We start from the raw sequence: 72089 nt of genomic DNA, 5'->3' as shown, positions 1-72089 counted from the left end.
TCTCCTGATGGGGAGATGAATGTGTAAGAGATTCCACATTATGGTATAGAAGAAGCATCCCTTACACATAAACCTTATACCAAAGAGAAATGAGCCTACCCTTACCCAGGTCAATCAGAATATGATGATATAATTGACCATTATAACTTGAGAAGAGCTAATAAGCAACAGTTTTCAGTAACCAAAGTGTAGACTAGGTTTGAACCAAAAGTTAGTAGGCCGTGCTGCACATTTGAAAGAGGTGCTGGAGAGAGACAATAAAACAAGCTGACCCTGAAAGTAAGAGTTGCAGTATGTCTGTAAAAGTTGGCGCCCTGTCTTGATAAGTATTGCTTTACAACTTATGTGCATCTTCCTAAGATACTGCAATAGACCATTTCCTGTTGCCTTATTGAAACCAAAATGACCAAATAAATATTGGGGCTTGTTTAAATTGTAACCTAAAATCTGCCAACAGTTTGTAGATAATGGAACTGATCAAATCACTGGGGGGGGGGCATCTTTCCCCCTAATGGATTTACAGGGAACCTAGGATGACAACCCGAACCTTATTGCAATCATCCTGTAAGAGTCAGCAAAATAAAAACCAATATTAAAACATACAAACAAAACCCTGGACTTTCAAAACTTTTATAGGAAAAAGGACAGCTGGACTGAGTCTGCGGGAAATACACAACACAATCAGAAGCCTGAGAATAGAGACTGCAGTCTGAGACTATTTTTCAGCCTGGACTCCCAATTTAAACCTCCTCTCTAAAAGAACAAGCAACTGAAACTAACAGACCTGATCCCGTGACAGCGTTTACACCTGGGGCGACACAGCACAGACAGTATGGAGCCGACAGAGAGACTAGGCACTCAACCTCAGTCAAAACCCATTCGCACATATCCTAACCATCGGAAAGCCAATTAACCTCAAAAGAGAACATCAAGATATAACTCAGTAAGTTTTTCAGTTTGGGTTGAGTTTGCTGATGCACTAAAATGCGTCACCTGAGTGTGGCCTTTTCAAATAACAAGCTTCTGCACAAACAGCTTCCCCTCAGGCTTCCACCCCAATGAACAGCTTCCGAAAAAAGACCCAAGACAAGCCAAATTGAGAGGCAGAACAGAGAAGTGGAATCAGGAAGCTGAACCAAGAGTATTGTCAGAACAAAAGACACCCGAGAGGGGGAAGCCAACCAAGAGATTAAATTAGATTACTTATAGCGTGGAAACAGGCCCTTCGGCCCAACAAGTCCACATCAACCCGCCAAAGCGCAACCCACCCAGACCCATTCCCCTACGTTTACCCCTTCACCTAACACTACGGGCAATTTAGCATGGCCAATTCACCGAACCTGCATATTTTTGGATTGTGAGAGGAAGCCGGAGCATCCAGAGGAAACCCACGCAGACACAGGGAGAATGTGCAAACTCCACACAGAGAGTCGCCTGAGGCAGGAATTGAACCCAGGTCTCTGGCGCTGTGAGGCAACAGTGCTAACCACTGTGCCACCGTGCTGCCCACATCTGCTACAAAACAGGCCGATTGCTATCCAAACAAGACCTTCTGAACATGGACCTCTTCTGAACCAAGAACACCAACAGCAAGAACCTCAGCAACTGACCAGGACCAGCAGAATTAAAGACCGACAACTCAGAGAAACAATTGACCTGACCGACACTACAAGTCCTCAGACACATCCTGAGGTGATAGATCCAATATGCACTTTACCGTATCAGCAAATACAACCCACACTGAAAAACCTATGCAGTCTGAAGTCTTCATCTCGGTTCTGTGTACGGCAAGCAGCAACAGCCAGGCGCACTTCAATACCATGTTCTGAGTGGTGAGCAGAAATCTGAGATCCCAAAGTTATAACATAGCTGACAGGGAGGTGAAGGCAGGTAGTGTGCTAAAATAAGTTCATTTTCAATTACCCAGTTTAGCAAATTGTGGGGTTTTACCAATTAACTTGAAACATTCAACTCTGGTTGTAAATTCGCTTGAAACTGTTTCCTTAAACGTTAAGTGAACAGTCCCTTGAATATTGGTATTGCACTAAACACAATTAAAGCTTTGTGACTTTGAATGAAGCCTGACACAACGGACCAGGGACCAATGTCATGCAAGTAATATTTCAGAAAGAATAATGGAACTGTCTGTATATTCTTTGGTTAACTGATCAATATTTTACCAAGGGATTATTGCTGCCATGTGAACTAGAAACAACACTGATGTGACACATTTTGATTTCCTTCAGGCCAAATGACAAACAATAGCATTGTTAAGGATTCAAACTAATACAATGAATAGTGTTTGAAAAGCAGAGAACCTATTCAATTGAAGACTGAAAGAAAGAAAATTGAATCACTCAATGTCTCATGGAACATGATATTCATTAGAGAGCTGTTGCAGAGAAAATGTTCAACTGTTGGAACAACAATTACATATTTATAAAGTGTTTTTAGTGTAAAGGTGCATCGCTAAGGAATTTTGGAGAATTGTGAAGACATATGACACTTAACTGCCAAAAGAGATATTAGGTCAAACAACCAACAACTTGTTCAAAGGTTGAAACTTGAAAGGGTTCAGAAAAGATATAAAGGATGTTGCCAGGGTTGGAGGATTTGAGCTACAGGGAGAGGCTGAACAGGCTGGGGCTGTTTTCTCTGGAGCGTTGGAGGCTGAGGGGTGACCTTATAGAGGTTTACAAAATTATGAGGGGCATGGATAGGGTAAATAGGCAAAGTCTTTTCCCTGGAGTCAGGGAGTCCAAAACTAGAGGGCATAGGTTTAGAGTGAGAGGGGAAAGATATAAAAGAGACCTACGGGGCAACTTTATCACACAGTGTGTGGTACTTGTATGGAATGAGCTGCCAGAGGAAGTAGTGGAGGCTGGTACAATTGCAACATTTAAGAGGCATTTGGATGGGTATATGAATAGGAAGGGTTTGGAGGGATATGCGCCGGGTGCTGGCAGGTGGGACTAGATTGAGTTGGGATATCTGGTTGGCATGGACGGGTTGGACCACAGGGTCTATTTCCATGCTGTACATCTCTATGACTCTATGACTCTATGGCTAGTTTCTGCAAAGTGTCTTTAAAGCAGCAAAGCAAGGTAGAGAGGTTTAGGGTAGAAATGCCAGACCATGGAGGATAGGCCACTGAAATCAGGGCCACTATTAGAGCAAATATCGTTGAGTAGCTCGACAAGTCAGAATCAGGGGAAAGTAGATATTTTGAAGGGTAGTGATATTGTAGGAAATTATAGTGATAAGGAGGACAAGGCAATAGAGGGAATTACAGTCCAAGATAAAAATATTAAAATCAAGATATTACTTACTGTGAATCACCATAGGTCAGCGAAGGCAGGGGTGATAAGAGAAAGGACTTAATGTAAGTTAAGACACAAGTCGTAGAGTTTTGAACAGCTCAAGGAACTATAAATAATAATCTCAAATGTACAAATATGTGAGTTGTTGGTGCTGCATCACTTCTATGTAGTTCTTTAATTGGCAACTGGTCAATTTATCCTGAACTGCAGCTTCCTTGAGTACCCCTTTACAAAATGTTGTATACCCTTTGCCTTGGTTGTTGTCTATTTCTCATTAAATGTTTGCATTCAAAAAAGAGGTGCTTCTTATCAATAGTACATTAAATTATCCAAGTTTCAAGGCTAGACCTGGAGATATCTCGACTTTCTCACACCAATCAGAGAGATACTTGCCAAAATTCTCTTACGTACGTTAAAAAAAACTTACAGAGTTTAGCTGTTTTTATTTTACTCTTAAAAGTCATTTTGGTTTTGTAAAGAATGAAGGGAACATAAAATTTAGTTAGTTCTTAAGTTTGATCAAGTTACATCAAATTGCAGGTTTCAGAATCTTTAATAGCTGAGAAATTCATTATTAAACTGAGAAATTCATGATCAAAACTCAAGAAAACAAGTGCTTGATTTGCCATTCAATATGATCTTCTCTCTCAACTCCAATTTTCTCCTCATTGCACAGACCTCTCCTCATTTGCTCAAGAGATGTAGGCATCACTAACATATGTTGCCCATCTTGAATTGCCCTTGTGGAAGTGATAGTAAATCATCTTGAACAAGATCAATCCACGTCATAGGGGTAAATCCCCAATGCTGTTTTGGATATGTAGGGATAGGGATGGGTAAAATGGTGGAGGGGGGATAGATTTTAGACACAGTGGCAATGAAGAAATAACAGCAGTGTTGTTCCAAATCAGGATGGTAGGTGGAGTCAAATCGAACCAGCAAGTGGTGATGTCTCATCCGTCTGTGGCCCTTGCCATTCTGAAAGACAGAGATCTTGAGTTTGGAAGATGACATCAACGGAGGTTTGAGTTGCTTGGTGTGTAATGTAGATGGTACTTATTGTTGCTGCTTTGTGCCAGTAGTGGAGAGAGGGAGAGTTTTATTGTCATGGATTGGGGGCTGATCAAACAAGCTGCTGCTGAATGGTGCCAAACTTCTTGAGTGTTCATCCAGACAAGTGATCCCTTGATTTGCTGACATCAAAATCTGTCCTAATCTTGAACATACTCGATGTAACATTCACAACTCTGTTGGTTAGAAATTTCCAAAGATTCATCATAACAGCCCTATGAGTAAATATTTTTCTTCAAATTTCCTGCTTAAATATTTGGTCCTTTAACCAGAGACTTTCATGTTGGATGTTAGATTTCCCCATTTAGAACAAACAACTCTTATCCATACTGTCAAACTCTTTGAGAATCTAGTTTGTTATGACAGGATCATTTCTTATTATTTTATATTCCAGAGAATATAAGCTCAATTTATTTATCCACACATCATGCAATAATGCTCTCATCTCGGCAATAACCAACATGTTATTTTCCTTTCCCTAATTGCTGGATACACCCAGCATGTAGTGTTTCTTGTTGCTTCTACAAGTAAATCTACTACATCTCATTGTCTGAACATTCAATTTTAGCAGTTCAATTTCTATTGAAAAAGTTCTATTTTTCCATTCTTACTAAAAGGAATAGATTGAAAATATTTTCATTTCGTCGATATGCTGGTATAGATCCACTGGAACTTATCATGTAAGTGAATATCTGTTATCCAGTGAGTTGCGAGACGCATTTGCAGGTCATTCTGCTATAACGTGCATATCGTTAATGCAAATTTGCTGTAATGCGATTAATGAATTGGGGACGCTGTTTCTAAAGCGTGAACTTTTAAAAACGTGTGTTGGCTGTAATGTAACCACTTCGCCAGTACATAAAGCACTGTTTGTAAAGTGCAATTTTTCTATAATGCGGGATTGCACAAGAATACAACCATCATCTGTATAATGACTCATCTTTGCCACAGATCTTTAAACCCATCACAATATCCATGGTTGACTATGAGGTGACAAGAGGGAATCACCTGGTCCCATGATTTGCAACCTCGGCATATGCCCAGGGACAGGACATATATTTGCAAAACTCATGATCAAAAGGCAATGGTCAAAGGACTCTCCCCTTCATTGCCTGAGAAATAGGGGACAAATTAAATCCCACGGAACCAATTAGCAGGTCACAGAAAAATACAAAATTACCAGTCAATATTATAACATACTCGATATTTGGCCACTCAGCATAAAAATGCAAAGTATATGATTTTTGAAGAACTTATTACCTAACATGGACTGCTGACTTGTGTGTCTACATTAATGGAAACTGTGCAAATAAATTGTTTCGGAAGTTAGAACAAAGAACAAAGAAAATTTACAGCCCAGAAACAGTCCCTTTGGCCCTCCAAGCCTGAGCCGATCCAAATACACTGTCTAAATCTCTCGCCCAACTCCTAAGCATCTGTATCCCTCTGCTCCCCACCTACTCATGCATCTGTCCAGACGCATCTTAAATGAATCTCCGTGCCTGCCTCTACCACCTCTGCTGGCAGCGCGTTCCAAACGACCACCACCCTCTGTATGAAGTACTTGCCGCGTGTATTCCCCTTACACTTTCCACATCTCACCTTGAAAGCGTGACCTCTCATTATTGACAATTGGCACTGACATTGGAATTTGTGCAGACAGACAGTTCTTGGCAGTGGCTGCTTCCTGACATATTGGGCTAATTTTTTTTGGCTCAGAGCAAATGATCTCAAGTTTGCTTGGGGGGTGGGATTTTTGCCACGAGACTGAGTAATATTTCTCACCACATGCCACCAAATATGCCTCATTAGCTACATACTCAATCCCATGATGTCCCTCACATCCAATTCTGTCCTTATTTCACCATATATTTTCAGAACAATATGCCATTTTGCAGGGATCGGCCAGAAGACGGGCAACCCTTGTATCCATCAGGACTTGTACCTGGACAAGCCTTGGTAATCCAGCATTGTCACTGGTATTGTAATAACACAAGCCACAAACAGGAAGACTCATTGTTTCAACCTCCTCCTGTCCCATGGAACTCATCGCTTCCTACATCAGTTCAATGTCTTTCTCCCTTTCATCAGTCCTTTCCCACTTACATCCACAATATGGCATAGAATCATAGAGATGTACAGCAAGGAATCAGACTTTTCGGTCCAACGTGTACATGCAGACCAGATTAATCTAGTCACATTTGCCAGCACTTGGCCCATATCACTATAAACCCTTCGTATTTATATACCCATCCAGATACTTTTTAAATGTTGTAATTGCACCAGCCTTCACCATTTCCTCTGGCACCTCATTCCATACACGTAACCCGCTCTGTGTGAGGAAAAAGTTAATCTTTAGGTCCTTTTTAAATCTTTCCACTCTCACCCTAAACCTATGCCCTCCAGTTCTAGACACCCCCAGTCCAGGGAAAAGACTTTGTCTATTTACCCTATCACATTCCTCCTTATTTTATAAATATCTATTAGCCTTTGATGCTCCAGGGAAAACAGTCCCAGTCTATTCTATAGCTCAAACCAACTAATCCTTGCAGCATTCTTGTAAATCTTTCAGAATTTCCAGTAAGCGTACTCCAGCTGCCTCCTCTTCACCATGGATATGCAATCCCTTTACACATCCATCTCCCATCAAAATGGTCTCAAGGCTCTGCGCTTCTTCCTGGAAAAAAGAGCTGAACTGTCCCAACCACCATCAGCCTCCGCGCATGGCTGAGCTTGTCCTCACCCTGAACAAATTATCTTTTAACTCCTCTCACTTTCTTCAGGTGACAGGTGTGGTGATAGGTGCCCACATTGGCCTCAGTTATGCCTGTCTTTTTGTGGAGCATTTGGAACATTCCTTGTTCTATCCTACTTTGGTCCCAAGCACAACTCTTTCTCTGGTGTATCTATGACATCAGTAGTGCTGCTTCCATCTTTCATGCAGAACTGGAAAAATTGATCAACTTCTCTTCCAAATTCCCCTCTGCTGTGACCTTCACCTGGTCCACCTCTGACTCCTCGCTTCCTTTCCTCAACATCTGTTTCTATTTCTGGGGATATGTTTGTCCTCACCTACCATCGCAACAGCATCCACATCCATAGGATCATTAGCTGCTATTTCTGCCACCTCCACCAGGATGTTATCACTAGGCGCACATTACCCTCCCCTGCCTTGTTAGCATTCCACAGGGACCATTCCCTCCAGGACACTCCTCCTTCACTCCCAACACATCCCCACAGCCCCATAGCATGTTCCCATGCAATCGCAGAAGGTGTAACCATTGTCATTTTACTTCCTCCCTCCTCAATATTCAAGGGTCCATACACACCTTCCAGATAAAGTACCACTTTACCTCACTTCACTCATTCTAGTCTACTGTATTTGGTGCTCACAATGTGGTCTTCCCTACATAGAGGAAACTAATGTAAATGTAGGGGAATGGGTCTGGGTGGGTTGCTCTTCGGAGGGTTGGTGTGGACTTGTTGGGCCGAAGGGTCTGTTTCCACACTGTAACTAATCTAAATCTAAAATCTAAGCACAGACTCGGTGACTGCTCTGCAGAACACCCACGTACTGTCTACAAAAAAGACCCTGAGCTTCCAGTTGCCTGCCACTTCAGCACACCACCATGTTTCCTGCCCAATTACTCTGTCGCAGCTTGCCACAGTGCTTCAGCAAAGCTCCGCGCTAGCTGGAAGAACAGCACCTCATCTTCCACTAAGGAACAGTGCAGCCTTCTGGGTATAATATTGAGTTCAATAATTTTAGAGCTTAAAGCACCTGTTAGTTGTTGGTACACCTTGTCATGCAAGTCTGTACTTCATAACGGCTTTGCAAATGGATCAGAGAGGTGCCATATGATCATGAAGAGCAAGACATACATGCAGCTGGTGCCTGTGGAAAACCCTTTAAGTCATTGTTTGGTCCAAAGCAATATGGACCTTTGGAGCAAGTGACAAGATGAAATCAAACTTTTATTTTGGTAAACACATTTTTGTCAATATAATTAAAAGGACTTCAAACCCAAAAAATGGCTTTGGATGTGGAATCAGTGGCTAACTGAAGACAGAGAGCCTGGGTTGTCACATTACCAGGTATCAAATGGATGAATTTAGAAGGTGAGAAATGCATTACAAATTGAATTGTAATCTCCTGAGAGTCATCTCAGACTGTGAACATGACAGGAAAATTGTCAAAGGTCTAGGCAAGAGAATTATATCTTCCTTTTTCACCTTCACAAGGCGAGCTAGGGATGGACAATAAATGCTGGCTCAGCCAGCAATATCAACATCCCATGAATTTTTTTATATGAAACACTTAGTTTGGTGGTTGTTCATGACTAATAAATAATTTTCTAATTACCGCACAAGTGTTATTGTACTGTTAAGATTAAGCGGTATCACTTCAAAACTTGAAAAGGATCTTACTATAACACTAAGGAAGATCAGAATTTAATTGCCTTTGAGATTAAGGTCACAAGTTAAGTTTGCTTTTCTAAATGCTACTTTTAGATCTTCAAAAAATTACACACTGTTGTTTCAACTACTGAGTCAAGTCGATACTTAAAGTGTGACACTTACAATAGAAAAAATGCAACATTCTGTTGCAAATCTCCAATGATATTGGTCAAGTTGAGTTAAAGAATTATTGTTTTATAAAACAGGAAGCTTAGAACATAATGTGTCCCTTTTAAGTTGCAGAAGTCAAATTGATAAGCATCTAATCATTAATTACTAGGTGACCTCGCCATCAGAATTGACTTTGCATGTGGAAAACTCAATTAAAAGCCTGCAGACATTTTAGATCATTGTACATTGCAATAAATTCTTTATATACAAAAAAAAACAATTTGTACACGGCAGCATTTTCTCTAAAATGGAGTTAGGGCATGTAGAAACATTTTTATCAGAACTATTTTAAATACAAAATATCATGTAAAGAAATATTCTTGAGGAACAAAAAAAATTAAAAAGCACAACAGACAGGCTTATTTCTATACAATTATAATAATATTATATACTGAGATGAGAACAAATTTCTTCACCCCAAGTGGAGTGAGCCTGCAGATTTTTCAGCTACAGCTGGTTGTGGCAAAAACATTGAATGTTTTCAAGAAAGTGTTAGATATAGTTCTTAGGGTTAAAGGGGTCAAAAGGTATGGGGAGAAAAACAGGAACAGGCTTTGAGTTGAATGACCACTCGTTCACAGTGAATGACTGAGCAGGCTCAAAATAACAGAATAGCTTAGTCCTGCTCCTAGCTTCTATGTTTCTATAAATTGCTATAAATTGGTGTACATTATTGGACTGAGCATTTGTAATGACATGCTTTTAAATGTATATGTCCATTATGCATCTGGTTAAAGAAAGTGGTTCGGGAATAGTTACCCTGTAGGTACCAACAGTGTTACATGTACTTTTGTACTATTTTGTTAATATATCTGCAGCTCATGGAATTATTGAATTGAATCATTTATTGTTATGTGTATTCAATATAAAATACACTGAAAAGTGTGTAACGTTGTCATGCGTAGGCACTATTCCCATTGACTTTAAATTTAAAAAAAAGAAAGATAACTTAAAGAGAGTCCAACTTTTCCTTCTCTACTGCTACAGTCCCGCTCCAAGCTCCCAAAGCACACTACACAGCCGCCAGAGAGGCAGTAGAGCCTTAGCTACAAAATTGCCAAAGTGACAGAGCAGAGAGTAATGGTGAATGTTTGCTTGTCAAGTTGAGTCACTGCTTGCATTTTTTATTGCTTGCATTGAATGCTGTTTCTTGCATTCTAGTTTCAAGCTTTTCAAATGGAATAATAAATAAGAGAATAGCAGACTTCAGGATGCCAGAGACAATAGACAATTATTTCACACTTGGTTGCATTGAAATTAATGCGTTGCAAGCTGGAATTAGGACAGACATTATAAACGAGGAACTACTTTTAAAAATGGTGAAAACATAAAGACCTGGTGTATATGTACAGATCTTTGAACATAGTAAGACCAGTTGAGAAGACTACTAATAACTAATTGAAATGATCCTGGACTTTAAAAAAAGATATAAAGTACAAAACAAAGAAATGTATGCTAAATGTCAATAAAACAGCTGAGGGCCCAGCTAAAGTACTGTGCTCAACAGCATGGAACCAACCAGATAGATTTGCAATTAATGCTATCAGAAATCATTAGTTTGATCCAGGAAGCAATGGCACAACAAATTGAACAGCCAAGGTTCACAAGTTCACAAATCCAGTCCTTTTTGAAAGGGAGAAGGAAAATAACTATATTTCAGACTTATGAAAGATGGCAAGAACTTCTCACAAAACTGATTATTTTTAATTACTGCTATTATGAATATTCATGAATACTCTCCTCAATCACCAACAACATTGCCTGGTCAACGGTGCCACTGATCCAGATGTTGTGGTCAGTGGCAGAATTACAGTACTCATCTTAGAAGGAATTTTAGAATGCTATTTTAGAAAGAAGCTGTCCACAAAAATCTAATGGTTCCTAGATTTCACATTTTCTGATGTCAACTTTATTCTGGCATCAGCTCCAGTGGTCTGTCAGTATTCAGCGATGTCTTGCAGCAGACAATTATATTGAAGTATGTTCAGATACCAAACCAGCAAGTAAGCAGAAACAACAACAAAAGCAACTGTGAAGAGAAACTGAGCTAATGTTTCATGTTGATGATCTTTCATCAGGAGTTGTCCATTTTCAGCATTTGTCTTTCTCCCCAGAATCTACAACATTTCATTTTTGTAGGGAGTAAACTTGCACATTCTCTATATTATAATAGTGCCGACACTTTAACACTACTTCATTGACTGTGAAATGTATTGGGATGACCAATGGCTTTTTTAAAATCATTTTATAGACAGTAAAACAAAAATGGGGACATAAAATTGAGATTAAAAGATAGAAACCAACATACTGGCATTCATGTATTTTATAATGGAGAAACTGGACATTCCACAACTGTGTAGAACTATGTTTTCAGGGCCAAAGATTTTGTTTTTTAGCAATTGTGATTCGAGTACAAACTTAAAGGCCCAGTTACATCTCACTCAACAAGGCTTAATTTATAGTAAGCCAAAAAGGGTAGAAGTGACATTAATTCCACTTTAAGTAATTTCTAAGATTTTCATCTGCAAACAGCAAGAAATCACTGGCACAACTTTAGTTCCTCCACCTTTGACCATGCATGTTTGGCATGCCAGAAATTACTGTCAGTTTCATTGATAAATTATGGTACTTTTATCATTATCACAACTATTATCACAAAGTCTGGGCTAATATATTGTCCAAATGGCAATAAAAAGAAAAACTGTTATTAATCCAAGAACTTTGTATTCACAATTGATTATTGGGTGAATAGGGGAGAAGATATGATAATTACTCTACTATTATTATCAATGAGAGTAACAACAGAACAGCACAAACAACTCAAAGATATGAAAGTTACTTACTCAATTTTTTTGTCTTTTCTAGAATCCTTCAGTATAGACATACCAATCTCCAAGAAAATTGAAACATATGACTCAGCTGCTAAGTTTCTCAGTTAAAATAGATCTGATTTTAATGAAAAATTGGTAAGCCAGTTTGCTGCAGACATTTTGATTTCTACAAAGTGTACTTTACAGCCTTGAATTGAAAATGCCGTCCTGCTCCCCCCAACCTGGATCCATACCTGGGGAGATAGTGGTATTGTTGTAATATCACTGGACTCATAAGTCAGGAGACGTTACTTTCTTCAGATGTATTAGCTGACTACAACTCCAGATTGCCTACAGCAGTTGCATCCTCCATTGGATTAGATGCAGTACTCATTCAAGTTCAGAACGACTAAAACTGCACTTTGCATCACTGACAGAAACAAAGCAACATCAGGCAACTAACAAGAAAGTGGTTTTAACTGTTACATGGGGCAGAGAACATTTTTCTGATAACTTTATGGGATTGATATTTTAGGTAGAAACAGACCACGTGCCAATAGGTACAATATTGGGATTAAATTAAATATTGAAAATACCACTGGTTCAGGCTCAGAATAACTAGATTTATTATTTGACAGTCTATGTCCCAGAAAAGATGTAGGTTACAACTAATGCACTATCCAGAATGAAAGTAGATCAGACCAAGATGGAAGATTTAGTCCTTATTAGAGATATAGAAACATTTTCCACAATAATAACAAATTCATTATTAACTTTGGAGATGAAATTACAGAAAAATAATGCACTAAAATTAGATAACTTTATCTAAAAGGTTGTAGATCATTCTCATTGACCAGGTTCTAAGAAAATATCATGAAATGAAGCAACAGTTAACTTTAGTACATGATCAACTAGTGTTTAGTAATAGACCAATGACACCAAAACTCATACGCAAAGACATTCTAAGAATTCATGGAGAGCTCTTAGGAATCACCAAGCTTAGAGCATGACCACACCAGGTTGTATGATGGCCAGGCATTTTAAGGGAATTAGAGACTTTCATAACATACTGTTGGACATGTGTGATCAATAATCAGGTGCTAACAGAGCCATTAATGCACTTAACTCAACCAGATATTCTTGGCAAAAGCCAGAATTAGACATTCAATGAAAAGTACACTTAACATAGGTAGATAATTATTCCTAGGTGGGTAGATAGCATACACCGTAGAAGCAGACCATTCAGCACTTCACCCCTTCAAAGAGAATCCCACACATACTTACCCTATTCCTGCAATCCTGCGTTTCCTAAGGCTAATCCATCTTGCCTGGACATCATTGGATACTGTGGGAAACTTAGCATGGCCAATCCACCGAACCTGTACATTTTTGGACTGTGGGAAGAAACCAGAGCACCCAGCAGAAACCCACACAGACATGGCAAGAATGTGCAAAATCCATTCAGACTCGCCAGAGGTTGGGACTGAACCTAAGTCTCCAATGCTATGAGGCAGCATTGGGCCACCGTGCCATTTCCAATCTTTATATAATCATGGCTGAGTCAGTGATTAAAGAACTGAAGAAAACATTTTCTGTGTACAGTTTCCCAGCTGAAGTTGTTTCAAACACTGGTCGACAACACATGAATTAAAAGTTCAAGTAGTTAACAAGAAAGGCATTTCATCCACATATAAATGGAGGAGCAGAATTGACTCTCATTTGATATTATCTCTCACACTAATGGTTAAATGAAATCATAATATACTTTCTCTACTGAATTATTCCTATGAAATAGATTTTCTTGTAAAACTTTTAAATATTCATAGAATAGCCTTTATTGTCACGTGCACTTGACTAAGTACAGTGAAACGTTTGTAATGTCGCCTCTTGGTGCCATCTTAGGTACAGGGTACCTAGGTACAGACACTTTAAGTATAGTTACAGAATTGAAATACTAAAAAAAAGACTGGCATAGGAATAGAGTTTAAAAGTCCAGAATGAGAAAAAAAGGTGCCTTCAAAGTACTAAAGTAATTGTCCTCTCTCATTGTTTCCTTACTCACTGGGCTTCAGAACATGCCTCACTGACTCCACGTGCTGGCTTCCATCCAGGACTCGCCTCCAGGACTCAAACCCCCAGCCAGCCTGGACTTATTTTGCTCTCACTCTGGGCTCCAGCCGCAAAACTGGAGCCAGCTCCCAGCTCAGCCCATGCACATTCTGCTCCCACTTCCAGGACTCTGCCCACACTCACTCTGCCCCCACTCTGGGCTCCAGCCATGACTCAGCTCCCAGCTCAGTCCACGCTCACGCTGCTCCCACTCAAACCATGATTCACTTCCGAGGCTCGGTCTGTGCTCACTCAGCTCCTGCTCTGGCCATGACTCACTTCCAGGACGCAGCCTCTCCGGCCACAACTCGTCACCCCTCCCGGGATGTTCTTGGATTCTGTTCTCCATTCCCTCCAGGTAGGGAACTTTAAGAAATTAAAAGTTGTGGGGATGGGATAGGAGGAAGAGAGAAAAACTGCAGCAAGACAAAAAGAAAGAAAGGAAAGGGAAAAGGAGCTGGTGAGCAGAGGAGTTCCAGCTGGAATTTCTTACTCTGCTGCCATCATAACTGGAGAAGAGTTGAAATTAGAGTTGAAAATTTCAATTTACCAAACATCCACAGTCTGTGGGAGAGATCTCTGGACTTACACACTGCTGAATGTTAAAAATATTCCTGAATGATCCACCTGTAATTTAATGATTGTGCATTGTTGTTCTGGATTCACTTTTCAGAGAAACACTTTGATTAGATCACACCAATACATTCTAAGTTCCAGGGACCATAACCATAGTTTAACCTATACTCATAATTGTTTAATTCCAAAAACTGTGCGTCTGCACCTACCCCAAGTTCTGAAAGTAAATATAACTACTCAGAGGTGGGGCAAGTGAGGTGGTACAGTGTAGATTCACTAGGTGGGTTTGACTGAGGATTTGTGCAACTGAAGCATAACTTTCTTTGTTATGAATTCTGAAATAATGATGAAAGAACACAGCACTTAGCCACAAAATAATAGTAAAAATAATACAACTCTTCAAAAGAGGCTATGTAGATCCAACAGGTGGAATGGTTTGGTTTTTTGCTGTTTTCGTCTATGATTCTAACATAAAAATTCGTAATGTTCTTGTGTGACATTCCTGAGTGTGTAAACGTTAGAGCTCTTAATTTATTATAAATGAATATACAATGCCTGTGCAAAGGTATGATACACAGAAATTGCATTAAGTATCAGTTGAAATAAAATTTGTTGATGTGAATTACTATGCTCCATATAGGAAACAAACCTTTGATGTTCATTAATGTGTAAGACGTAAGAACCCTATGATATTTTTTCATTGTTTTCATATATCCTTAATTGCTGTTTATATAATTGATTATGCACTAAAATACCTAAAGTACACATGATTGTGTTTCTTTTGTTCTGAGCTTTAGAAGGACTATAATTTAAAAATAGCTGTATTTGTGATATCAAGTAATTAATATAAATTGACAAGGTTACCCATGTTGTCCATTAACTAAACAATTGTGTTCTATATAAATTTGTCAGACAACTGAGTCGTTGGCGTTTTGGGGGCATCGGACTATTACATTAAGCAGCTTTTCTTTCACTTTGCACATCTGGCAGAATCAATTAAATGGGAGATTTTATAATGAAAGTACACATGACTACTGACAGTCAGAGCACAGAAGGCGTTTTCATAATAAAGTCAGCAGCACTAAGCTATTTCCATGAGTCACTTCAAATTGATTTTAAGTTTGGCCTTTTTCAACAGATAAATGATTTAAATTAACTGGTTCTTTCCAATAGAAATTTTATCACTCGGGAAATGATGCAGTGACAAAGAAACTTTAATGCGCCCTAGTGACATTAATATCTGAGGGATAACGTTTTGATTATCCATTCTTTTCCAGCCTGTTTAGAATTTTGATCTTTGGAGTAAATTGATCAATATAAAGAGAAATATTTTCAGATTGGTATTTCCTTGCATCAGTAGACATTTCTGTGAAAGAAACGTTATCCCCATGGTATCAAATATCAAAAAGTACCTAACCAGCAACATTGATGGCAAAAATATTCTTTGAATTTTTAATCCTTGATTGTGAATGTGGCATTTCACCCAACTTTCTCCATTTCAAAAGATCAGGTCATCCAATTGGAAGATAATCAATGCTGAAGTGTGGAGTGGAGTTATGCATCAGGACCAGGTGAAATGACTCTGCAGGAATTTTCTAGAACTTTGAAACTGCTGATGGGCAATTGCCAAGCTTTTGGAAACTTCCAAAAAAGACCCCAGATCTGAGTTAGAATGAGAGATTTTGGAGGGTTCTGACTTACTAATCTTAATAATTAACCGTGATAAGTTAGAATTAATTCTTGTTTTAACTCGACCTACGATAAAACTGACTTCCCTCCAACTCATAGCTGAAGACAAACACTCTCTGCCCAATCTGCCATGACCACCTGATGCTTCATGACTCCATCTGACCACCTCCCAAAAACATCCAGCGCACACCCTCACACAAGCCCTAACTCCCTCCGACTTCCCCATGTCCCCCACATAGACCCCCAGGACCAAGGACACTTTGTCCTGAACTGTCCACCAAAAGTCTACCTCTGAGCCCAACATTCTCTCCAATCCCTGACCTCCCCAAACTCCAGGATCCTAATCCCCTAACTCCCCTCTCAAACCAAAGCTGCCCAACCTGACTCTCCACTACCAACACACCTCACCCACTTAGTAGCAAGCTCCTCCATTTTCCTGCCACTCTATCCTTCATTAACCTTATATTCTTGCAGTACCTGTTAAATTGGCTTTACATCCTATAAACCATGAAAAACAGCAGTTTCTACTGCAGAAGAGTCGGGGGTGGGGTCGTTATTTGGGGGTCAGCACCAATTCACTCCATGGCGGTCTTCTTGGATTCCTGGACTTGACTGCACTGCTTCAGCTCGGAAAGTTCTAGGTCCAGCAGTTCTGGTGGAAAACTCTAAAGGTAATTGAGCAATTTCTCATCTGATCTGGATCAGGGACTATGCTCAGGGGTTATACTCAGATTCAGGTCTTGTCCTTTCTTTTTAATGAACTCATAAACCATGGACCTCACTGGCTGGACTAGCATTTATTGCCCATCTTTAGCTGTCTGTGCTTATCATTGAATTATCTTTTTCTTTCACTGTTCATAATGATTCTGTTGAATTAAAAATGTGAATTGAATTAAATCCTGTAAGAAATTTGGTAAAATATTTGTTTGTTAGTTTAATGGATCAATGTAACATACCATCATTCCTTGACATATTTACTAAATTTTCTTCCCACTGGTAAATTTGCAGTGGGGCAATTCTAATATCCACCACTAATTTGCTACTGATCTGTCACAATTCCATTATCAGCCCCAATCCTGGGCCAATGTCATGTTCTTTTTAAGGCAATTGTTAGGAGTCTTGTATTTAAGTCAATCTGAAGTAAAAGGGAATTGCACTGGGACTGTTCTAAATGTAACTCCAGTCTCCCATGAGTTATCCAGCAACTTCACTTTTGGTCGAAAAAGTGATATCCTTCAGGATGGAAAAAACAGGGCAGTTTCCTGGTTACTAGTCAATTGTACTCTTGGTTGAATGTTATCAATCCAACCATACATTAACTTTCTCATCATGAAGTTGATGACATTTTGTAAAGGGGTTTGGATGGCAACACACAAGCTGTCAGTAACCCGCACTACTCACAGAAGTTCTGCAAAATGATAGAAGTTGATAGCCTTTTGTCTCTGGACCTATCTCCAAATTTAATTTTAGCTAAAATTTTACATTGAACATTAGAAATTTCAGCTACTGAAGAAGTAAGTATCAGAAAGCATTTTGAGAGAATTGCAGGAAACCAGTGGCCAGATTCCACTGAATCATAAGATCCTGGAGGAGTTTCCATTAAAATTGTGAACATTGGAGATTACAACAGAAAATAAATACAAAAAATATTATAAAACTTACGTAGGCAAGTAATGCACACAGTTGCTGATATATGATGGATAGATTTCTAAAAAATATTGCCTTATCATTTGAAAAGAATCAATGCCTCTGTTCACAGTTCATCTTGGCACTTTAAAAAATTACAAATATGCAGTAAAAGCAATGTCATCTTGTGCGAATGCACTCTGTGACATAATATGAATAATATGAGCATCATACTGAATTAATTCAATTTTTAAAACTTTGATAAAAATTGTACATTTGCTGTGGCTCTGATAATTCTGTTGATTAGTCATTAACTATATCCCACACTAACAGACCTTTTTAGTTAAATGAATATTTAATAACTTACTTTTGTTTCACCTTTCTACAGGAAAAATTTCTGTGATCCAGAAAGCTCATAATGTTTTTTACTGTGTGCACTGGAAGACCTCTAACTTTCTGAATAATTTTCTTTCATATAATACCTGCATGAATAATTTTCTGAATGTTATGTAGTTTGACTAGAAAAATGCATTGAACCAAAGAGCATTTTATAATTCATGTGTGCCAATTTATTCAATCTTGATTTCTATGTCCCAGTTATCTATGTGTTTGATGTTGATGTGACAGTCTGGCTTTTGCAGCAAGACTGCTTGAAAAAAAAATCTTCTAGTGCTTGTGTGATGTATTGACTGCAGGCAGTTTGCAACCAGCCTATTGAATTGAAGAGAAAGCAAATTGGAAACGCAATGGATTTGAGTGACTATAAGTAAACTAAAGAAAGTAATAAGAAGTGCGAAATGGGAAGAAAAAATTCTTGCAAGCAAGATTTTAGGTAACATTAAAGACTTTATAAGTATTTGAGCCTGTTAAAGATAAATACAAGTAATACTATAATGCATAAAAAGAAAGCGGCAGATTTATAAAATGAAGGATTATTAATACTGGACAAATCAGATTCCAGAGTTAAATCTGGCTTGATAGATCCTAATTTTGTTTAACTTTTAACCATGGAGGGCAGTTACTAAACATATTCACAATAGCCTGCCAGTGTACCTCTAATACAGAATAAAAGATTTGTTAAATAAGAAAAATATGAACTCTATTACACTAGACAAAACAAGATATTGAAATAACTTTATCACAAATATCAAAAAGTTTAAAATTTATACTATGCCATTTAACCCAGCAATATTCTTACAAACACCCAAACCGCAATGAAGTTTACCATTACCTCCACATTAAAGCTCCTTGCTCTGACTCAGGTCATACAGCTGTAATCTGTTTCCTTTTGTTGAACTTCTGAGTAGGCACTAATGCTCTTTTCCTTCAATCAGTATCTATCAATGAAGCCCCAAAGTTAGTTACAAATAAAGCTCAAAATAACTTTAAAGAAAATGCAAAAGATTCTTAAGCACGGTGTCCAGAAGATTTATATTCACTCTCTGGCACCTACAGAAATTGGCTGACTGACTTTTTCAATTGTCCTACTATTCTCTATATACCACTTGCAGCCTGTTGCAGTGTTTCTCTACCCTTTCTTTACATGCACTGAACTATCCACTTCAAGAGTTTTAAACCTCTTTAAAATACATATAAATAAAACAAGCCTACAGACTCTTCAGCAACAAGCCCAAAGTAGTTCTACACAATGAACCTAAACCATCTCTCCAATCTCCACACCCCCACAACCTTTTTAATGCATGCAACAAAAAATACAAATTCAAGTTAAAGTTATACTTTTCTTTCTGAACACGAAGTAAATTATATAGATGGAATCAAAAAGTTAGAAACACAGAAGAGCAATACTAAATATTTTAAAACACACCCTAGTTTTAGATATAGATATCTACATTTAAGGACTTTGTGAAGGAAGTAAGAGATGCATTTATTTGAACATTTTTCTGGATCGAACAGGATCATATTCTTTATTGAAATTGAGTTCAGCAGTGTGTAAGCTGTGACCCACGTGGTGATGACTGAAGTCAAAAGTTGAATGTGCGCTGTAAGTCACCTGCCTTTCTAAACTGGAAATCAGTTGACTTTGAAAGAACAGGGAAACTTATCATTGAATGAGATAAGACATCAAGTTTATTGTGTAATGAATGGAAAAGAAACTGGCTTTGAGAGGACTAGGAGCTTATGCTAATGTTTGATAAGTGATCTTCTATGATCTTTGAAGTTTGTTTTGCAGAACAAAAATGAGTAAAGACACATTAGAAATTGCAGTCTCCCTAGGAAGTCTTGGAAATTTAATAGATTTTCAAATACCTGAATATTCCTGAAGCAGTGAAAAGCCTGAAGCAGTGACAAACCCTCAACGATTCTAATTCAAGGTGATGGAATCGAAGCTGGGCATTTGTCATCAATCTATAGCTATCAGCAATTTCGCTACGTCAACAGGAAAAGTGGCAAACACGAGAAGTTATCACAATTTATCATTTGTCTCCAAATTCTAGTCCATAGGAGTTTATTTTTTATCCTCCCTTTTGTTTGATTTCTAAAAACCCAGAATCTCTGCAGAGACTCATCTTGTTTTGTTCTGTGTGTGGGATTAAAGGGATAGTTTTGATTCCTAATCATAGTTTAAGACTTCATCAGTGGTTGTTACTTGTTTAAAGGATAATTTTGGTTCATAATAAATAGATTATGTTTAGCATGTGGGCAGCACAGTGGCTCAGAAGTTAGCACTGCTGCCTCACAGCACCAGGGACCTAGGTTCAATTCCAGCCTGAGATAGACTGTCTATGTGGAGTTTGCACATTCTCCCCATATCTGTGTGGGTTTGCTCCAGTTTCCTCCCACAACCCAAAAGATGTCCAGGTTAGGTGAATTGGCCATGCTAAATTGCCCATAGTGTTAAGTGCATTTGTCAGGGGTAAACATAGGATAGGGGAATGAGTCTAGGTGGGTTACTCTCCAGAGGGTTGGTGTGGACTTGTTGGGGCTGTTTCCACACTGTAGGTAATCTAAAGAAAATGATTATTTTGAAAATAGCAAAGATGCCTACTCAATGTTTCTTTTATTCTGAGCAAAAGGGAGGAGTGAAATTTGTCATTTTGGTAATTGAATTAACAAATTTTTACTGATGGTGTGACTGGTGATGTCATGGGACTTGATTGTGAACACATTCTTCCTGTCACATTGTAACAAAGGAAAAAATGGTTTGTGAGATAAAAACAAGTAAAGTGCATGGGAGACAGGAGAACTGTGTAAAAAAAGGAGTCAACAGCATGACAAGGGAGAATACAGACATTAGATTAATAGGTAAAAAAAGACAAAGAGGAAATATGGAATTAAATCACCAAGATATTAAATAATATAGTAAATGTAGCACAGCCAATATAAAAACAACCCGTCACCCAATGGCTCTATGTATTCATATCTTGCTTTGTATTCCTCAATAATAGTAATAGCAATAGTGCCGCTAAATAGAGCAGCAGGATAACAAGTACAGGCAATGGTAGTGAAGTATTAAATAAATGTTTTGTTTCAGTATTTAACAGGAGCTTAAATCAGATAACTATGGCACCACAGGATGAGATTAGAAATGATATAACTAAATTCTGCAAAAGCAATAGTGCAGTTTAATAATGCCGATAAATTACAAGAGCAAATCGACACCAAGACTAATAGAATAAGACCATAAGAAATAGAAACAGGAGTAAGTTGTTCAGCCACTCAAGGCTGCTCCACCATTCGATGGATCATGGCTGATCTGATATTCATCATGTCCACTGTCCTGCCTCGTATTTATTTCTCAAGGTATTGAATTGAAAAGTAGTGAGTTATGCTAAACTTGTATTAAATGTTGATTAGCCACACTTGGAATCCTGTGTACTCTTCTGGATGGCATCATCTATACAAAAAGAAAGGTTAGAATGACTTAATGCAGGTCTTTAAAATTCAGAAAAATCTTCATAAAGATGATACAAAGAGAATGTGTCCTCTTTTGTAGAAAAGCAAACCAAGCAGTCATCAACATAACAGTTACCAATTAACTAAATAGGGAATTCAGAGTCAGCTCTCTACCAAGAGATACTATAATTCAGGGTATGCCATAGCTCATACCCATTTTTACTGCACTCTCTATGCACTAACAATACCCACATTAGTGTCCAAAGTACATGAGGGCAGAACATGAATTTGCCACTGAAAATTTGTCAAAACACCTCAGGTTAAAATCAACCTCAGCATGACAAGTCAGAAAGAAATCATACATCCCATACATAGGACTGACAGATTCTGTGAGAAACTGCTTGCATCATCACAAACAGGTCCCTCTCACGCTTACTGCTGACTAATGATGTGGAGAGAGACAGTTTGCAAAGGTGGGAGACAGAGGTTGCAATCGGAATATGAAAGGATGGCTAAAAGAAGGTGGGAGGTTGGCTACTAAAGGGATTAAGAATGAGTATGCAAGGAGGTGGAAGCCAACGGGTCAGGGACAGAGAAACTGCAAGGAAGTTTTGAAAGAGAGCTATAATGTGTCGAGAGAGGCTGCAAAGTGGAAGGAACAGTTTTAAACAGTCAAATAAATGCTCAGCTAATTGAAAGATTCCATTGACTTTGCAAACAAATGGCAGTTACTCAACAATAATATGTTCTTTTACACTCAGTTTGGGTGACACCAGGTCCATTCAACTGCTGACCTTATTACAGCCTTGGTGCAAACATGGACAAAAAGCTAAAATTCAAAGAGGAAGGTGGCTGTCTTTGACATCAATGCAGCATTAGAGCTGTCTTTGACATCAAGGCAGCATTAGAGCTGTATTTGACATCAAGGCAGCATTAGAGCTGTCTTTGACATCAAGGCAGCATTAGAGCTGTCTTTGACATCAATGCAGCATTAGAGCTGTCTTTGACATCAAGGCAACATTAGAGCTGTCTTTGACATCAATGCAGCATTAGAGCTGTCTTTGACATCAAGGCAACATTCGAGCTGTCTTTGACATCAAGGCAACATTAGAGCTGTCTTTGAAATCAAGGCAGCATTAGAGCTGTCTTTGACATCAAGGTAGCATTAGACCAAGTGTAGTTAAACAGTGTCCAAGCAAACTGGAGTCGATTGGAATCGAGTGAAAATTCTCTACTAATACCTAGAATAAAGGAAAATAAGTGTGTTTTTTGGAGATGAACCAACAATTTCACTGGTTATCTCTGCAGGAGTTTCTCAGGGCAGTGCCCTACACCCAACCATTTTCTACTGCTTCAAAAGATTTACTTCTGTCAGAAAGATGAATAACCATCCATTCTTTGTCCACAGGTTTGTGAGGCAATCTTCACTTCCTGATCAGAATTCTGTTTCTAACATAATAATATTCTGGAATTTCTTCAATCTCCACTCCACTGTCTGCGCTAACCTACCTAACTCTGTATCTGCTTCCTAAGCCTCAATTTAAAAAAGATATGGTAAACCTTCCCTTTAAGCTATCCTCAATGTCAAACAGGGTTTCAGCTACCCTAATGTCTGCTGAGGTATTACTGTGACTATGATGGACTTTGGTTAGCCATTTTTCTTATCACTAAACATGAAGGAAAAATACCCATAACATTTTCCTGCAATTATTCCTTGGTTCCAACTGGACTGGCCATGAAATAGACAAGGCTATGACTTGACTTCTACCAAATTGTTCCCCATGAATAAATCAACTCCATCCACATTCTTAATTACCCAGAATACCACTAGTCCAGGCAAGTCACACTCCAAACAGGACTTTGTACAATGGAACAGGAATATACTGACCATCTATCCCATTTACCAACATCTTGGCTTTCATTTACATCTCTTGGGGAAAAACTAAATCCTACTTGTTGGTATGAAACATTCCATTTGTACATCATTCTTCACATCTAGTTTGTCTGCAAACTACACTTCATCTACTGCTGGAACTAGCAGCGGTGTAAACAACATATACAGTTTAGGTTACTTGCTTTCAAAACATGCAGAAATCCTTAGGCTGAAAACAGTTCTTCCCTCAATTCAGTCCACAACTAAAAATCTGGAAAATCTGGACACAGTTTTGACATAAATAACATTTGTACCACTTAAGTGCTAGACAATGACCATCTCCAACAAGAGATACTCAATGATATTACTATTTCTGAATTCCCCCACTATTCACATCCCAAGGATTACCATGAATCAGCTAGTGAACAGAAGAAAGCAGATAAACAGTGAAGTCTAGAGTGAATAACTCTTCAAAGCCTGACCACAATCTACAAGGCACAAGACAGCAATGTAATGAAATACACTCCATGTAATGAAATACACTTCAACAACATTTAAAGTCCTCAACACTATCCAGTGCAAAGCAAACAGTTTGGTTGGCACTCCACCTAATGTTTTCAATGTTCACCCCTTATAGCATTGGCCACAAGATGTACTGTAGCAACTCACTAAAGCTCCAAAGACAACATCTTTCTAACTTGTAGCTTCTATCAACTGGAAGGACAAGCGCAGCAGATATGTGGAAATACCACCATCTGTATGTTCCCCCTCAGATTTCACACCATTCTGACTTTGAAATATTTCGCTGTTTCTCAGTGCCACTGGGTCAAAATCTTGGACCTCTCTTCCTAACAGTACCATCTACATTGGCATCACAAGGACTGCACTAGTTCAAGAAGGAAGTTTGCCACCACCACCTCCAGAACGGTTAAAGTTGGGCAGTAAATACAGGCCTTGCCAGCAGCACTCATATCTCATGAACTTAACTGTCTAAAAATTACCAGTTAATCTGTATTTGTGGTGGCAGCTGGCAGAAGAATATTGTCTGGGACATAATGTCTTCATATTACCAACGAACAGGCAAACAGAGACCAAATTTAATGACTCATTCAGAGTAACATTCACTCAGTGTGGTGCAAAACAAAAATTAAACCAGGTATCCACTTGGACAGTACTCTGCAAATTGTGATATTAATTTTTACTAGGGGTTTTTACGTGTTATTTTTAGAATCATCAGTGTAAGAAAACTTGTTTCTTAGTAAAATGAAATTTATATACATGCCTTTGATTCTGGAGCTAATAGAAAGAAAGCAAATAAAAAATTGCTTAGTTATATGACTTATTCCACTAAATTGATTCCCTTCCATTTCTGAGCACAGAAATGATCAAATAAAATCAAATAAGGTGCACTATGGAATGTGGTCTATTTTATATATAGAACACTTATAGAACACTTAAGAGTGATTAAAAACAATATTTTTCATTTACAGAATCCAACATAGATCATAAAAGTCATTATCTGAATCAGTAGATTAAATTGTGATGTTGTGAGCAATGGCCAACACTTGTTACTATAAATAATGTGTTGATTCAGTGGTATGAGGATTTCATTCTGTTTTTGGCCAATTTTTGTACTGCCAGCAGCTGTCATTTCAGATGCCAACTGTCAGTGTGATCTATAACTATGATACGAAATGACATTCTTATATGAGGATTAATGGCTGAGACACTTTCATTTTTCCCGCACAACATGGAGGAACTGTCAAATCAAATTTTTAGCAGATATATGGAAAGATATGTGTGTTATAAGCTAGTGACATGAACAAATGCATTTGTTAGATACATTTTGTAAATCCACTACAGATTCTAATGGGAGAAAAATTACTCTTCCTAACATAAATTACCTTAAACTCAAACAAAGATCAACTGTTAGCAGATTACAATTTGAGAAGTCATTGCATATCATGTCCATTGTCTAACATGTTATGGTCCTGAAAAAGATTTTGAACAAGTTGAAAATAAAATCAAATAACATCACTGACTGTTTGCTCAAGGGCTGCCTTGTAATCCACTGTTTTTGAGAGTGGGATAACACCACCAGCCAGTCGTATGTAAAAAGCCATTGTTCAAATTAATGAGCTTTCAATCTAAATTGTAATACTTGTTTTTGATAGTGAGGTCAGTAATATTCCATGGGCAGTCAAAGAGAATGAAAAAAATTGCATTAAAAAATTATCTGATTATGGAGAAATGCTGGCCACAACATTGAGAGAATGCTTCACCTCTAATTTGAACACTCATTGAACATTTAGAATTCACATGAACAATCAAAACTGCAACACAAGCTTTGTTTGAAATTCTCATGCGAAGAGTGGCACTTTGGCAGTGTAGACCTCACATAATGTTAAACAACTTTATGATAAACCATAATGTTTCAAGTCTTGTAATCAAGCTTTTATCCACTGAAGAACCTTTCTGACTCAAATAATGTGTATGAGCTGAAAATGGTTACCACTTACTATGCAGCCAGGAAGTATGGAAAGGAAAATCCAAAATCATCTTTGAGAATGTTCAGCATGATATTACCAGCTGCATTTTCCAAGGAATGGCAATGGCAGTCACTACTCTGCTCCTACCTTTTTCCATTAAGACAGAGCTCCACATTTCAAACAGAGGATTCTGGTATCAGTTCCTTCATGAATGGAGGGCACACTTTAAAACTAACTGTGTCTCCTTCATGCTGGTTAGTTGGGGGAAGACAAAGCAATCCTCTTATTCAAGGCTAGAGCTGAAAAGGTTCTGCAAAGGGGGTTCAGAGTAGCTGAGGGAAAGAGGCTTGCACTTGTCAAGCCTGTTCTCAACTTTTCCGTGGGACTCTCAGAATCATTATGCTGGTTTTCCTGATACGGCGAAGAAAATAACAAAAAAATGCTATATGCAACACTTCTGGTCTGAGCTGTTCTTCCTGCTGTCTTCACCTGGAAGAAATGCCCACACTGGCTTCATGGTTAAAACAACAGTCAGATTCAAATCTTCATTGGCTTCAAACATCCTTATCTATTGCTTAGAAAAGTACTTTAAAATTCAAAGTGATAGAATCGATCCTCATGTTGATTGTTAAATAATATTCACAATCAACACGATAAAAGAAAAGAAATGATTTGCCATACTTCTCATACGGCATTAAATTATAAGATACCCCTATTCTAATGCTCCTGATAATCCTTTGGCAAAATAATTCTTGTAGGGATACATTCAGATAATAGATTTTTCTAAATTAATTCATGTCACTAGTTGAGTGTGTACATTGTACATACTGCTGCTACTACTGGTGGAGGGAGTGAAAGTTGATGAATGTAGTGCCAATCAAATGGGTTGCTTCATCTCGAAGGTGTCAAGTGCTTGAGTATGGTTGGAGTTACCCTCCTCAATACAACTGGGGACTATTCCAACACACATCTGATAATGCCTTATAGATTTTGGACAGGCTTTGGGCACTCATGGTTGGCACTCCTGGTTGGTATATCCTCCATTCTATCATTACCATCAAGCCAGAGGATCAACTCTGGTTCAGTGAAGAGTGCAGTAGGCCATAAACAGCATCAGGCAGACCTAAAAATGAGATGTTAAATGGTGAAGTTACAATATAGGACTACCTACGCACCAAACAGCATGAGCAGCAAGTGACAGACAGGGCTAAATGTTTCAATGATAAGATCTAAGCTCTGCAGTCCTGTTACATCCAGCCATGAATGGCCAAAAAAACAATTTAGACTTGAATGTAGGGAGGGTGATCAGTAAGTTCACAGACAATACAAAAATTGGCAGGGTGATAAATAGAGTCATAAAAAGTAAGATGATCAACTGAGATAATACAAGGAGAGAGATGAGCTAGTCAGGTGGGGTGATCAGTGGCAAACAAAATTCAATCAAGATAAATGTGAGGTAATGTACTTGGGAATACATGATGAATGGTCGGACTCTGGGAAGCTATGACGATCAGAGGGACCAAGCTGTGCATGTACTCTGGTTCCTTAAAGTATCAGGATAGGTAAAGTGGTTAAGAAGATATGTGGGATATTTGCCTTTATTAGTTGAGGCACAGAATTTAAGAGCAGGGAGGTTATGCTGAAGTTGTATCAAACTTTGGTTAGAGCACAGCTGGAGTATTGTGCACAGTTGTGGAATCCACATTCAGAGGAGAGATATGATAGCACTGACAAGGGTGCAGAGCATATTTACCATTATGGTGCCTGGCTGGAGAATTTCAGTTATGCAGAGAGATTATAAAAACCGGTGCTGTTTTCCTTCCAGCAGAGATTACTAAGAGGGAACATGATTAAGATGTATAAAATTATGAGGGGCAGAGACAGGGTAGTCAGGAAGAAACTTTTCTTCTTAGAGTCATAGAGATGTACAGCATGCAAACGGACCCTTCGGTCCAACTCGTCCATGCCGACCAGATATCCCAACCCAATCTATCCCACCTGCCAGCACCTGGCCCATATCCCTCTAAACCCTTCCTATTCATCTACACATCCAGATGCCTTTTAAATGTTGCAATTGTAGTAGCCTCTACCACTTCCTCTGGCAGCTCATTCCATACACGTACTACCTTCTGAGTGAAAACGTTGCCCCTTAGGTCTCTTTTATATCTTTTCCCTCTCACCCTAAGCTTATGCCCTCTAGTTCTGGACTTCCCCACCCCAAGGACAAGACTTTGTCTATTTATCCTATCCATGCCCCTCATGATTTTATAAACCTCTATAAGGTCATCCCTCAGCCTCTGACGCTCCAGGGAAAACAGCCCTAGCCTATTTAATCTCTCCTTAAAGCTCAAATCCTCCAAACCTGGCAACATCCTTGTAAATCTTTTCTAAACCCTTTCAAGTTTCACAACATCTTTCCAATTGGAAGGAGACCAGAATTGCATGCAATATTCCAACAGTGGCCTAACCAATGTCCTGTATAGTCGCAACATCACCTCCCAACTCCTGTACTCAATACTCTGACCAAAAAAGGAAAGCATACCAAATGCCTTTTTCACTATCTATCTACCTGCGACTCCACTTTCAAGGAGCTATGAACCTGCACTCCAAGCTCTCTTTGTTCAGCAACACTCCCTAGGACCTTACCATTAAGTTTGTAAGTACTGCTAAGATTTGCTTTCCCAAAATGCAGCACCCCACATTTATCTAAATTAAACTCCATCTGCCACTCCTCAGCCCATTGGCCCATCTGATCAAGATCTTGTTGCAATCTGAGGTAACATTCATTGTACACTACACCTCCAATTTTGGTGTTATCAGAAAACTTACTAACTATACCTCTTATGCTCGCATCCAAATCATTTACATAAATGATGAAAAGTGGACCCAGCACTGATCCTTGTGGCACTCCACTGATCACAGGCCTCCAGTCTGAAAAATAACCCTCCACTACCACCCTCTGTCTTCTACCTTTGAGCCAGTTCTGTATCCAAATGGCTAGTTCTCCCTGTATTCCATGAGATCTAACCTTGCTCATCAGTCTCCCATGCAGGAACCTTGTTGAATGCCTTACTCTTGATGGAAGGAATCAATGGCCAAGAAGCACAGATTTAAGTTAAGGGACAAGGATTTAGTGGAGGTGTGAGGAAAACCATTATTACCCAAAGGATGGTGAGAATCAGGAACTCACCGCATTTAAAGTGGTAGAGGCAGAATCCCTCATAACATGTAAGAATTCCTTAGATGTCCACTTGTGCTGTCAAGATATGCAAGACAATGGGCCAAGTGTTGGAAATGGGATTAAAAGAATTAGGTAAAAATAAGGAATGCAGACGCTGGAAACCAGAGTCTAGATTAGAGCGGTGCTGGAAAAGCACAACAGGTCAGGCAGCATCCGAGGAGCAGGAAAATCTACGTTTCGGGCAAACGCCCTTCATCAAGAATAGAGGCAGGGTGCCTGCAGAGTGGAGAGATAAGTGAGGGGGGTGGGGGTGGGGGAAGGGGAAATGAGGAAACTTGTGAAATCCACATTGATGTCCTGGGGTTGAACTGTTCCTAGGCAGAAGATGAGGCGTTCTTCCTCCAGGCGTCAGGTGGTGAGGGAGCAGCAGTGGAGGAGGCCCAGGACCTGCAAGCCCTCGGCAGAGTGGGAGGGGGAGTTGAAATGTTGGGCCACAGGGCAATGGGTTTGATTGGTACGGGTGTCCTGGAGATGTTCCCTAAAGCGTTCTGCTAGGAGGCGTCCAGTCTCCCCAATGTAGAGGAGACCACATCGGGAGCAATGTTAGGTGGTTGTTTTTGACTTCCACAACTCAATGGGCTGAAGGCCCTTTTTTCTATGCTGTAGATATGTGATTCTATGACATGCATCACCGCTGACACTGATGCAGCACAATTCCCTTCAGTGACATGTAACCCCTGATTTCATATTGATGCTTCACACTTTCCTATAAATATGATACTGCCTTGGCTTCTGCATTAAGTGTCCCTCACTACTACCAACTGCTTGCTTTCTTTCTTCACTAAAGTGCCACCAGTAAAACAAATGCTGCTTCCTGATTGTGCTTTAGGCTGCCAACTCTGAAACAGAAACTGGTGTGTTGCCATTCTTCAGTTGTGTTCAGTGACAGGTCAAGGCCACATCCAGCCTTAGTCCCTGCAGAGGGTCTTACTGCAGTTTTAGAGGTTTTATCAAAACTAAAGACAAGGTCTTTTTGAGAAGGTTTTGCTAAAGACAGCCAAAGTGATATACTTACAGGGACTTAGAGGCAAAAGACCAAATATGTGATTGGCTTCTACAGACATTTTTCTAAAGTATGAAGTATTTAATCTGGTACAGTTCATTTGGGACGGAGATGTTAATTTCAGCAAATTGTGCAATTAATGAGATACAAATATATACAGGTAGGCTTATCACCTCCACAGGGCAAGAAAGTCAGCTCACCATCTAAGTAGGAAGAACATAATTGTGAATATTCATCTTGATGAAAAGAATCTGATTGCTGAGCCCTCACCCAATTAAGTCATACCCACCATTGTTCTCACTGGCTCAGGAAGTAGAATATTGTCACCAAATTCCTGACAGCATTCCGAATTTTCTCTGACACCTCTATCTTGTTGAAAATCCTTTTCCTTGTACATAAAACATTCAAATATGCAAAATCAAAATTATATTAATCATAATCCCTTCCAGGGACGGATTATCAACCATCTGAGGTAATTTAGGATTCTGCCCATGGACTAATTGAGAGGAAGCATAGACTCCAAGCATCTGAAGTTAATCTTTTTGCAAGAACCACTCTTGTCTGTGCAAATGTCAACTTGCAGTGTGGTAGATATGCTAAGATTTTATGCTGCATTTCATCTATCATCGAATGATTTTTTTTCAGAGTTCATTGCTGAAAAGACTTTCAACTGTGATATTCATAACCACAATGTTCAGGTTTTCACACAGTTCTCTAAACTTGGCATCAGCAATTTTCCTCCATAAGCGGTTAGAAATACAGCAGGTGACCCAAGTTTGGCCCTTGTAATTTCTTCATGATTTTGTCTACAATCACATTTCTTTCCTTACCATGTATTCTTAAAAAAGACTAAATCTAGTTACTTCATCCATAAATTTGTTCCATAAAATAGATCCATAGCAAATATCTCATTAATGCGACCAACCAATGGAAGGCTTAGAATATGATACTCAGCATTATGCAGTACATTTTGCATTTTTTGTACTTTTGTATTCTCTTTGAATAACCTCGTACAGTCCTCTTCTACCACCCTGGATAACTTATCAGGATTTTTAATCTTTAACAAGAAGGATGTACAAATTGTCTACACAACTTTAAAACAAATTGCATTCTTTCTCTATCTCAATCTTATCCCCCAATGTCATTAATGTTTCTCTAACATTCTAATTAGAAACATCAGATTTTGGTAAGAGAGTACAATAATGCCTTATTTGGGTAAAAAGTAGATACACTAACATTTTGTAAGGAATTGCCTTTTTTTTATTATCTCAATATGTTATCATTCCCAAACTTAAAACAAGTATACTTTTCATATTCCCTGGTCTTGTAATGATCCTCAATACTGAACGAATCCAAGTATTTTAGCCAACCTGATCCATTTACTGTCTAATTACAACTACTATCTAACACTACACAGCTAAATGAATTTGCAATTAATACACTTCTCATTGGATTATTGTTTCTTATGACCAGTTCAATTCCGTCAGACTGATCAATATTACTAGCTTTAACTACTAGATTCTCTATGCCATGTGCTATTTTGAAAACTTCACTGTTTAACTTTGGGCAATTCATTGCCTAGTTATGTTTTGAGTCATAGATGTAGCATCCATTAACTGTCCTCCATACATTCCTGGAGTTCATTTACCTCCGAATATTGTTCCAAGTCTGTCAACTGGCATGTTATCCAGATCTGCTAAAACTGCTTCTGTCTTTCTGCCTGAAACTTTTCCTTTGAAATAGCAACTGTGTATCTGAACAATCGCAGAATGCCATAACCGCTAAGTCCTTCATTTTTTGTTACACCATAGAATGTTCTAATTGTGCATCAAGGCTGCTGAAAATGACTACTTCCTTTGGAGTTCGTTTCAAGACAATGGATATCTGCTCCAGAGGAAAGTCCATTCCCAAGAATTGAATGTCAGTTAGGACTAAGGCCTGTTTATCTGTAACAACTTTGCACAATCTAGCAACTAAAATACATACACTCAACAAGGAATCTCCAAACCAAGTGCCTTACTTTTATTTATACACTTTGCTTAAATTCCATGATATATTCTTCCATGGAATTACTATTTATTTTTCAAAATCTATCAATGTCTGACTGTGGCTCAAAGTCATGTGATAAGATCAATTTTCTGGTAAATTTGATCCATAAAACTTAATAGAAGATCTAACTTTTTATCTATATCCAAGCAATAGGCATCCAGCTCACAAGATACTTTGCTTCTGTTTGGAGGTGACGATACTAAGGGTATTCCTTGTTTCCCTCTAGGAAAGGATATAACCCATGTCCACAAATCCACTTCATTCTTCCGTCATCCACATCCTGGGTAATCAGATCCTTACAATTTACAACTGCTTTGAGCCATTCTTCACAAAACTGTTACCAGGGCAAGCTTTATATGTAAAATTGTGTATTTACCAACTGAAAAGCACTGATTGAGGTTTAAAATATCAATTTCTATGAAAGCTGAATATCTACATCACTATACCTAACAAATTCCAGACACTAAAATATGGAATCAGTCATGTCTGCAGAAACCCAAAGATAATTAGCTGAGAGGAACCCAAATAAATTACACCTCTTGAACTATTCACAAAACATCCAGATAGCCCCAGATGAGGATCAAGGCATTGGGCGAAATCACTTCAGCCAAAGAACTCGACTGAGACCATATTTGGGTCAGTGGTCAATCAATGAAAGGATTGTATGTCAATCCAGTTAGTCCACTTTTGTGTTTAAGAAATTGCTTTTCTTCAAGCCACAAAAAAGACAGAATAGATAGGCAGGAGGCTGGAAGAACACAGCGAGCCAGACAGCATCAGGGAGTGGAGAAGTCAACATTTCGGGTGTAACACTTCTTCAGAACTGGGGGTGGGTGTGAGGCGAGCTGCAGATAAAGGGGATGGTGGGAGCGGGGTGGTGAAGTGGGGATAGGTGAAAATGGGTAGAGAGTATGACCTGGTTGGTCAACAGGAGGAATGAATCCAGTTGGTGGCAGGGAGCAGTGGAAGGGATGGGGAAATGCTGAGAAGGGAGTCAGGGGATGGGGAAGGAGGTTATTTGAAATTGGAGAACTCAATGTTGAGTCCTCCAGAATAAAATGAACAGCCCTTCCCATGAGCCAGCCCAAGCTTTGGGTCCGCTATGTGGATGACACCTCTGTCATCACGAAATGCAACAAATTAGAAGAAACCCACAAACACATAAGCAACATCCTTACCAGCATGAAGTTCACCAAAGAGGAAGAGAACAACAACAGACTCCACTTCCTAGATGTCATAGTAGAACAAAAAGCCAAGGGGGACCTTCAGGCCAGTGTCTACAGGAAAGCCACACACACTGACCAGATACTCAACTACAGCAGCAATCATCCCCATACCCATATATGGAGCTGCATCAGGACTTCATTTATAACAGGCCACAACATACTGCAGCACCCTGGAAACGAGAAGCTGAGGAAAAACACCTAGAAAATGCATTCAGCAACAACGGGTACCTGATAAGCTCAGTCCACCGATTCCTGCAGAAGAGATCTAAACAAAAAGACACAACACGCCCAGAGACTCTAGCCACCCTGCCACACAATAAAGATATATCGGAGATGACAACCAGACTACTCCGGCTGCTAGATATCATGGCAGCCCACAAACCTACCACCACACTGTAACAGCTCCTGATTAATTTAAAGGACTCCATATGAACAACCAGCAGAACGAACATCATATACAAAATACTGTGCAAGGACTGCAATAAGCATTACATTGGACAGGCGGGCAGGAAACTCGGCAACAAGATACATGACCACCAACCAGCCACCAAAAGACATGACCAACTATCACTAGCAGTATCACCATACACACAAAGAGGGACACCCGTTCAACTGGGACAATACATCCATCTTGGGACAGGCTAAACACAGACATGCACAGGAATTCCTCAAGGCCTGGCATTCAAACTGGAACTCCATTAACAAACATTGATAGGACCCCATTTACCAAGCTCTCAGAAATAGAACCGGAAATGATATCACCTATCACAACAGACCAAGACAGATAAATATCAAGTGGGACAGAATATCAGCACTTCACTGGAGGCTCACTGATAATGTCACCTAGCATCGTGACGAAACATCTGAGAACAAATCTTCCAGTTCAGCGAGCAAACTTACAACCTGATCCAGAACCTGGGCTACAAATCTTCTCCAAAATTGCAAACTATTTGAATCTTACTTGTTAAACAGAAAAGCACACACATGCCCTGTTCATATATGTTCCAGGTGTCCATAGGAAGCACATAACTGTTTGGAGCAATAACTTACAGCAACTTCCAGTATGAGAGGTCACAAAAATTGAAGTGGCAAGGATAGGTCTAATGACTAGTGGGCACACTAACTCAGCAATTACAGTATACTCTGACTCAATATTTTTCAGAACTTCAATGACCCAGAAAATGTGGTTGGCATGACAGAGAAGCTTTACGGTGTACAACATAAAACTGATACAAGTAAATTGTGTGATGGGATAGTCAATACTGAGGACAATTACAACAAATTACATGAGGCTATTAATAAGCATACAGAATGGACAAGTAATTGGCAAATGAAGTATGAGAGGTAGTATGCTTTTATCAGAAGCTTATTGCTTGAAGGTCAATTCAGAGTAGAGAAACAAAAGGATCTTGAATACAAATCATGCAATATGACACAACTCAAACCAAACACTAGGCTTTATTTCTAACGCAATAAAATTTAAAATGAGGGAAGTTATGCTAAACTTGCATTGAACCTCAGTTAGACTGCTTTTAAGAGCACTGTGTGCAGTTGTATTCACTGTGTTCTGAAAGAATATAGATACACTACAGAAAGTACAGAGAAGATTAACATTGATGCAAGAAATATGTAGGCATACATATCAGGAAAGGATTGACGGTATGGGTCTCAGAAAGCTGAAGGGTGACTAAATTGAAGTATTTAAAATTATGAATGGTTTGAAAGAATGAATACAGGGAGAATGATTCCTCATGTGGACAAGAGCATAACTGGAGGTCATTAATATTTACTAATCACCAATAAATCCAATAAGAAATTTTGGAGAATTCTGTCAACCGAACAGCAATAAAAATGTGGAACATGCTTTCACACAGTGTAGTTGATGTCGTTATGCCTCAATAGTAGATTTGGATAAAAAAGGATGGGAGGAGACTTGAGTAGAGCATCAATACTCGCAAGCACTCATTAAGCTGAATGGCTTGTTTCTGTGCCATTATTCCTATACAATGCTATGAATAATTATTTTGAAGAATTTCTCTCACCTTGAAAAACTAACTTTGGAAGTGTAAAATATCATTGCTTCAGAATAAGATTTTAAAATTGAATCATTTACATTATAAAAAGATTTATGGTATTTCATTTTCTGCTTTCAGCCTATGTGTATGTCCCAGTCTTGATTTTGGTTTCTGTAGAACAGTTGAAATATGATGTGGAGGTGCCGGTGTTGGCCTGGGGTGGACAAAGTTAAAAGTTATAGTCCAACAGGTTTATTTGGAAGTACTAGCTTTCGGAAAGCTGCTCCTTCATCAGTTAACTAGACACAGAACTTATTGCATAAGATTACAGTGTCATGCAATTAAAATGATATTTTGAACAAATCTAGATTGCTGTTAAGTCTTTCATCTTTTAGAATGGGTTACAGGTTTCAATTCACTAATACATAAATCCCAGAACTTCTTTCAAGTCACATTCTCCAGATAACTTATAAAAAAAGTGACATCTCAGCTCAGACAATGTATTAAAGGTGTGAGGTTAGAGTCTGTCTGTGTCCCAATCTTGAGTCAGACTGGTTCTGTTTCCAAAGTAGGAATTAATAAAATGTTATATGGATGGACTGCCTGCAGGTTGTGTACTTTTTGAGCAAACATAGATTGTATCTGCAAATACAAATCTGCAAAAGTGTATGTGTGTGTGCTCAAGATAACTTAAGACCTTATAACCTCACACCTTTTATACATTGTCTGAGCCGAGATATCACTTTTTTAAAACATAAAACCTTAAGTTACCTTGAGAATGTGACAGGAAAGATATTATGGGATTTACGTATTAGTGAACCAAAACCTGTAACCCATTCTAAAAGATGAAGGAGTTAACAACAATCTAGGTTTGTTCAATATATCATTTTAAATGCATGACACTGTGATCTTATGCTATAAATTCTGTGTCTTATTACCCTGCCCCACTAATTACCTGATGAAGGACCTGTGCTCTGAAAGCTAGTACTTCCAAATAAACCTGTTGGATTATAACCTGGTGTTCTGTGATTTTTAAGTTAAAATATGAATTGTAATCTATGCTAACTTTGAGAATTCTTCAATCTTATAGGCTGATCAGCCTTTCTGATTACTTCACTTTTGCTGGACACGACAAATCTCATTTGATGGTGTCAAATCCAATATCTCATGGGGTCTGCTAAATCCTTAAGATGGTGGTGGAGTAGGAATCTGAGCCCAGGGCCTGTCTGCTCCCTTGGCTTCCTTTCTTTCTTAAATATTTTTTTTTAACTTTTCCTCTTTTTCTTTTTTTCTTTTCTTTTAATCTTCCAGTAGCGCAGCAGCAACACCACAATGAGCTGGACACAGTTCCATCACAGCCCATGGTCTCCTGATGAGTGAGGAACAGGTCCCGCGCTGACTTCCCTGGCCAGGGCTCGCAGGCTAGGCTGAAGTAGCAGGTCCATAGGTAGGCTCAGGCACCTGAAGAAGAAAGGCAGTCTTGGCCCAGCATGGCGCTCTCCCTGTATGGAGGATCTCTCAATTTGGCTATGTCCCTGCGTGGCAGTCTCCTGGTATGGTGGTCTTCTCCACACATGGCAATTTTCTCTCAGCATACCAGTCTCGTCTGTGTGTGAAGGTCTCCTTCATCTTCATCATCCAGGCATTCCAGCGGCCCAGCAGGTGGTCTCATCCATGAGTGGCAGTCCTAATCTGGCATGGCAGTCTTCTTTGGCAGACACTTCCAGTCTGGTAACAGCAGCTCAGTGTGGCAGTCTCAGCCTGGCTCCATCTTCAGGGTATTCCATCCTTCCTAAAGCAGCTTTCCGCAAGCCCAGGAGCCATTAACTGATCAGTGGTAAATTTTGTCTTTACTTTTTTTATTATTATGTATGACTACTGTCACTGATGTGACCTCATGGTGGGGTGACCTTTCATTGTATTTTTCATATAAAAGTAAACATGACAATAAATTTCTATTCTATTCTCAAGGTAAGCTGCAAGCATTCGCCCTTCACCACTGACTGCAAAATCCCAGCCAATGTCAATAGATGGAATCAGTTCACAACTTGAATCAGGAAAGCATATTCAATATTGCTTACTCAATCTCTAATCAATGATAAGAGTCAGGTATGAGAAGTGCATTAATGAAATATACTGGTACTAAGGAAAAAAAGTGCCCACTTTTAATGTTGAACAACAACATTAGATTAGATTACTTACAGAGTGGAAACAGGCCCTTCGGCCCAACAAGTCCACACCAACCCTCCGAAGAGCAACCCACCCAGACCCATTCCTCTACATTAACCCCTTCACCTAACACTACAGGCAACTTAGCATGGCCAATTCACCTAACCTGCACGTTTTTAGACTGTGGGAGGAAACCCACACAGACACGGGGAGAATGTACAAACTCCACACAGAAAGTTGCCTGAGGCAGGAATTGAACCCAGGTCTCTGGCATTGTGAGGCAGCAGTACTAACCACCGAGCCACACCTTTCCTTTATTGAAATGATGATGAATTTGCTGTGCATTGCTCAAAGGTTTCTTTCTATGTTGCCATAACTTACAATTTTTTTGATTCTTGGTACTTTTATTTTGAGGAAAAAGCAAGTTGGTTGGATAATCTATGAAACATTATCAATTAGGTATGGTCTCCAGTTTATGGTCTAATTCAGTGATTCAGCTGAATAAATTCAAAATGTTTCCTGCAATTAACACCACTCAAAACAAATTAACTGGCCATTGATCATGTCACTTTTTTTATTCGTAATGTACTGTATTTGTTTGCTTTCATATTGATAGTTACCGCACATGAAGTCTGACACGATGTTTTTAAAAGAGGTGATCGAGACTTCTGTGACTGCAAGTCTTTCTTTCCTTTCTAAATACTATTATATCTGATATTGATGAGCAGTTGGATTAAAATTGATCCGTTTTCTTTCGATGATGCAAGTCATTAGTTTGGTTGAATCCAGCTGATTTTCATTCTGTCTCAATAGTTTGTCACCAGTGGCCTCTTATGGGTAATATGCAAGCTCTTTCATTTTACAATCATTGTTTAAAGCACTTCACTGCAATTGCAAACAGTATAAAAAAAGCAATCATATTATCATTATATGAATCATCATCACCACTTTTTGAAAATATATGGACATGGAGAATTGAAGTTAACATTAACTTTTTAGTTTTTTATTGTTTTCATCACCTTTTTAACTGGTTAAAATAGCTGGAGAAGTTCCACAAGCATGAAGAGGATGAATAAACACACGCCACTGGTTTTGCACAAGCACTGGAGCACACTGAGTTGGTGACCACTTTTGTCATTTCAATTCTTTCACACTGTTGTGCTCAGAATGTGCCCAAACTCCCTGTAACATAATTAGTATGATTCTTTTTGATAAAAAGAAATAAAAATACTGATATTATAGAATTACTGGGACAATTTGAAATATTGTCAAGAAACATTTCAGTAAATTATCATTTATTTTATTTCCAGGCTCTGTTGACTGGTCAATGTTATTAACCATGCCATGAATGCTAATGGAAATTAGCTTGAAGGGGTTATTGAGCTCAGTAATATTCTAAAGCTGAATTAACATCAGTGGAAATGTAGTCATTAACCCAGAATGCTTCAGCTATCAACTCAACTCCTTCACATTGTCAATTCAACCATTCATTTTTCAAACTTTTGACAGTGTGATCTGTGTTCCATGTTTGAACTGAAAGATCAAAAAAGGTAACAATGAAAAAGTCATGTATACCTTCTTACACACAAAGAGGGCCTCAATCTAAACTAACCCATCTGCCAGTGGCACTGTAACATTCAGGAGTACTGTGACATGTCTAGATTTGATCATTTACTATGAGAGATACCTCAAATAAAAATGTAGAGTTTTACTGAGATAGTAGGACCAGTTATTTAGGAAACAGGTGAAACATTCCTAGCCACCAGACTGTTCAGGATGTGAATGAATCTCAACCAATTTATAATCTGCCAGTGAGTGTGGGCATCAAATAAACACCCCACTGTAATTTACAACTGATGGAGAGGGAGGGGAGGTAGTTGGAATCTAAGTATGGACTATAAACCCAATGGGATTTGTATGGATTGACAGCAACTCAAAGCTACTTTTTGTGGATGTCGTGGTTTCTCCAGGGCCCACAGAGTATTATTAAACTTCCTGCAATATATAATATATCCTCAGTCTACTTGTACTCGAGCATGTAAATGTGTATTACAAATGGCTTTCCATCTGAAAAAGGAGGAAAGTTCCATCCAATCTTGAATTGCATAAATAGGATAATAAGAAACCTTTTGTTAGTTTTGCCCGTTTTGGAGCAGCAAGTTAAAATTACCACTTGTGTGTTCAATGCAATTTGTAATGATAGGAAATCATTTTAGGTTGTTTGTTTGAAGAAGAATTAAAATTAGATTCACTGAAGTTACGAATTTCAATAAAATGAAAACATCATTTTTGCATTTCTTTTTCCCTTTTTGCAACTTATTTAACTACCGATTGATGTGCACAAGATGTGGTCAATTTAGACATGAGGAATTACTAAACCTCAAAATAGAGAGTTTAGTAAATTTACTAATTTAATACTCATAGAAATATAATTATTAACTTAGGATACTTTTTTTGGGAGTGATGTATATCCTTTAGATAATCAAACAAGTTGTATTACTGGGTTCTCAGCTATCCCATTTGTTGGTGTCTTTAGTCCGCAATGTTTAAATAAAGTCTTCAAAACTTGCATAATAAGGAACTAAAAATAGAATCTATTTTGTCTGAAGCTCTGGTGTTGTCCCAACTAGTAAAAGCACCACCTAGTACAGCATTAAGCCAAGCCAAAAAGTCACAGCTTTGATTTCCAAGAATAAGGTGATCAAAGTCAGGGTAACAGCTGGAGCACCAAAATAGATCTGAGCAGCCCTCGAGTGGGAAGGGAAAGTATCAGCTAGGATTCCTCATCTCTCCTACTCTGCAGTGACCTCTCATGGAAAGAAATAAAATATACAAAATTCTGGGAACACTTCACAGGTCTGGAAGAATCTGTGAAGAGAATAATAGGATTGATCCTGTAGCTAGGTGACCTTTCATCTGAACTGGAAGAAGCTAAAGATTTAATTGTACTTAAGAAAGCACAAAGCCAGAAAAACAGTTACGTAGCAATGACAGTTTGGGGGGGAGGGGTCAACGGAAAAGGCAAGGAAAGAGTTAAGAGAATCAACTGTGACAGGGTGTAAGACATACATAATGAAATGAAGGATTATCCAGTCAGTTGAAGATAGGAATGTCACAAGAAACAAAGGGTGATTCTAAAAGAAATGCAAGTTGCAACAGCAGAACCATTATCAGTCTAAGTGGAAAAACAAAACCGAGTTAACGTTTTAGGTCAATAACCTTTCGTCAGAACTAATTTTATGAAGGAATATTAACCCAGAACATTAATCATTTCTTTTCTCCACAAATGCTGCCAGACCACTAGGTCCTTCCAGCATTTTCTGATTTTATTTCACATTTACAGGAGTCACAGTACTTTACTCATGCTTTACTTGCATCTGCTCTCTGAAGAAACTGGATGGTGGCTACTCAGCTCAGTCTTGAGACTACAGAACTGTGAAGTGCCTACTGAAAAATGGGATGCAGTCCTGTGACTATAGTTTTAATTTCAATGGAACAGTGCAGAAGACTGAAGATAGAAAGGACGGAGTGAGATTAGGCTGCTAGAACAAAGTAGCAAATGACCAAAGCTTCAAATTTGCAACCTAAACACAGGTATTCAGTAATCTGCATTTGGCCTCCCCATTCGTGAGGCCAGTTTGTGAGCAGTAGTTACAAAAGTTTTAATACACCCCAACAAAGTGCAAAAATAAATGCAATATTCTGCAAATGCTGGAGATTTGTAAGAAAAACAAGTTCTGAACTCAGCAAGTCTGACGACATCTGTGGAAATAGAAACAATGAATGTTCTGAGTCCAATATAACTCTTCTTCAAAACTAAATAGAGGTAGAAGAATTATGAGCTTTATGCTGATGATGGGAAGTAGTGAGGATGACACAAAGAGTCTGCACAGAGAGAGAGAGAGAGATGGGTTAGGTGAGTGGCCAAAACCTGGAAGACAGAATATAATGTGGGAAAATGTGAGGTTGCACACTTTGGCAGGAAGAATAGGAGAACTAAATATTATTTAAATGGAGAGAGACTACAGAAGGGATTTGGGAGTCATTCTGAATGAATCACAAATAGCCAGTATCCAAGTTCAGCAGGTAATAGGGAAGGCAAATGATCTGTTGGCCTTTATTTCAAAGGGAATGGAGTATAAAAATTGGGGGAGGTCTTGTTAAAACTATGCAAAGCACTAGTTATACCACACCTAGAATCGGAACAATTGTGGGCCCTTTATCTAAGGAAAGATATACAGGCAGTGGAGGAAATCCAGAGAAGGTTCATTAGAATCATCGAGATTTTCTATTGAGGTGTAGTTGAATGGATTGGGTTTGTACTGATAGTAGTTTAGAAGAATAAGAAGACCTGATTGAAGCATTTAAGATTCTGAGAGGACTTGACAGGATAAATTCAGAGAATTTCTTTCCTTTGTGGGAGACCAGAATAAGGAGATCACCCTTTTTTTTACAGAGATGAAGAAGAATTCTTTCTCTGAATTTGGAGATGCCTGTGTTGGACTAGGGTGTACAAAGTTAAAAATCATACAACACAAGATTATAGTCCAACAGGTTTATGTGGAAGCAACGCTCCTTCATCAGGTGCCTTGATCATCTTGTTTTCACCCTGTATTTCCCATACAACCATCCCCCAACATGGCAGTCTGCAGACTGCTGTACTTCTATCGTGGACAAAGCCCCAAGCAATCCTTGTCAATCACTATCAACCTTCTGGTAGTACTGCTCTTCTAACTCCACTCATTTCCTTCAAATAATAGATATTCCTATAGGAATCCACAACTACCTGATGAAGAAGCAGTGCTCCGAAAGCTAGCGCTTTCAATTAAATCTGTTGGATCTTTCTCTGAAGGTAGTGAATTTATGGAATTCTGTATCACAGAGAGCTGTCAAGACTGAGTCAATAAGAATATTCAAGGCTGAGATAGCACTCTTAGACAGTAATGGAATCAAGGGCTGTGTGGAATAAACGGGAAAATTGAGTTGAGGATTATCAGATCACTCATGGTCTCTCCATAGTCTCATTGAATGGTGGAGTAGACTTGATAAAACAAATTGCTCCTAATCTTTTGGTTTTATTAAAAGGGCGAGGGGTGCATGGAGAAAAGATGTTCCAGTTAAGGTTAAAGTGTGAAATAGTTTGGAGATCAAAGGCATCATGAAATCAAGTGCGAAGGGAGTGGTAATACTTGTGAAGAAATGAAGTGTTGTTAATAGCAAAGTAAACATCAGGTCTGATTGAAAATATTGTTGGGATGAGAAAAGGTGAGATAATGGAACAGGTAGAGTTGGATGCTCTGCCAATCATCCTAAATTAAGAAGATAATATTTTGAAAGCATATTTCTGGTGTGAAAAATGGTGATATCACAACAGAGGTAATGGAGACAGAAACCGAAAGGATAGAATAGAATCTTTAAAGGAAGGAGAGATGTGAAAAAGTGTAAACAAGGTAGCTGTGAGAGTCAGTGAACTTAAAATTCATGTTGGTAGACAGCCTAATTCCAGCTACAGAGATAAAGTAGTTAAGGAAAGGGAAGAAACACAGATGAATCATAAGAGGACAAAACTGGGAGTAAAATAAATTAGAGATGGAAATGTATTGCTGGAAAAGCGCAGCAGGTCAGGCAGCATCTAGGGAACAGGAGAATCGATGTTTCGGGCATTAGCCCTTCTTCAGGAATCTTCCTGAAGAAATGCCCGAAACGTCGATTCTCCTGTTCCCTAGATGCTGCCTGACCTGCTGCGCTTTTCCAGCAACACATTTCCATCTCTGATCTCCAGCATCTGCAGACCTCACTTTCTCCAGTAAAATAAATTATCCATTCAGGAAGACAACTGGAAGTGAACTAATATAATTATCAATATACAGGAGTTAAGGAGCAAGCTATGTCCAACTGGAACAAATCCATATATCCCACACAATACCAAGCAAAAGCAGGAATCATGTTGATTCCTATAGGAATATCTATTATTTGAAGAAAATGAGTGGAGTTAAAAGAGCAGTACTACCAGGAGAAGATTGGTAGTGATCGACAAGGATTGCTTGGTCTTTGTCCAAGATAGAAGTACAACAGTCTGCAGACTGCCATATCAGAGGATGGTTGTATGGAAAATACGGGGTGAAAACAAGACGATAAGGGCCTATAAATTAGAAATGCTAAAATAGTAGAACATATCTGAAATGGAGCCTGTTTGAGCTGGAAATCGAAAGGTGGCAGCTGTCTTGCAAATACCTTCAGACAACATGAGGTGTTTGGGAATAATTGATGGATGATTAGAAGGATTGTGAGTCAGGATTGGTGTGAAGTGTTAGAGTTTCCATTTACACTGTTCATAAAACAACAACGATGCCTCTCTTGTCAGCAGCTTTGAGTACTATGTCAAGGTTCGACCTGAGAGAATGATGGAAGAATATTATCTCAATGCAAATGTGTGGAATAGCATCTCATTATTCAGTAGGCACTCTACAGACTTGCAACCTCAACAGTAAGCTCTGAATATTCCATCCTTGCCATTTACTTGGTCAATATATACTGGTAATGATTCTATTACACCCATTTATACCTCCTCTGGCCCCTTTCTTCCTTTACTTGTGACATTACCACCCACTTTTGCTCCCAACATCATCCCTAACTTTGTAATATGCCTCGCAATTCTTTGAGATATCTCAATCAAAAGTGGAGCTGGAAAGGCACAGCAAGTCAGGCAGCCTCAGAGGAGCAAGAGAGTCAATGTTTTGAGTCAGGACCCAAAATGTTGACTTTCCTGCTTCTCTGATGCTACCTGACCTGCTGTGCCTTTCCATCTCCACTTTTTATCGATTCCGACTTCCAGCATCTGCGGCCCTTACTGTGTCCTTCGAGATATCTGTTCTGCTCTATTTCCAAACTCTCGATCATTGCTGAGGTAAATCACTCCATCATTGGTGACTGTGCCTTCAATTGCCAAATGCTCAAACCGTGAAATTCTTTGTTAAACTTCTCTGCTGCTTTTCCTCTCTTTTATCCTTTAATAACCAACGCTTTGACCAAGCTTCCTCTCATCTGCCATTTTATCTCCTTATATGGCTCAATGTAAAATGCTTTTTTTTAATGACCCAAATCTTCCTTCCAGTCTTCAGATAATTAGAAGTCTCAATGCACTGACTCTACAGGAACTCCTGGAAGTTTAAACGTCCAGAAAACAATTCTCCATCTTTCTGCACATTTGGAGAAATCAATCTTCCTTACCTGGACAGTTATCAAGTAAACATTAGACAACTTAAATGTCTGTCACTTCTGAGTAACAATACATCTGAATCCCCACCCCAGCCCTAATTCCTCACTGAACGGACCCCTCCCGACCCCCTAGAACACCCAACTCTTCAAACCTTCAAACACCATCTGATTCCCAACTTCCCTCCCAGACTTCCAACTCCACCCTGCCCCACCCTCTCCCATTTGATGCAATGTATTTATCCAAATTCCTGCTGGACTCTTCAATTCCCTCATAAACCAACTGGACTGCTACCAGCTCCATCACTTGCCTTCCTGGCCCTACAATGCCTCCTAACATAATCTAATTTGTCCCTTCCCCTTCTCAACTCGGCCCAACTACCAAGTTAAGTGGGCGGCACGGTGGGCGGCACGGTGGCACAGTGGTTAGCACTGCTGCCTCATAGCGCCAGAGATCCGGGTTCAATTCCCGCCTCAGGCGACTGACTGTGTGAAGTTTGCATATTCTCCCTGTGTCTGCGTGGGTTTCCTCCGGGTGCTCCAGTTTCCACCCACAGTCCAAAGATGTGCAGGTCAGGTGAATTGGCTATGCTAAATTGCCCGTAGTGTTAGGTAAGGGGTAGATGCAGGAGTATGGATGGGTTGCGCTTCGGCGGGTCGGTGTGGACTTGTTGAGCCGAAGGGCCTGTTTCCACACTGTAAGTAATCTAATCTAATCTAATCTAATTAAGTCATTATTAATAAATGATCACCAACTTCTGAGATTCACTCAGTTTCTATCTCCACGGATGCTGTCAAACCTAGCTATGCTTCAAACTATTACAAAGATGATTTTATAGAGTTTTTGAACATTACATCTAGTTATGCTTAATCTAGCTTGCAAATTGTGGGATGAATGAATAGAAGCAGTAGTATCCAGCTATTACTTGATGTTTGAATCAGATCCTCCATTGCAATGGTAATTAATGCCTGGAGAGTAGGCATCCTCTGAATCCAATTTTCTGTTTTATCCACATGACATATACCCAATCCATACAATAGATTTTGCAAGGTTTTTTGGCTTACTGGCAGTGAAAATTGAAAGCTAATGTAACAGGCCTATACAACAGGATTGTATATTGTTCACTGACAGCCACTAGATTAGCTAACACATTCTGAATACCTGTAAATGAAAACAAATTCACTTTAACAGCAGCAACATGATCAGCATCACTGTAAATTATCGAACTGAACATTTAATTACAAGACATTCAGTTGTACATTCACTATCGGTATCTGAATTGCTGGGTCCTTTCACGGAACAGTCTCAGTCATCAGAAAACCTGAAACCACCAGGTTTTTGGCATCTGATTCATGTTTGCTTCTCAGTTCAGCGCGGCATGAGATTAATCGAGAGTTTAGGTTAAAATGACACAGGCACAGAGTGACCTTTTTTAAAATTAGCTAGTTCTGAGGTAAGCAAAGAAGAAAAACCATACATAACACAGTTTCCAAGCTTCCATATTTGTGCACAGTACCGGTCCAAACAGTACACAATGGACAATTTCCATGTGCCATTACTGGTTTGTCAATACAAGAAATGAAAGGAGGTGGGCATGAGGGGAGAGAGAAAATACATCAATAATGTAAAGGGTGCGGGGTGATTAAGACAATTGATTGAAGGGCAATTATTGCCTTTTTGAAAATACACACCAAATACAATTTTCATAAATGATCAGTACATAGAACAAGAACATATAAAATTGGAACAGCTGAGGCATGAGCACAGAATGTACAACACATAGATATGTGAAGTTAGTTTACTTCTCAACAAATAAGGGACAAACTCTTTACTGCCTGACAATACAACTCATCCGCATCTCAGCATGTTGGAATTCATTGAGTTTTTTTGGGGGGGTAGAAACCTAAATACTAGTCACAGCCCCACATTTAGTATATAGCATTACAGGTTATGATGTTCTATCAGTTAATAAATAGTTCTATTTTGAATACAGTTTTCAAACTTTGGAAATCAATAAGCCTCCCCATATCATAGCCAAGGAATCCCATCTTGACTATAGAGCAATTGTATGTATTTTCTGCAGCAGGAAATGTCACATAGTCACTGAAACTTAAAGGAGGTGCCAACAAAGGTAGACCATAACAGATCCCAAATCTGACTGGTTGCTTAGATTGGGGGTGTTGAGTATTGAGTTGAATAGAGGACTCTCTCGACGTTTGTCATCAATCTTACAATTACGATTTGGGTGCAAATGGAAATTAACAGGTAACAAAAACTTATTAAAACTCCATCTTCTAGTTTGGGTTCTAATGAATGTTTTGCAAATCATCTCAAAGGCTGCAATAATACTCCACACTGACTACTTGGCCACATTCACCGATTTCGCAGATTTCGACTGTGCATGAAGTGGGCTTCTACTCCAATACAGTCACAGGTAATATTACAAAATAGGACTGATGTTTTGTACCCTTTGTACTGAATGGGCTTCAGTACTGAATATAGCAATGAATGCCATCTAACCAGATTTCTCACTTAATTTCATTAAATCTCCAATATTAAATAGGGGTAAATGAAGGACTCTGTAATATGTAACTTGAAGTTCAAGTAACGACAGTAAGCAGTGTGTTGTTAGTGATGGACAAACCGAATTTAAGAGGTTTGACACCAACTGGCTCTACTACGTTGAAAAGCAGCTTTTTTTTCGGCATGGTCAGGTATTGTGTTGGCCGTTTTGGGTAATGGGAATGATCTTTTCCAAGGACACGTCCGTCTCATAGTCCCCATTGCTCGACAGAAGGCTGACCGCCCCGTGCTGGGAGATGGGCGAGAGCTTTGCGCAGCAGTTGTGGTCTGTCGGAGTTTCTGGAGGGCAGGGCACCGAATGGGGGATCAGGTAGACGCTGTTCTCCGCTTTCTCCAGGGTTGGCCCAGGATGGTACAAGGAGACTCCGTTGTGGATGGTGACCGTCTCCACGGCGTTGCTGGCGCACAGGGCGCCGCAGCCCAGCAAGGTGGAGAAGGCCTTGCGGAAGTCCGCGTTGAAGGCGTAGATGATGGGGTTGAGGGAGGAGTTGGCCCAGCCGAACCAGACAAAGACATCGAAGGTGCTGCCGCTGACACAGGGCAGGGGAGGCGGGCTGGCGTGGCTCTCACAGAACGGCACCAAGCAGTTGAGGATGAAGAAGGGCAGCCAGCAGCACACGAAGACGCCCATGATCACCGACAGGGTCTTGAGCACTTTGGTCTCTCGCTTGAAGGACATCTTGAAGGAGCTCTCGGGCTGTATGTCCGCAGTGCTGGCGCTGCTCCGGTTACTCTGGCAGTTCTTGGCGTGCACGGCGGCTCTCTCCAGGGCCGAGATGCGCCGGATCTGTTTCTGGGCGATTCGGTAGATGCGGGTGTAGGTGACGATCATAATGGCCACGGGGATGTAGAAGCTGATGAGGGATGAGGAGATGGCGTAGGTCCTGTTGAGGCTGGAGTCGCAGTTGTCCCCTGGGCGCTGGGAGGTGGCATTGCCATGTAGCCCACTGGGGACCCTCGCCTTATGCCAGTCCAGCTGGACGGGGATGAAGGAGATCAGCAGAGAGAGGCTCCACGCCGCGCTGATCATCACGAAAGCCACTTTGGGCGTCATTTTCCGCTCGTAGCGGAAGGGGCTGGAGATGGCCCAGTATCTGTCCACGCTGATCACGCACAGGTTGAGGATCGAGGCGGTGGAGCACATGATGTCGAAGGCCACCCAGACGTTGCAGAAGGGGCCGAAGGGCCAGAAACCCGCGATCTCGCTCACCGCCTTCCAGGGCATCACCAGCACCGCCACCAAGAGGTCGGAGACGGCCAACGAGATCACAAACAAGTTGGTGACCTTCGTCCGCAGGTGGCGAAAGCGGATGACCGCCACGCAGACCAGGGTGTTGCCCAGCAGCGTGGAGAGGATCAGCAGCGAGAGGAAACAGCCCGTCAGCACTCGGAACGAGGAGTCCTGCTCAGCAGCCAGCGAGCTGCCATCCATGGTGGTAGTGTTCTGCCTCATTCCCAACACACACACACACACAAACACCGAAAGAGCCCTCGTGTACAGTGTCCACCCCTCCTCCTGTGTCACACTCAGACCTGTTCCCGCTAATCACAGGGGACCCACCGACCACAGGGCAGTCATGGAGAAATCTCGTCTTCCAACCAAAGATAGGGCCTACCTTCAATCCATCTGCACCTGGTCTGAGCTTTGATCAACGTCCTTTCTCCCGAGTTAGGTTTACCTTCACCTCCATGGTCGTGCCGCAGTTAAACATCTTTTGCTTCAGGCAGTGTCCCGGGAAAGAGTAACTCCCAACATTGCTCCGTCCCTTGTTGCTGATGTGCAAAATTCTGTGGTGGCCTCACATTGCATGCTAACAAATGACCAATCCCCTGTAAGTGTCTCTGTTCAGTTGTCTCCCTGGAGTCCCGGAGAGTGTGAAACATCCACTTTACGCAAAAGGGGGGAGAGATTTTTTTTGTGGTTTCAACACCTTCTCTGACAAAACATCCCTCAGTCCAGGCTGTCCGTGCCTCCACCGTTACAAACTCCGCATATCCGGCACCCCGCCATCCATTTTCCCGTTCCTTAGAAATTTAAACAGATCAGAAATGAAGCAAAAATAATGTCACCATTACATAGCCACACAACTGGTGTGAATGTCATTCCCAAATTATTACGCGTTACTGCACACCCAAGTCCCATTTCAGCTGTGATCACTGGTGGGTCGTATTTACAACCAGAAAAGCTGAGAGGTTATAATAGCTGAGAGGTACAGAGCATGGTGGAAACACTCAGCCGGTCAGGCAGCGTCTGTAGAGAAAGGACACCAGGATTAATTTCACAGTTCGATGACTGTCCGCCAGAACAGGTTTCCAATGTGTTTTGGGTTTTGTTCTCCCGCGAGGAAGTCGTGATTTAAAGTCAATAGTTACACCATTGCCTACCATTCTCCCATAAAATAATGTTCAGCAACTTTCTGGACGCCACGATGCAGGGAATTTTGAGCCTGTGAGGACGATGCAGTCCGCCCCAGATAGCAGTTCATGTTGCGGTTCCTACATCCCCTCAACTGCACACACTCCACCCTCCGTTCAGCGATAATCTGCAAGTACTCACCGAGGTCGTCCCAATCTGTGTTTGTCAAACAGGCAAGATCGCAAAACCATGTACTTCAGTCCGTTTTGAAGCGATCCAACACTTCACCCTCTTATTCTTACGAAAGTGGTGTTGACGGGTGGGTTGAATACTGATCCCACACTCATTTTAAAGCTGAAAAAGACTGTCGTCGCAATATTCACGTCCAAATCGAGAATAAAATTTCCAAAAAATGTGCTGTGGTTTTGTTGCTGTGCACAGTGTTCCGATAACATAAATGTTTGTCACAGTTCAGTGGCTGGCTATAGGTGCATGTGTCGTCATTGACAAAATATAGTGCTTCGCAGTAAATCTTCCGAGCTCTGTTACCTCTTTGCTTCTCTCCCCTGTTAATAAATTCCCCCAAATCTCTGATAACTGGATGTGAGCTGGTTGCGCCACCACGTGGATTGCGAGCGTTATCATTCAAGAGACGGAAGAGCACCAGCGACTTCTCAAACATGTAGCTGCTAACTCGTGGACTGTGCTTGATGGTAAAGCTCCGCCAACCAACTCGGCAGCGAGGTCAGCAAGTGACAAATGCTCCACGTCGGCCAACGAAAGCAGATGCTTAATTTGCTCACAATTTCAGGTAATTATTTGGGCTACAGTTGGAAAGTTCGAATGCAGGCGAATAATTAATAGAGGGTAACGTTTAGCAAACTTTGGAACGTTGTTTCCAAGGGCAAGTTGATAATGTTTCAGCGAAATCTTAAATATCGAAAGCGGTAACACGGCACATTAGCTGTTCATACCAAGATCAAATGTTAAACTTTGATTTCAAAAATAGATCTCGTATGAATTCTGCCTCCCGTGGCAACAGCTGTCCATCACTAAAATGTGAAATCAAGTCTGGTCCACCTAGCTTTCCCCATCCTTTGCAAATGGGGGTTCTAATTAAAATGGCTTTTTTTATATATGAAAAGTGGTAAGTTTTGATTTCGAACCGCATACTTTCACCATCAGATTCGGTGTGTTCTTCAGAACAATTGACACAAGGGTGTTTTCAGATTAACGAAATCTATATGCGAGATGCTATTTATTTCAGGAAGGCGACGACTCTTTAAAATCGCCCAGCCCAATTAGCATTCCCAATCCACAGTTAGCAGATGACCAATAGCTAGTAACTAGCAACCCAGGTCCCCTTTTACAGTAATAAGGAGACAACCTGTACTCGGTACTGCCTCTCTGTAATCAACGCTCACTACTTTAAAGAGGGCTCGAATGTGTACTCTCCGCGTTTATTTTTCATTGTTTTTATACCATTACTTCTGACGCCAGAAATGCAAACTTAACCCACGAAAATCGAACTTCGTAAATGTGAATTGCATTCCACCCGGCACAACATCTTCGAAAGATAGAAAGCTGCGCAATGTTATTAACTTCAGAGAATAAATTAAGATCACCGTAGCTTGCATTAACACACTCCTTTAATAATAAGCTGACTATAGTGCTCTATTAAATTTAAAACATCGTGACGTAAAATCTTCAGAAAATGTAAATTTATAGTTTTAAAAGAGCTTCTGACAAATGATAGCTTTTAATAAACATCGGGCGGGCTATTTGGAAAGAATCTGAAGCAGTTTCTGTTTAAATTGATTTGGATACTAGTTCAACATTTAACAGGCATCTGGATGGGTATATGAACAGGAAGGGTTTAGACGGATATGGGCCAAGTGCTGGCAAATGGGACTTGATTAATTTTAGGATAGCTGTCGGCATGGACGAGTTGGACGGAAGGGTCTGTTTCCGTGCTGTATACAACTTTATAACTCTGGTATAATCCAATGGTGTGATCCGTTAATCCTTTTCAAACGATAAACATTTGCTGTTCTGCATCAAAAGGGTGCAGCCCAGAATGCAGTACTCAAATCTTAGTTACACCTTTTTTAAAAAAAATCTACTGAATGTATTCTGTTGTTCTGAACTTATTTTCTTTCAGCTTTTGAATAATTATGAGTTAGTATCGGTAATTTTACTTAAGTAACACTCTTTAGGCAGTGACATCTTTCCTTTTTCAACAACATTATTTCAAACCTAATTTCTCTGATTGTGTAAAATATTAACAAGACTGGTTCCCATTGCTGCCAGTTGTCCTGAGAAGGTTCCTTGTTCAGAAGACTGAAAGTCAAGGATTAAGACAACAGTAGTTATTTTCTAACTTAAATTCTTATCAAAACCAGTCTTGCTGACACACAGAGGAACACCACAAGGATCAGTGGTGGAGCCACAATTATTTCCAATATATATGGATGACTCGGATGAGGAAAGTGAATGTACTATAGTCAAATTTGCAGATGTCACAAAAAATAGATAGGAAGGCAAGTGGTGAAAATGACACAATTGAGTCTGCAGAGGAATACAGATAGATTAAGTAAATGGACAAAATCTCAGCAGTTGGAATATAATGTGGAAAAATGTGAGGTTATGTACCTTGCATTAGAATTAAAATTAGGTTTTATTGTCATGTGTACTCAAGTACAGGAGTACAGTGAAAAGTGTACTGCTTGTGCCATCTTAGGTACAAAGTATACAAATAAAGAAATTAGGTAAAAGTTCAAAATTACTGATCTTGTTATAGAGTGGAAAAATAAAGAATATGAAGTGAAAAGGTCAGCATTACAGACTTTCTTTCGCCATGGGCCTGCAGTCGCTTCATGCTGGACTTTGCCCACAAAGGCTCAATCTCTTCCTCAAGCTGAGCTCGATCCCTTCCCCATGCTGGGTTCATTTCCTCCCCTCTCTGGGTGTGATCTCTCCCCCCGTGCTTCCATCTCACTGCCAACTGCCACCCGGGCTCACCAGCTGTCTTGCCATCAACCATTCCAGACCTCGACAATGCTCCTGAGCGATGGAGTTCCACCTGGGTTACCAGCCACCTCGTTGCTGAGTGCCAAAGTCCCGCTTTGGGCCCCAGACTCTGCCAAGCTGCAAACCCTAATATCTTTCCAGAAGGTAAGTAAAGAAAACAAATTATAAAACTGAAAAAAAGGAGAAAAGAAAAGCAAGCCCTGGGTTCAGACCCTGGGCCTGGAAGAATAGAGGATCTGAATATTCTTTAAATGGAGAAAGACTGCAGAAAGCTACAGAACAGAGAGATTTGGGAATCCTCATCCATGAATTACAAAAAAGCTAAAGGGTTCAGCGGGTAATTGGGAAGAAAAATTGAATTTTGGCCTTTATTTCAAAGGCCTGAAGAAGGGCTCATGCCCAAAACATCGATTCTCCTGCTCCTTGGATGCTGCCTGACCTGCTCCGCTTTTCCAGCATCACATTTTCGGCTCTGATCTCCAGCATCTGCAGTCCTCACTTTCTCTTAAATTGGCCAAAGGGCCTTCTTTCAGTGCTGACAACCTCTGTAACTCTATGGACTGCCTCTAATGCCAGAATATCTTTCCCATTGATAACAGGCCAGAACAGTTCAGAGTATTCCAGTTGTGATCTGACTAATGCCTAGTATTGTTTTAGCAAAACTTTCCCATTGTTATGGTCTATTCCCTTTGAAATAAAGCCCTGAAGAAGGGCTCATGCCCAAAACGTCGATTCTCCTGCTCCTTGGATGCTGCCTGACCTGCTGTGCTTTTCCAGCAACACATTTTCAGCCTTTGGCCAATTTAATCTGCTATGGTCAAAGACAAGAACGTAACTATTCTCATCCTATTTTCCAGCCCTTGACATTGCAAGTGTACATTTAAATACTTATTAAGTGTTATGGAGATTTTACAGGCAGTGAATTCTCGATTCCCTTCACCCTCTGAGTGAAAACAAAATTCCCACATTTCCTCTAAACCTTCTGCCCTTGCCTTAAGTCTATGTCCCTGGTCATTGATCCCTCCACCAAGGGGGAAGGTTCCTTCCTGCCTACCCTTATATATCTCAATCATGCCACCTCCCTCCCAGTTTCCCTTGCTTCAAGGAAAACAACTCTAGTCTAACCAATCTGTCTCTTCATAACTAAAATTTTCCAGCTTACACAACATCATGTTACATCTCTCTGCACCATCGCCAATTGGATTCCAGAATAACACAAAATACTCTAGCGTTGCCGAACCAATGTTTTATACAATTCCAGCACAACTGGCAACATGACGCTTGGAGGAAGAGCGCCTCATCGTCCGCCTAGGAACCCTCCAACCACAAGGGATGAATGCAGATTTCTCCAGCTTCCTCATCTCCCCTCCCCCCACCTTATCTCAGTCCCAATCCTCGTGCCTGACCTGCTGCGCTTTTCCAGCAACACATCTTTCAGCTCTGACCTCCAGCATCTGCAGTCTTCACTTTCTCCTAGCTTCTTACTGATGCCAATATTTTATGTCCATATTTTCAAAATTGAATTAAAATTTTCAAACTGTTGTGGTAGAATTTGGATTTGAATTGTAAGCTTGTTAGTTCAGTAATCACACTGCATTGAATATTGCTTTGGATTCTTAACATTAAAGAAAACAAAGGTATTGCTATGAAATTTCTTAGGGAACAGATGCTCAGTAATATACTGAGGCTAAGAACGAATGAACCAAAATTTCATCAAAATATTGCGTTTTGAGTTGGAGAGACAAGACGTGAGGTGAAGGTTTGGAGAGTGAATCCAGAAATTGGAACTGATGCAAAAGCTTTGCTATGAATGGTGGAGTAAAGTGAGGGAGGACACAGAGTCGGGGAGAAAGGATACGGTAGGTGATTTTGGCTAGAGGTAGATTGGGACAACACTGTTAAAGGATCTGAAGCTGAGTGCAATTTTGTGTTGAGAGAATAAAAGATGCTGATATGGATTAATGAGGAGAGGATACTGAGCAAATGTGGAAAGATACGTTCTGTTCCTATTCTCTTAGTAAAGCCACATCCTACCAATATTGTATTAAACAAAATTCTACAATACTTTTTAGTATTGGGACCTGGGTGTTCTTGTGCACCAGTTACTGAATGTAAACACTTTGCTACTGCCGGCAGTAAAAAAAGTAAACTGTATTTTGGCCTTCATGGAGAGAAGTCTGTAGTACAGGGGCCAGGATGTCTTCCTGCATTTATTCAGGGCACTACTGAGACCACACCTGGAATATTGTGTGCAGTCTTGGTCTCCTTACCTGTGGAAGAATGTTCTTGCTACGGAGGGAGTGCAGCAAAGATTTATCAAATTGATTCCTGGGATAGCAGGACTAACATATAAGGAGCAATTGAATCAGTTTGGAATGTATTCACTGGAGTTTAGAAGAATGAAGGAGGATCCCATAGAAACTTATAAAATTCTAACAGGACTAGCAGATTAGATGCAGTATAGATGTTCCTGATGGTGGGGGAGTTCAGAACCAGAGGTCATGGTTTAAGGATAAGGGAGTAAACCTTTTAGGACTGAGTTGAGGAGAAATTTCTTCACCCAGAGAGTGGTGAGCTTGTGGAATTCAATACCTCAGAAGGTAGTTGAGGCTAAAACATGATGTTTTCAAGAAGGAGGTAGATATATCTCTTGTGACGAAAGGAATCAAGGGATATGATGAGTAGGCATGATAAGGGTATTAAGCTGAATGATCAGCCATGATCATATTAAATAGCAGAGCAGGCTTGAGGGGTTGAATGACAACACCTGCATGTTTCTATTAAAGCAAAATGGCAAAATGGCAGTAGAAGCTGCATAGATATTTAATGTACTTTTATTTAAACTTTAGTCAGGCTAGATTTGTGAAGTGCATGGGTTAAAGCATTCAACTAATGCATTCAAGAAGGTACCATATAAATAATTATTGCATAAGATAGGAGCTCACTGAAATGGGATAATATATTAAGGATTGGTTCACACAGAAGACCAAGAATCAGGATTAATGGATTATTTACCATTTACGTTATGACATGGAAGAAGGGGAAGAGTGGAATATATCCAAATTTCTGTACAAAAGTAGTTCTGAAGATACATTGTGATAAAGATATTCGGAATCTGCAAGAGGAGATACATGGGTTGGGTGAGTGGACAAAAACCTGGCAAATGACGATTAATGTAAGAAAGTGTGAGGCCATGTACTTTGATAAGAAGAATCAAAAAGCAGAAACTATTTAATGGAGAGAGGCTCCAAAAAGTGTAGCACAGAGGGATCTTGGTGTTCTTGTGCATGAAACACCAACAGTTATCATGTGGTTAGTATAAGTAATTAAAAAGTCAAATGGAATTTCGGCTTTATTGCTACGGGTTTCAAATTTAAATATACGGAAGTCTTGTTACAATCATATGGGGTATTGGTGAAGCTACACCTAGAGCACCATGTACAGTTTTGGCCCCTGTACTTAAGAAAGGATATAATGGCATTGGGGATATTCAAAAGAGATTCACTTGGCTGATTCTTGGGATGAGGGATCGTTTACGATTGGCTAAACAGGTTAGGCTTTTATTTCCTTAGAGTTTAGAAGAATGAGGGATGGTCTCTTTGAAACATATAAGATTTTGAGGGTCTTGACAGGGCACATTGTTGAGAAAATGTTTCTATCAGTGGAGGAATCTTGAACTAGCGGACATAGCAACAAATTAAGTGGACATGCATTTAAAATGGTATTGCAAAGGAATTTCTTCTCTCAGAAGGCACTGAACATCCAGAATTCTCCACCCCAGAGTAATAGAGGCTAGATCACTGAAAGTATTAAAAATGAGTTGAGACATGGGATAAATCAGCTCAGATTTTACTAAATGGTAGACCGGTTTTAGGGAACAAATGTCCTACTCCTGCTGCTATTTCTTATGATCTAACCGTGATACAATAAGTACCGTGATACTAATCTGGAAATCCAGTTGTGTTGAACAAATAAAGTGACTGAATGAAGTATCTACTGATATTGACTTATGGTGAGGACACTGACTACGACAGAGAGACAGTTTGAAACAAATGTAAATTGACAGATACAAGTACATATTAATTAGATGAGTGAGTTACAGACCAAAATATGCTAACACAGAATTTAAATAGAGAGAGGAGAGATAAACACAAATATTGACTAAAAATCTCTCCATGTGTTTCATTGAGCCCAGAGAAAATGTGTGCCCACACTACATATTCTTCAGGAAAAGATATAACTCTGTAATGCATTGAAGAATTTATGGTCAGTAGAAAGACAAAGAGAAATAAAACCTCCTGCGTAAAAGCAATCAAATACATTTAGAGTCATGATTTTCAAATTTTCCTCTGTGAGAAACTGACTGAAAATGTTGACATACTCCTACGAACACCAGTTAATATTGACTTAAGATTTTGAGTTCTTAACTACCAAGTGTCCTCAAGCTAACATAATTTTTTTACTCTATTTTCCCATCAACAGAAATAAGAATGGAAAATAAGCAATGAGAACAAAGGTCTGCCAGCCTCAGGCACTTCTGAAAGATCTTTCAAGATCCATTACATAAATATATTACAAATACAATGAACGTTATTGTTGTTATGCCAAAATGGATATCAATATCTTTTTTAATTCATTCATAGAATGTGGGCATCACTGGCTGAGCCAGTATTCATTATCCATCTTTAATTGCCGAGTAGATGATTAAGAGTCAACCATATTACTGTGGATCTGTCAGTAAGAGCAGGTAAGGATGGCAGATTTCCTTCCTTAAAGAGACATCTGTAAACATTTTTATAATAAGAAAAGGAATCATATTTACATAAACAAATGTTTGTAGTTCAAATGTACTCTTAAGAATTTCACTGGTAGGGGAATGAGGGAAAAGCTGAGGCAGATTATGTTGTGAAAGCTGTTATGGACCAGACCAGATCCCCTTAAAATATTTTAAGAAGATAGCCTAGAACCTAACTTTATCTTATTTCAAAGGCAAATATAAAATACTGTCTTCCAGATGCAATTCAACTAGTCAAGTTATACTTGGCATTATGCAAGACACAATTTATTCAAACACTATAGTTAAAATACAACAAAAGAAAAAAAAGCTTTGAATAACTTAACTCGGCTGAAAATCTGAACAGAATAATAGATACACTAACTATTATTCATCAACTGTTCCAATATAGTAACATCCCATAAATATACCTCTTGGAAAAATTCAGAAAACAGATTTGTCTTACATGTAACTCCAGCAACTGAGAAGAAAAAGCAAAGAGAAAACTCAGAGAGTAGCAGCCAGGAAATATTTACTGCAGCTTCCATCCTTGTTGAGACTTCAACAGCAACTGATACTGAATCTCAGAGCTCAAAACTAAAACCTGGAATTACTGGTTTGTGAAAGCTGGCCATACTCATCCAGGCTGCTTCTGTTGTTCCAACTTTAAAAAATCAGCTAAGGCCTCGCAAGCTGTTTATGGGCCTTTATTAGCCAGCTTGGCATCTCTGCCTTGAAATCTCTCTTAAAAGAAACCAAGAGAAAACATACCTCTTAAAGCCACAGCATCACCACAAGGTGGAAGTAAATATTTTGATTAAATATTGTTCAAAGTTTGTGCGAAGATTTGTAGCTCGGGTGCTCGTTGTTGTGGTTCTGTTCGCCGAGCTGGAAGTTTTTGTTGCAAACGTTTCGTCCCCTGGCTAGGCGACATCATCAGTGCTTGGGAGCCTCCTGCGAAGCGCTTCTTTGGTGTTTCCTCCGGTGTTTATAGTGGTCTGTCCCTGCCGCTTCTGGTTGTCAGTTTCAGCTGTCCGCTGTGGTGGTTGGTATATTGGGTCCAGGTCGATGTGTTTGTTGGTGGAGTTTGTGGATGAATGCCATGCCTCTAGGAATTCCCTGGCTGTTCTCTGTCTGGCTTGCCCTATGATACTTGTCAAAGCTGACAAAGGGTCAGTTAGACTTGAAATTCAGCTCTTTTCTCTCCTTACAGATGCTGCCAGACCTGCTGAGATTTTCCAGCATTTTCTCTTTTGGTGGCAAAAGGAACAAATATTGATTTTAAATCAATTTATTTGGTCTCGCTGTGATTTTTATTGGGTGGTCATGGCATTGATGCAAGGCTTTATTGGAAAAGAAGAATATAAGACTGAGACTTGTTAAATTACCTGAACTCATTGCGCACCACATTTTTTGTCACAATGATGATAAGATATGGACCATTGATTTTTAAAGCCATCATCTGATTTTTATATGTGGAACTTTCAAAAGACAGAAATGAATAACAAAAAAGGGACACAACCACTGAAATAAAATGACCACAGCAAACACCTAATGACACCGTTTAGCCAAGCTTAATGAAGCCAACATGGAATAAACAAAATAATCAAACTGAACTTAAGTTAGCGATTTATCAAAGACACCAAAACCAGTCAACCCAGTCAGGCTTGAAAAGGTCTTTTCCTCCTGTTTCAACTTATAATGTTATGGGAATTTTCAAATATTGGAGATGATACCCCACCTACAATTAGCAAACAAGAAAAATCACATAGCTTGTGCAGACAGACTGAACAAACTAATTTGTACTTCAAGCAGAACAGAGCAGGGGACTGCAGAATGTAACTGCAGAAAGTGCTCTGTCTGCCTCTCAAGAACAACAAGTGACCAGTGACAAGACAGGTTTAAAAGAAACATCAGAACATCAAGAATTCAAAGGACAACTGAAATATTCACTATTGTTGATGATTCAAGACTCTAAATAACTAACTGTGGTCTCAGAATTAAAATATACAACTCAAAAACACCTTAAGCACTTTATGTTGTACTTTTATCTTCTTTTTGTCTTAGACATTATCCTTGTTTAGGTTTGTATAAGTATACGTGTACACTTGACATTGTGTCTTATTTTCTTTCGCAATTGGCTGATGATAAAATTGCTCACTCTTTCACTCAAGAAAAACATTATAATTGGCTCCTTATTGATACAATAGAAATTAGTTAATTGCATTTTACTTGGAGACAGATATAACTTCATGCTAAAAAGAAAATTAATCTTTGTTGTGGTCATTCAGGAAAGTTGAAAAAGGCCAGCCAATTCAGTACCTGATCACATTACTGTTTTCTCTGGGGTGTTTGGTTTAGAGCAGTCAGTGTGGGAAATAAGTATTTTACTTTTTGTTTCCTTTTCCAGTCATACTGTGCCTCCAAGTAGCATAAATTACTGTTACACTCTCATTAATATTGTCAACAATTTTGATTCGATTATGATCATAATTTTATATCAATTAAAAAATTAGAACACTTTTCTCCTCTCAGCAAGTAAATACTTTTTCTACTTTCTTCATCAACCAAGGTTACATACGTAGAGTGAGATTTTGCTATTGTTTCACAGCCTCTTAACTTGATAACTGTAGCAAGGATATGCTACACACCTTACATTACCAGCATCAAAATTGAAGAAAAGTACATTAGCATTGTTGAGGTTAAAATTATATCCAACATAATACACCATTTAGAGACAGAATGTGGGATTTTCATTTTGTCTTTCTCCCTGCTTTGCAGTGATATTGGCATGAGCAGGGAAAGAAAATGCTAACTGTGGACTATTAGTAGTCTTTTGGGCTAATGTATTTTTCAGCAGAAATAATTACATTTGCTTATTATGATATAATCACATTATAAGACACATATTCATCATTAATGCAACGGATAGAACATAGAACATAGTACAGTATAACACAGTATAGCCCCTTTGGCCCACAATGTCATGCTGACCATTTACCTAATCTAAGATCAATCTAATCTACACACCCCTCGATTTACTGCCGTGCTTGTCCAGTAGTCGCTTAAATGTCCCTTATGTCTCTGACTCTATGACCACCACTGGCAGTGCATTCCACACACCTACCACTCTCTGCGTAAAGAATCCACCTCTGACATCTCCCCTATACCTTCCTCCAGTCATCTTAAAATTATGACCCCTTGTGACAGACATTTCTGTCCTTGGGAAAAGTCTCTGGCTATTCTCTCTATCTCTGTCTCTCACTACTTTGTACACCTCTGTCAAGTCACCTGTCTTCCTTTTTCTCTGCAGTGTGGAAAGCCTAGGCTCACTCAACCTCTCTTCATAAGACAAGTCCTCAAATCCAGGCAGCATCCTGGTAAATCTCCTTTGCACCCTCTCCAAAGCATCTACATCTTTCCTATAATGAGGCGACCAGAACTGGACACGATATTCCAAGTGTGGTCTAACCAGTGTTTTATAAAGCTGCAGCAAAACTTCACGGCTCTTAAACCCAATAAGCCTGTTAATGAAAGCCAAAACACCATACGCCTTCTTAATAGCCCTATCAACTTGGTTGGCAATTTTGAGGGATCTATGGATGTGGACCCCAAGATCACTCTGTTCCCCCACACTGCCAAAAATCCTGTCTTTAACCCTATATTCAGCATTCAAATTCGACCTTCCAAGATGAATCACTCCACATTTATGCAGGTTGAATTCCATCTGCCACTTCTCAACCCAGATCTGCATCCAGTCAATGTCTTGTTGTAGCCTGCAACAGTCCCCGACACTATCTACAACACCAGCGATCTTTGTGTCATCGGCAAACTTACTAACCCAGCCTTCCACTTCTTCATGCAAGTCGTTTATAAGAACGACAAAGAACAGAGGCCCAAGAACAGATCCCTGCAGGACACCACTGGTCACTGACCTCCTGGCAGAATACTTTCCATCCACTACCGCTCGCTGTCTTCTTTCAGTTAGCTAATTCTGTATCCTGACAGCCAAACTTACCTGTATCCCATACCTCCTAACTTTCTGAATGAGTCTACTGTGGGGAACCTTATCAAATGCCTTACTGAAATCCACATACGACACATCCACTGCTCGACCTTCGTCATCTTGTCTCATCACAACAAAAGAAGTCAATAAGACTTATGAGGCGTGACCTGCCCCTCATAAAGCCATGCTGACTATCTTTAGTCAAACTATGTTTTTCCAAATAATCATAAATCCTTTCTCTCAGAATCCTTTCCAGTACCTTGCTTGCCACATATGTAAGACTAACTGGTCTGTAATTCCCAGGGATTTTCCTATTTCCCTTCTTGCACAGAGGAACAACATTTGCCTCCCTCCAATCATCCAGTACTCCCGTGGAGAGCGAGGATGCAAAGGTCATCGCGGCAATCTCATTCCATGCTTCCCGTAGTAACCTTGCATATATCTGATCCAGCCCTGGGGACATATCTATCCTTGATGCTTCCCAGAATTTTCAGCACGTCCACTTCCTTAAATCAATCTGTTCAAGCCTATTAACATGGTCCATGGTGTTCTCACTATCAACAAGGTCCCTCTCGCTCATGAAAACGGAAGCAAAAAACTTATTTAGGGCCTCCTCTACCTCTTCAGACTCCAGGCACAAGTTCCCTCCACTGTCCTTAATTTGGCCTACCCTCTCTCTTTGGGTTTTTCTCTATTCCTTCCCACTAAGGCTTTTTCGTGCCCCCTCCTAGCTCTCAGTTCATTTTTGAGTTCTTTCCTAGCTACCCTGTAATCCTGTAAAGCTGTGCCAGATCTTTCCTTACTTCCTCAACCTTAAGTTAACTTGCTTCTTCCTTTTGACAAGAAGTTCCTCTGCTCTTGTTACCTATGGCTCCTTCCCCTTATTATTCCTTACTTGTCTCAGTGGGACAAAGTTATCAAACACTTGCAACAAATGCTCCTTAAACAGCCTCCACATTTCTATTGTGCATTTTCTGTAAAAGAATTGTTCCCAATTTATATTCCACAGCTAATAGCAGTATAATTTCCCCTCCCCCAATTAAATACTTTCCCATACTGTCTGTTCCTATCCCTTTCCATGGCTATGGTAAAGGTGAGAAGGTGAGGAAGTTGTAGTCACTGTCACCAAAACACTCTCACACATTGCCTGGCTCATTGCTTAGCACTAATCCAGTATGGCCTCCCCCAGTCAGCCTATCTACATATTGAGTCTGGAATCCTTCCTGGACATACCTGACAAAATCAGCTCCATCCAGACTATCTGCACTAAGGAGGTTTCAATCAATATTGGGGAAGTTGAAGTCACCCATAACAACAACTCTGTTACATCTGCACCTTTCCAAGATCTGCTGTCCAATCTGTTCTTCCATCTCTCTGCTGCTATGCGGCGAGTAGTGGTTATAGAAAACACCCAATAAAGTCACTGCTCCTTTCCTGTTACTCACTTCCATCCATACTGACTCAGTAGACAATCCCTCCTCAACAGCCTTCTTTTATGCAATTGTGATGCACTCTCTAATTAACAATGCTACTCCCCCTCCTCTTTAACCCCCTTCCCTGGTCTTTTAAAAAGATCTAAACCCTGGAACATCCAATAGCAATTTCTGCACCTGTGAAATCCATGTCTTCGTTATGGCCACAACATCATTGTTCCAAATACTGATCCATGCTCTCAGTTCATCACTCTTATTCATGATACTCCTTGCATTGAAACAGACACACTTTAAAACATCCCTTTGCCCTATAAACTGTGTATCCTTCCTGACAGACTCTCTGCATTCTATTTCTGCCAGTTCACCCTCTAGTTCCCATCCCCCTGCAAAACTAGTTTAAACCATCCCAAAGTGCTCCAGCAAATCTCCCACCCAGAACATTGGTGCCCTTCCAGTTTACATGCAACCTATCCTTCATGTACAGGTCTCACTTTCCCCAGTTATCTATGTATCTGAAGCCCTCCCACCTGCACTAGCCCTGTAGCCACGTGTTTAGCTGCTCTCGCTCCCTGTTCCTTGTTTCACTAACACATGGCACCGGCAGTAATTCTGAGATTACTACTGTGCTCATTCTGCTTTTTAGTTTCCAACCTAACTCCCTGAAATCACTTTTTAGAACCTCATTCCTTTTCCTAGCTATGTCACTGGGGCCAATGTGCACCACAACTTCTGGTTGCTCACCCTCCCCCTTCAGAATCTTAGAGACTCAATCAAAGACATCCCAGACCCTGGTACCTCAGACACAACATACCTTCTGGGAGTCCCGTTCACGATCACAGAATCTCTTGTCCTTGCCTCTAACTATTGAGTCTCCTACCACTGGCACTTTTCTATTCTCCCCCCTTCCCTTCTGAGCTACAGACCCAGGCTCAGTGCCAGAGATCTGGCCACTATGGCTTTCCCCTAGTAGGATACCCCCACCAATAGTATCCAAAACAGTATATTTATTATTAAGGGGAATGGCCTCAGGGGATCCCTGCACTGTCTGCCTGTTCCCTTTCTGTCCCCTGACTGTAACCCATCTAACTTTTTCCTGTACCTGAGGTGAGACTACCTCCCTGTAACACCTCTCTATTACCCCCTTTGCCTCCCGAATGATCCAAGTTCATCCAGCTCCAGCTCTAGTTCCCTAATGGGGTTTCTGAGGAGCTGGAGTTGGGTGCACTTCCTGCAGATGAAGTCAGTGGGGACACAAGTGCTGACCCTAGCCTCCCACATCCTACAGGAGGAGCATGCGACTGCCCTAACATCCATTCCCACTGTTGAATTTCCAAAAAGACTACTGAGGAAAGACTAGTAGCCTTGCTGAATCAGCACACGGAACCATTTTTTTTTTGTTTAGAGGACGAAGATGGGTTTTGTGCAAAGCAACTGCCCAAATATATTACCTCACTTACTCAGCAGTCCTGTGTCCACTCCTGCTCAGCCTATTCATGAGGTAAGTTTTTAAAGGATTAATTTACCTTCCCGGCAGCCCTCAAAACCTCGTTCTGACCGCCCCTGTTGCTCCTGCAAAAATGGAGGCTGCTGATTTAATGAGGCAAGTTATTAAAGCATTAATTTACCTTCCTGGCAGCCCCCGATCCTTGCTGTCACCACTCCCACTGCTGCTGCAAAAATGGAGGCCGCTGAACCCACGAGGTACGTTTTTAAAGGATTAATTTACCTTCACGGCAGTCCCCTGGTCTTCACTCTCACTGCTCCTGCTGCTGCTGCTGCAAAAATGGATGATGCTAACAATGTCTGTATTAAACAAAGATTCAATATTAATAAGTGGTAGCCACTTGATTCAATGTTTTGGATATTGCAGATGGCTAAAATAAAGATGGCCTGAAGAAAATACAGAAAAAAGTATTATTTATTGGAAGCAATTGTATTTAAACTGTGGTATCTTAATTGCCTCAGGCTAATTTGAATCCTGATTTGGAGGTGTTGGACTGGGGTAGACAATGTCAGAAGTCACATGACATCAGGTTACAGTCCAACATTTTTATTTGAAACCACGAGCTTTCAGATCATAGCCCCTTCAAGTGAAGTGAGAGAGAAGCACACGGATGCAGGCTTTATAGGCAGAGAAATCAATGGCTTTGACTCTTGATATTAACTGTTGTTTCTTTCTCCACAGGTGCTGCCAGAGCAGCTGAGTTTCTGGAATTTTTGGTTCTTATTTCAGATTTCCCAACATCCATATCTTATTTTTGTTATAGGAACCTTCAAGTTCTCTTTCTTCACCTGGAGGAAAGTGTATGTGTGAAGGGGCTAAGGAAGGAAGTTCTGTTGTATTGGAAAGAAAGTCTAAACTTGCTGCTGGCATGAGCGGAATTGAGGGAGATCTGGAAAATAGATGTAACAAAACGATTGTCAGTTGGGGGTACATGTATAACACCTACAGGAATAAAAGAATTGAACCTCTGCCTGGTCAGAACAGAATTTTGAGGAACTGTATAGCTGAGATTAATGTTATTGATGCCAAAGGAGCTGCAAATCAATCTGTAAGATGTATTTTTGCTGTATCAGTTATTTACACTTTAATTTATAATCTCTACTGAACACAATTTATTATGGATTTATGTTTATTTTTGGTTTGATTGCTGGTGTCAAACTTTAAAAAGTAAGATATTGTCCATTAGTTTCCTCCATTGGGATTGTTTGTAAATTCAGTCCGTTCATGTTATTGATCTCCTCAAGCATCATAACGTCTGAAATAGCAGACATTCACCTAACTCGCATTGCTGTTGACATATCTGGATCATGTTAAGTAACCTCCAGACATTATCCATTGATCTGCGACCTTTTCTGAACTCCATCTGGTCCTCCTTAATGGTGTAGGCAGTACAGTTTCCAGTCTTAGTGCCAAAGTCTTAGATAGGATTTTGAAGTCGACATTCAGAGCGAAATGGGCCTATAGGAAGCACAGTCCCTGGGGCCTTCCCTTTTTTAAGAATGAGAGAGATGTTCATCTCTCTTAAAGGTGGTGGGAGGAGGCCACAATTGTGCGAGTCATTAAATGTACTAAGCATCGCCCCTGACAACACACTTATAAATTCCTTGTGGAACTCACTGGAAAGCCCGTCAGTACCAGGCGCCTTTCCATTCTGGAGCTGCCTCACAGCCTTCTGCACCTCTTGTTCTGACAATGGGGCACTGAGGAGAGACTCTTGTTCAGGAATCATTCCCGGAAGGTCCAAATTCTTAAAAAAAAAGACTCCATCCTAACCCGCCCACCCTCATAGCTTTCAGATTGGTATAGTTCAGAGTAAAATTTCCGAAATGCTGCATTAATCCTTTTTAGGATCACAGGTTAAATTTCCAGTGTCCTCCCTAATTGAGGTAATGGCTTGGGGGGCACTCCTTTTCCTGGCAAGGTACGCTAAATACTCGCCTGGCTTACCCCCATGCTCAAACAGCCTTTGGTTTGCAAATATAAGCTCCCTCTTGGCTGTGCGTGTGAGCATGGAGTTCAGTATAGACCAAAGCGCTGTGATCCTCAGCAGTTTAGCCAGTGCTTTTTCAGCTGTTTTCAGACATGTCTCGAACAAGCATTGCTGCTCACCCATCTGCCACTTCTTACTGGCTGAATAGGAAATAATTAATCCACTAGCATAGGCTTTAGCTGTTTCCCACAGAATGGATGGGGTACTGGCTGAGCCTGAATTAATACCTTAAAAAAAGCCCTGAACTCAGTAGAAAGAAATTTGATAAACTTGCTATCTTTGAGGATGAAGGGGTCCAGTCGCCAGTGCCACAAGCCTACCACAGGATCCTTACTCTTAACCATTAAATACACTGGGCACGATCAGAAGTAGTGATATTGCCAGATGTGCTGCGGGGGTCAGAAAAAGATCTATCTTGGTATGGCATTTATGTGGGTTTGAAAAGAATGTGAGGTCCCTGCCTCCAAACATCCACCAATTCCATTTCAGCACACAAATCCCTTAATTATTTAGATCATGAAGAAGATATCGGAGGGCCTTTGGGCAATCTGTCCCCCATAGGATCTATTAGACAATTGAAGTCCCTATGATAATATGCTGAGATGCAAGGTTAACCAGTCGAGAAAGTGCGTCTATCTAGAATTTAAGGGGCTGGGCCAGGGGACAGTAAACATTTAGGATCCCATATTCTTCCCCATGTATCAAAGCTTCAAGGATTACAAATCTCCTGTGTGTGTCTTTAATACACTCTAACAACTTAAATGGGATATTCTTTCTGACTAAAATGACCACCCCTCTACTCCTCGTATTGAAAGATGAGAAATAAACCCCATCATAACCATTCTGCAGCTTCAAATGCTCTGCATCATCTATGTGTGTTTCTTGTAATAAGGCAACATCCACCCTTTCCCTTTTAATACTGGAAAGTTCCTTCTTCCTCTTGCCCAGCGAATGATTCCCCTTAATATTCCAGGTGCACCACTTAACCACATGCTTAGCCATAACCTTCCATAGGAGAAAGTGAGGACTGCAGATGCTGGAGATCTGAGCTGAAAATGTGTTGCTGGAAAGGCGCAGCAGGTCAGGCAGCATCCAAGGAGCAGGAGAATCGACGTTTCGGGTATGAGTCCTTCTTCAGGACTATAACCTTCTATAGCACCATTTAGACTCGAGAGAGGAAGAACCCGAACTACAGATCACTGAGCTTTAATGCAAAAGAATCCACAAAACCCAAAAACCACATAAACTAAAATAACTACAGCCAATAAATCTACAAAACCTAAAAAACTATTTACAACAAAAATAGGAAAACAAAAAATCGCCAAAGGCACTGATTGGAGGAATCTACTCCCCATTCAAAGGGGGTACCTACACGTCCTACAACCCTACTAACCATCCCAACTGCCCTCTCAACTCCTATCAGCTAGGGTCGCACCACATACACCAATAACCTGGTAGAGAAAAACAAAACATGAAGAAGATTAGTACTATAGCCAAGTAAGCTAAAAATAAATATGTCACTCATCCCTTAACATAACTTAGAGATTAAAAATAAATATTCTATCCATCCCAGACATCATTTAAAGCAACTTATTACCAGAAAGGAGATTTTATCAAGTCCTTTTTAAAGGAAAACTAACCCGAACAGCTCTGTCCTCTACACCTATTCGGCCATTTGACTTAAGTCAATGTGTCCACAAAGTTCTTCGCTTTCTCTGGTGAGTCAAACAAATGTATGGATCCATTATGATTGATCCAAAGCACCGCTGGATATCTTATACAATACTGGATCCCAAGCTCTGTCAGTCTCGTTTTGATGCCATCGTCGGACTTCCTTTTCCAGACTACTGAGAAGTTTTGAAAAAACATGACCCTGGAGCTGCTACATACCAATGCACTCAGATCCCACTCTGGGCTCTAGCGGCTTCCATGACCCTCTCTTGTCTTGATCAAACCTCACCAGGACAGGGCATGGGCACTGACCGCACCTGGCTTTTGTGCCACGATCCAATGTTCTCTCTCAATTGTTACCCTAACAGGTAATCCTAACAGGATGCCGCCACTTGGATTCCCCTCATATGAAGAATTTTGATGGAGTGAACAGGAGAAGACTATTTCTTCTGTTTTGAGAGTTGGGAATAAAGGTAATCCATTTAGGATTGTTGCTAAGACGAAGAGAAGAAGCATTTTTTATACAAGGTCTTTTGTTTAAAGCATGGAATACTTAGCCCCAGGGAGTGATTAAGATAGGGATGATTTCATATTTTAAGAAAAAGTGGAATAAAAAATGAAGCAACAAAGAAAACATGAATCTACAGGGAGATTGGAGTAGTCTGATCACTTGAGATTATTTTATCAAAGAGGTAGCTGTCAAATAATATATGGAAAGGCTCCTTCCTGTACTGTAAACAGGTATTATTTTAAATTCTGCAACCAAAATGGAGATATGACTTATAGATACAAAGATTAAGAAAGATTATTGCAGCTACATTCCATTAAGAACATTCCCAGGGGATAAATTAAATATATTAACTTTTCAAGATTATGATATCTTCTATATAGAAAATATTTCCCTTGTGATAAAATTTATGATGTTCTTGTTATTCTAATCTGGATTTTCCAGTTGTCAACATATTTAGCACTAATTTTAAAAGGACTGAGGCTAGCAATTCTCCCTTTGCCTATCTTTGCTCTATAACCTAAAATACCTAAGGTGACAAGTGCAGCCTCAGTGCTAGAGTTCATATTGAAGATAATTTAAAAAGAGCTCATGTCAATCTCTTTTATAAGAGGACTGCACATCATGTTTCAAGGGACAACCACACACCAGGTAGCAGGAAATGGTTAGGAGTTTCCTGTTGTGTGAGGCAAATAGTGGCTATGACACATCCACAGTGGCACAGTCTCCCCCAAGTTCCATGCATATTAGATGGCCTCACAATGACCTGCATACTTTGGCATGGTTAATACTAGAGGAAAGCAGTGGGCATGATCATGGTGATACTACCAAGGTTATATCTCATGTATTACATTCAAAGTTTCTAAGAAATCTTTTACTTAACCCTGCCTGAACTGGTTTCAGATGATTATTGGTTCCAAGGTTGTTTTCAGCACCACAGTTTTACTGCTTGCTTCTTCATTTTTTTTCTCTCTGTGAATGAACCAGTTTAGCAGTTCTTTTTGGATCAAGATATCTAATATAGTTAATATTGACTCACCCCTGAGGTAATTTGAAATACAACGGAAATCTTACAAGAGATTCAATGAGAATAAAAAGGCATTATTGTTCATCCAGAGCACACATCTCTGATTATTTCATGCATACGATGCATAAAACAACAAGTGTAAGCTCACATAAAGGAATTTTTTTTTCTGTTCAGCACCAGAAAAATATTCGTAGTGAGACTGAATCATAATACAGTCTGTTCTGCTTTAACGCGGCAGTTGCATTCTCGTGCAAACTAGTGTTACAGAAAATCACGCAATAGAAATAATGGGGCCTATGGGAAAAATAGGGTTGGGGGTGAACCACCAAAATATCAATAAAAATCGAAATAAAATCAGTAGTTAACCTAACACAAACAATAGCACATCTATGTTAAAATCATAAATTTTCATGAAATAATACAGTAGGTTTAACACTTTAAGGGGTTTCTGAGTTTGCTGAGTTACAGTACTGCATTTAGATAGTGGCTGAGGGTCATCATTAGCATCATCATTACTTCCAGATGCTGTTCTGGATGCAGTGTTATGATGAAAGAAAATATTTAGTCCAGAGTGGATGGCTGTGATTTATTGTCCTCAGATTCTTTCTTGGGGGTTGGATTAAAAAAAGACATCTAGTTTTTGCAGCTTTGCCATCTTTCTTCTTTCATGAAGAAGTTGTTCCTAAGGTGCAGGATAGGACTTTATGCCACAAATTCTATCCTGTGTTCTGCATTGTAGTCATTGTCTTCTAAGATCTGCAACTGCTTCTCAGTTTCCCTCAGGATAGAAGACAGAAGAGAAATGGAAAGTTCTTATGGTGCTGCATCCTAGAGACTTCTTTGTCTTCATCTCGAGCTTCAATTTCCCCTGTAGCAATAAATTGTAGATCAGTCTCCACTTCTTCAAGTCCAATTTGCTTTGCAAGAGTGACACAATGTTCATTGATTGCTGGAAGCTCCTCTGACGACTCAATGTTTTTAACGTTGTGAAGAAAATCTGAGAGAAGCTTCCATCAAACTGCATGCAAGCAGTCCTTACTGACATCACCCCAGGCCTCCACAATGATATCAATAGCATTCTTAATGTTAAAACCCTTCTAAAATTGAAGAACACTGTTCTCATTATCCCCCTCATTAGCAGTAATCAGCTTCCTGAATGTGTGCCTTAAATTATAAACTTTAAAAGCTGCTGTTGTACCCTGGTCCATGGGTTCAAGGAGAGAGGTAGAAATAGCACTTCGATGTTTTCAGAAAGCTCACTAATGGTAGGAGGATGGCTTGGTGCATTATCCAGAAACTTGAAATCCAAATCTTCTGCAATAATTTCTAAAAACATGTCTGAAAACATCAACAATAAGGTCAGAAAAAATTTGCCCCCTCATCCAATCTCTTCTGCTTGACCTGAAGTAAATATCCAGAGGTAACTGGGGATGGAATCGCGTAATAGCTAATGGGAGTTCGTGTTTTAAAACAAAGTTTCCTAATTCACCAACTGCATTACAACCAAATCACATTGACAAAACATGCATTATAGGAGAATGACCTGTAGCCCTCATCAATTCTTTACTAACATTAAAAACAAAAACAGCATTTGGATGCCAGAGAGAAGGCTTTAATGTGGAAAACCATATGAGAGCTAAATGGAGCCACACTGTTTCCTAAAATGAAAGTACTTGCATGTGAAATCTAAATAATTGACAGTTGTGCCAATATGTTGTTGACATTTGCATATTTGAAAAGTGTTGCAGAGGTTGGAAATGAAAAACAAGTTTAAAAAATATAATATTAACTGCCTTTCCATTAAAATATATCCATTAAATTAAATTTGAGACCATACTACTCATTTATGAAGTGATAAGTAAGCTGTTTTTTTAATTTTGGCATCCGCAGTACTGCATCCAAGAGTACAAACCATGTTTGTTATGACAGTTTCCACCAGTTATTGCTATTGTCAGCACTGTTGATGGCCACAGCACAAAAAAGTAGAAATTAGACCCTCCCTGGTATGTACTCTAAAACAAAGAAGAAGCTTGCTTTTATATAATACCCCATGACAATGAAAAGTGTCTCAAAGCCAATTAAGTTCTTTTGATATATAGTCACTATTGAAATGTAGGGAAATGCGGAACACAATTTATGCACAGTAAATATCTACAAACAGCAATGTCTATTTTATTGATGTTGATTGATGAATGTTGGCTGGAATGCTGAAAAAAGTCCTCTGTTCTGGAAAGGAGATAA

General features: G+C 39.8%; 1 protein-coding gene and 1 long non-coding RNA gene across 2 annotated transcripts; one reads left to right on the top strand and one right to left on the bottom strand.

Annotated features, from left to right (window-relative positions):
• Nucleotides 1-45623: 45623 nt before the first annotated feature.
• LOC122556737 (D(1) dopamine receptor-like) lies at nucleotides 45624-50505 on the bottom strand. The gene is made up of 2 exons (XM_043703837.1): nucleotides 50107-50505; nucleotides 45624-49574 (listed from the first exon to the last, which is right to left on the bottom strand). Exon 2 carries the CDS (start codon nucleotides 49000-49002, stop codon nucleotides 47677-47679), a length of 1326 nt encoding a protein of 441 aa, XP_043559772.1. The 5' UTR covers nucleotides 49003-49574; nucleotides 50107-50505; the 3' UTR covers nucleotides 45624-47676.
• Nucleotides 50506-50547: 42 nt separating this feature from the next.
• On the top strand, nucleotides 50548-66707 carry LOC122556738. Its single transcript, XR_006313637.1, has 3 exons — nucleotides 50548-50716; nucleotides 57579-57682; nucleotides 65416-66707. It is a non-coding gene; the product is annotated as an uncharacterized LOC122556738 (long non-coding RNA).
• Nucleotides 66708-72089: the final 5382 nt, after the last annotated feature.

Source organism: Chiloscyllium plagiosum, chromosome 14, assembly GCF_004010195.1.
Source record: "Chiloscyllium plagiosum isolate BGI_BamShark_2017 chromosome 14, ASM401019v2, whole genome shotgun sequence".
In the NCBI taxonomy this organism is placed as follows: Eukaryota; Metazoa; Chordata; class Chondrichthyes; order Orectolobiformes; family Hemiscylliidae; genus Chiloscyllium; species Chiloscyllium plagiosum.
The sequence above is the reverse complement of the archived record's forward strand: the minus strand, read 5'-3'. Positions and strand labels throughout refer to the sequence as shown.

Excerpts from the sequence above, each read along its gene's own strand:
- LOC122556737 (XM_043703837.1), bottom strand. The coding sequence starts at position 49,002 with ATGAGGCAGAACACTACCACCATGGATGGCAGCTCGCTGGCTGCTGAG.